This window comes from Triticum urartu, chromosome 5 (genome assembly GCF_003073215.2).
Source record: "Triticum urartu cultivar G1812 chromosome 5, Tu2.1, whole genome shotgun sequence".
Classification (NCBI taxonomy): domain Eukaryota; kingdom Viridiplantae; phylum Streptophyta; class Magnoliopsida; order Poales; family Poaceae; genus Triticum; species Triticum urartu.
The window spans coordinates 651,473,206-651,544,118 of NC_053026.1; the positions used below are offsets into that span (position 1 = coordinate 651,473,206).

Here is a 70,913-nt window from a genome sequence, read left to right on the forward strand (position 1 = left end):
AAATTATGGACAAAATTTGAAAAGAAAAACATTTTTAAAATTTTCACAAACAATTTTTGAAGTTTCCGATTTTTTTTCAAAAACTTGAAAAAATCGTAATTTTCAGAAAACAAAATGATAGAGGAAAAAGGAAAAAGGAAAAAAATATGCTTCCACGAGAAGCATAAATTTGCTTCTGCGAGACACTGCTCGGAAAGGGAGAAAACATCGTGAGTTCTCCTTTTGCATGATATTTGCTTATCATGGAGGCACATATTTGCTTATCATGGAGGCACCTATTTGCTTCTCGTAGATGCACAGATGCTTCTCGGAAGGAAAAAAAATATCATGATTTGTCTTTTGCATAATTGTTTTTGTGTTCTTTCACGAGAGCACAGATTTGCTTCCGCAAGAAGCACAACTCTTCTTTCTAGTAAGAAAAAAATGTAACTTTTTTGTTTGCACGAGAAGCAGAGATTTGAATTTTGTGGAGGTACGGATCTATGCTTCTCTAAGATGAAAAAATAAAGTGGAAAAAACCTTGCTTTCGGCGTCTGTGTTTTTGCGGAAAAAAGTTCGTCGAAACCTATTAACATCTTATCTAGTTTTGAATATCTCAACATAAGAAATTCAACAAGGAAAACAGTTCAGGATTTGAATGCACGGGTTAAGAGATAAAATGTTTAAAAAGATGAATCTATATAAAAAAGGAAAAAACTAACAGTCACTTATCATTTTCTGAGAAGATGAGAAATGTTTTCAAGAAACAGAATCTATAAGAAATGGAAAACCCCACAAGTCAATTGTCAGTCTTTTGAGAAGCTGAAAGTGACGTTTACAAAGGGTACCTCGTAAGAGCATCTCCAATAAATGGTCCATATGTAAAAATACCTAATTTTTAGACCGTCTGAGGCAAAAAACGTTGCTCTAACAGACGGTCCATATGTAAAAAAAAATTGGCCCGCGGCCTTCTCGTGATATAAAATACAACACCTCGCGGTGCAAATATACATCACGAGGTGCATCTGGTCCAAAACCAGCCGCCGCCCGCGAACGCCCAACCGCCACTTCATTTCCTTTCCCGTCCGTGCCCGTCCGCCCGCCCCAAGAACAGCCGGCTGAAATTCGCCGCAGCGACCGCCCAAAACCTCGCCGTCGGCGCCGCCACCACCCCACATCCTCCCCGCCGCCGCCCTCCGCCGTCGCCGCCCCCGTCGCCTCCCCGCCGCCGCCCGGACGCCGCCGAATCGGGTGGCGGCCTGTTGGGGGAACGTAGTAATTTCAAAAAAATTCCTACGCACACGCAAGATCATGGTGATGCATAGCAACGAGAGAGGAGAGTGTTGTCCACGTACCCTCGTAGACCGAAAGCGGAAGCATTAGCACAACGCGGTTGATGTAGTCGTACGCCTTCACGGCCCGGCCGATCAAGCACCGAAAGTACGGCACCTCCGAGTTCTAGCACACGTTCAGCTCGATGACGATCCCCAGACTCTGATCCAGCAGAATGTCGGGGAAGAGTTCCGTCAGCACGACGGCGTGGTGACGATCTTGATGTTCTACTGTCGCAGGGCTTCGCCTAAGCACCATTACAATATTATCGAGGACTATGGTGGAGGGGGGCACCGCGCACGGCTAAGAGATAAATGATCAACTGTTGTGTCTGGGGTGCCCCCCTGCCCCTGTATATAAAGGAGCAAGGGGGAGGAGGTGCGGCCAGGCAAGGGGCGCCAGGATACTCCTCCTGGGAGTAGGACTCCCCCCTTTCCATGTTGGACTAGGACTTGGGGGGAGGAGAGAGAGGGAAAAGGAAAGGGGGCGCCGACCCCCCTCCTTGTCTAATTTGGACTGGGGGGAGGGGCGCGCGGCTGCCCCTTGGCCTCATCTCCACTTCCTCCACTAGGCCCATTAGGTTACCGGGGGTTTCCGGTAACCTCCCAGTACTCCGGTAAAATGCCGATTTCATCCGAAACACTTCCGGCGTCCAAACATAGGCTTCCAATATATCAATCTTCATGTCTCGACCATTTCGAGACTCCTCGTCATGTCCGTGATCATATCCGGGACTCCGAACAACCTTCGGTACATCAAAATATATAAACTCATAATGAAACTGTCATTGTAACGTTAAGCGTGCGGACCCTACGGGTTCGAGAACAATGTAGACATGACCGAGACATGTCTCTGGTCAATAACCAATAGCGGAACCTGGATGCTCATATTGGCTCCTACATTTTCTATGAAGATCTTAATCGGTCAGACCGCATAACAACATACGTTGTTCCCTTTGTCATCAGTATGTTACTTGCCCGAGATTCGATCGTCGGTATCTCAATACCTAGTTCAATCTCGTTAACGGCAAGTCTCTTTACTCGTTCCGTAATACATCATCCCGCAACTAACTTATTAGTTGCAATGCTTGCAAGGCTTTAAGTGATGTGCATTACCGAGAGGGCCCAGAGATACCTCTCCGACAATCAGAGTGACAAATCCTAATTTCGAAATACGCCAACCCAACAAGTACCTTTGGACACACCTGTAGAGCACCTTTATAATCACCCAGTTACGTTGTGACGTTTGGTAGCACACAAAGTGTTCCTTCGGTAAACGGGAGTTGCATAATCTCATAGTCATAGGAACATGTATAAGTTATGAAGAAAGCAATAACGACAAACTAAACGATCAAGTGCTAAGCTTATGGAATGGGTCAAGTCAATCACATCATTCTCCTAATGATGTGATCCCGTTAATCAAATGACAACTCATGTCTATGGCTAGGAAACATAACCATCTTCGATCAACGAGCTAGTCAAGTAGAGGCATACTAGTGACACTCTGTTTGTCTATGTATTCACACATGTATTATGTTTCCGGTTAATACAATTTTAGCATGAATAATAAACATTTATCATGATATAAGGAAATAAATAATAACTTTATTATTGCCTCTAGGGCATATTTCCTTCAGTCCCCCACTTGCACTAGAGTCAATAATCTAGATTACACAGTAATGATTCTAACACCCATGGAGCCTTGGTGCTGATCATGTTTTGCTCATGGAAGAGGCTTAGTCAGCGGGTCTGCAACATTCAGATCCGTATGTATCTTGCAAATTTCTATGTCTCCCACTTGGACTAAATCCTGAATGGAATTGAAGCGTCTCTTGATGTGCTTGGTTCTCTTGTGAAATCTGGATTCCTTCGCCAAGGCAATTGCACCAGTATTGTCACAAAAGATTTTCGTTGGACCCGATGCACTAGGTATGACACCTAGATCGGATATGAACTCCTTCATCCAGACTCCTTCATTTGCTGCTTCCGAAGCAGCTATGTACTCCGCTTCACATGTAGATCCCGCCACGACGCTTTGTTTAGAACCGCACCAACTGACAGCTCCACCGTTCAATATAAACACGTATCCGGTTTGCGATTTAAAATCGTCTGGATCGGTGTCAAAGCTTGCATCAACGTAACCATTTACGATGAGCTCTTTGTCACCTCCATATACGAGAAACATATCCTTAGTCCTTTTCAGGTACTTTAGGATGTTCTTGACCGCTGTCCAGTGATCCATTCCAGGATTACTTTGGTACCTCCCTGCTAGACTTATAGCAAGGCACACATCAGGTCTGGTACACAGCATTGCATACATGATAGAGCCTATGGCTGAAGCATAGGGAACATCTTTCATCTTCTCTCTATCTTCTGCGGTGGTCGGGCATTGAGTCTTACTCAACTTCACACCTTGTAACACAGGCAAGAACCCTTTCTTTGCTTGATCCATTTTGAACTTTTTCAAAACTTTGTCAAGGTATGTGCTTTGTGAAAGTCCAATTAAGCGTCTTGATCTATCTCTATAGATCTTGATGCCCAATATGTAAGCAGCTTCACCGAGGTCTTTCATAGAAAAACTTTTATTCAAGTATCCCTTTATGCTATCCAGAAATTCTATATCATTTCCAATCAGTAATATGTCATCCACATATAATATCAGAAACGCTACAGAGCTCCCACTCACTTTCTTGTAAATACAGGCTTCTTCAAAAGTCTGTATAAAACTAAATGCTTTGATCACACTATCAAAGCGTTTATTCCAACTCCGAGAGGCTTGCACCAGTCCATAAATGGATCGCTGGAGCTTGCACACTTTGTTAGATCCCTTTGGATCGACAAAACCTTCTGGTTGCATCATATACAACTCTTCTTCCAGAAATCCATTCAGAAATGTAGTTTCGACATCCATTTGCCAAATTTCATAATCATAAAATGCTGCAATTGCTAATATGATTCGGACAGACTTAAGCATCGCTACGGGTGAGAAGGTCTCATCGTAGTCAATCCCTTGAACTTGTCGAAAACCTTTTGCAACAAGTCGAGCTTTGTAGACAGTAACATTACCGTCAGTGTCAGTCTTCTTCTTGAAGATCCATTTATTCTCAATTGCTTGCCGATCAACAGGCAAGTCAACCAAAGTCCATACTTTGTTCTCATACATGGATACCATCTCAGATTTCATGGCTTCTAGCCATTTTGCGGAATCTGGGCTCATCATCGCTTCTTCATAGTTCGTAGGTTCATCATGATCTAGTAGCATGACTTCCAGAACAGGATTACCGTACCACTCTGGTGCGGATCATATTCTGGTTGATCTACGAGGTTCGGTAGTAACTTGATCTGAAGTTTCATGATCATTATCATTAGCTTCCTCACTAATTGGTGTAGGTGTCACAGAAACTGGTTTCTGTGATGTACTACTTTCCAACAAGGGAGCAGGTACAGTTACCTCATCGAGTTCTACTTTCCTCCCACTCACTTCTTTCGAGAGAAACTCCTTCTCTAGAAAGGATCCATTCTTAGCAACAAAAGTCTTGCCTTCGGATCTGTGATAGAAGGTGTACCCAACAGTTTCCTTTGGGTATCCTATGAAGACACATTTCTCCGATTTGGGTTCAAGCTTATTAGGTTGAAACTTTTTCACATAAGCATCGCAGCCCCAAACTTTCAGAAACGACAACTTTGGTTTCTTGCCAGACCACAGTTCGTAAGGTGTCGTCTCAACGGATTTCGATGGTGCCCTATTTAGCGTGAATGCAGCCGTCTCTAAAGCATAACCCCAAAATGATAGCGGTAAATCTGTAAGAGATATCATAGATCGCACCATATCTAGTAAAGTACGATTACGACATTCGAACACACCATTACGCTGTGGTGTTCCGGGTGGCGTGAGTTGCGAAACTATTCCGCATTGTTTCAAATGTAGACCAAACTCGTAACTCAAATATTCTCCTCCACGATCAGATCGTAGAAACTTTATTTTCTTGTTACGATGATTTTCAACTTCACTCTGAAATTCTTTGAACTTTTCAAACGTTTCAGACTTATGTTTCATTAAGTAGATATACCCATATCTGCTTAAATCATCTGTGAAGGTGAGAAAATAACGATATCCGCCACGAGCCTCAATATTCATCGGACCACATACATCTGTATGTATGATTTCCAACAAATCTGTTGCTCTCTCCATAGTACCGGAGAACGGCGTTTTGGTCATCTTGCTCATGAGGCACGGTTCGCAAGTACCAAGTAATTCATAATCAAGTGATTCCAAAAGTCCACCAGTATGGAGTTTCTTCATGCGCTTTATACCGATATGACCTAAACGGTAGTGCCACAAATAAATTGCACTATCATTATCAACTATGCATCTTTTGGCTTCAACATTATGAATATGTGTATCACTACTATAGAGATTCATCAAAAATAGACCACTCTTCAAGGGTGCATGACCATAAAAGATATTACTCATATAAATAGAACAACCATTATTCTCTGATTTAAATGAATAACCGTCTCGCATCAAACAAGATCTAGATATAATGTTCATGCTCAACGTTGGCACCAAATAACAATTATTTAGATCTAAAACTAATCCCGAAGGTAGATGTAGAGGTAGCGTGCCGACCGCGATCACATCGACTTTGGAACCATTTCCCACGCGCATCGTCACCTCGTCCTTTGCCAGTGTTCGCTTAATCCGTAGTCCCTGTTTCGAGTTGCAAATGTTAGCAACAGAACCAGTATCAAATACCCAGGTGCTACTGTGAGCTCTAGTAAGGTACACATCAATAACATGTATATCACATATACCTTTATTCACCTTGCCATCCTTCTTATCCGCCAAATACTTGGGGCAGTTCCGCTTCCAGTGTCCAGTCTGCTTGCAGTAGAAGCACTCAGTTTCAGGCTTAGGTCCAGATTTTGGTTTCTTCTCCTGAGCAGTAATTTGCTTACTGTTCTTCTTGAAGTTCCCCTTCTTCTTCCCTTTGTCCTTTTTCTTGAAACTGGCGGTCTTGTTGATCATCAACACTTGATGCTCCTTCTTGATTTCTACCTCCGCAGCCTTTAGCATTGCGAAGAGCTCGGGAATTGTCTTATCCATCCCTCCATCCCTTGCATGTTATAGTTCATCACGAAGCTCTTGTAGCTTGGTGGCAGTAATTGAAGAACTCTGTCAATGACACTATCAACAGGAAGATTAATTAACTCCCAGTTGAGTCAAGTGATTATGATACCTAGACATTTTGAGTATATGTTCACTGACAGAACTATTCTCCTCCATCTTGCTGCTATAGAATTTATTGGAGACTTCATATCTCTCAATCCGGGCATTTGCTTGAAATATTAACTTCAACTCCTGGAACATCTCATATGCTCCATGACGTTCAAAACGTCGTTGAAGTCCCGATTCTAAGCCGTAAAGCATGGCACACTGAACTATCGAGTAGTCATCAGCTTTGCTCTGCTAGACGTTCATAACATCTGGTGTTGCTCCAGCAGCAGGCCTGGCACCTAGCGGTGCTTCCAGGACGTAATTCTTCTGTGCAGCAATGAGGATAATCCTCAAGTTACGGACCCAGTCCGTGTAATTGCTACCATCATCTTTCAACTTTGTTTTCTCAAGGAACGCATTAAAATTCAACGGAACAACAGCACGGGCCATCTATCTACAATCAAACATAGACAAGCAAGATACTATCAGGTACTAAGTTCATGATAAATTTAAATTCAATTAATCATATTACTTAAGAACTCCCACTTAGAAAGACATCCCTCTAATCTTCTAAGTGATCACGTGATCCAAATCAACTAAACCATAACCAATCATCACGTGAAATGGAGTAGCTTTCAATGGTGAACATCAATATGTTGATCATATCTACTATATGATTCACGCTCGACCTTTCGGTCTCAGTGTTCCGAGGCCATATCTGCATATGCTAGGCTCGTCAAGTTTAACCTGAGTATTTTGCGTGTGCAAAACTGGCTTGCACCCATTGTAGATGGATGTATAGCTTATCACACGCGATCATCACGTGGTGTCTGGGCACGACGAACTTTGGCAACGGTGCATACTCAGGGAGAACACTTTTATCTTGAAATTTACTGAGAGATCATCTTATAATGCTACCGTTAATCAAAGCAAGATAAGATGCATAAAAGATAAACACCACATGCAATCAATATAAGTGATATGATATGGCCATCATCATCTTGTGTTTGTGATCTCCATCTCCGAAGCACCGTCATGATCACCATCGTCACCGGTGCGACACCTTGATCACCATCATAGAGTCGTTGTCGTCTCGCCAATCTTATGCTTCCACGAGTATCGCTACCGCTTAGTGATAAAGTAAAGCATTACAGCGCAATTGCATTGCATACAATAAAGCGACAACCATATGGCTCCTGCCAGTTGCCGATAACTCGGTTACAAAAATATGATCATCTCATACAATAAAATTTAGCATCATGTCTTGACCATATCACATCACAACATGCCCTACAAAAACAAGTTAGACGTCCTCTACTTTGTTATTGCAAGTTTTACGTGGCTGCTACGGGCTTAAGCAAGAACCGTTCTTACCTACGCATCAAAACCACAATGATAGTTTGTCAAGTTGGTGCTGTTTTAACCTTCGCAAGGACCGGGCGTAGCCACACTTGGTTCAACTAAAGTTGGAGAAACTGACACCCGCCAGCCACCTATATGCAAAGCACGTCGGTAGAACCAGTCTCGCGTAAGCGTACGCGTAATGTCGGTCCGGGCTGCTACATTCAACAATACCGCCGAACCAAAGTATGACATGCTGGTAAGCAGTATGACTTATATCGCCCACAACTCACTTGTGTTCTACTCGTGCACAACATCAATGCATAAAACCTAGGCTCGGATGCCACTGTTGGGGAACGTAGTAATTTCAAAAAATTTCCTATGCACACGCAAGATCATGGTGATGCATAACAACGAGAGAGGAGAGTGTTGTCCACGTACCCTCATAGACCGAAAGCGAAAGCGTTAGCACAACGCGGTTGATGTAGTCGTACGTCTTCACGGCCCGACCGATCAAGCACCGAAACTACGGCACCTCTGAGTTCTAGCACACGTTCAGCTCGATGACGATCCCCGGACTCCGATCCAGCAGAATGTCGGGGAAGAGTTCCGTCAGCACGACGGCATGGTGACGATCTTGATATTGTACTGTCGCAGGGCTTCGCCTAAGCACCACTACAATATTATCGAGGACTATGATGGAGGGGGCCACTGCACACGGCTAAGAGATCAATGATCAACTGTTGTGTCTGGGGTGCCCCCCCTGCCCCTGTATATAAAGCAGCAAGGGGGAGGAGGTGCGGCCAGGCAAGGGGCGCACCAGGAGGAGTCCTACTCCTCCTGGGAGTAGGACTCCCCTCTTTCCATGTTGGACTAGGACTTGGGGGGAAGGAGAGAGAGGGAAAAGGAAAGGGGGGGCGCCGACCCCCCTCCTTGTCCAATTTGGACTTGGGGGGGGGGAAGGGGTACGCGGCTGCCCCTTGGCCTCCTCTCCACTTCCTCCACTAGGCCCATTAAGGCCCATTAGGTTACCGGGGGTTTCCGGTAACCTCCCGGTACTCCGGTAAAATGCCGATTTCACCCGGAACACTTTCAATGTCCAAACATAGGCTTCTAATATATCAATCTTCATGTCTCGACTATTTCGAGACTCCTCGTCTTGTCCGTGATCATATCCGGGACTCCGAACAACCTTTGGTACATCAAAATATATAAACTCATAATGAAATTGTCACCGTAACGTTAAGCGTGCGGACCCTACGGGTTCGAGAACAATGTAGACATGACCGAGACATGTCTCTGGTCAATAACCAATAGCGGAATCTGGATGCTCATATTGGCTCCTACATTTTCTACGAAGATCTTTATCGGTCAGATCGCATAACGATATACGTTGTTCCCTTTGTCATCGGTATGTTACTTGCCCGAGATTCGATCGTCGGTATCTCAATACCTAGTTCAATCTCGTTAACGGCAAGTCTCTTTACTCGTTCCGTAATACATCATCCCGCAACTAACTCATTAGTTGCAATGCTTGCAAGGCTTTAAGTGATGTGCATTATCGTGAGGGCCCAGAGATACCTCTCCGACAATCAGAATGACAAATCCTAATTTCGAAATACGCCAACCCAACAAGTACCTTTGGAGACACCTGTAGAGCACCTTTATAATCACCCAATTACGTTGTGACGTTTGGTAGCACACAAAGTGTTCCTCCGGTAAACGGGAGTTGCATAATCTCATAGTCATAGGAACATGTATAAGTTATGAAGAAAGCAATAACGACAAACTAAACGATCAAGTGCTAAGCTTATGGAATGGGTCAAGTCAATCACATCATTCTCCTAATGATGTGATCCCGTTAATCAAATGACAACTCATGTCTATGGCTAGGAAACATAACCATATTCGATCAACGAGCTAGTCAAGTAGAGGCATACTAGTGACACTCTGTTTGTCTATGTATTCACACATGTATTATGTTTCCGGTTAATACAATTTTAGCATGAATAATAAACATTTATCATGATATAAGGAAATAAATAATAACTTTATTATTGCCTCTAGGGCATCCTTCACAGCCGGCGCGGGATTCGGCCCCTCCGGCGGTCCGGCTGCCGCGGTAGGCCTCCGCCGGGTCTTAGACTGCCGCCGACCTCCTCCCGTCGGTCGTGAGCCTGTCCACGGCAGTTGCGCCGGCCGCACGACCGCCGCACCAAGCCCTCTGCCCGTCTGCCGAACTAGTCTTCGCCGCCCGCCGAGCTCCTCTTGGCCGACCTCCAACCTCATTTCTTATCTCCGCCTCCGTCCGGTGCCGTCCGCAGCCGTCAGCAGCAGCCAATCCAACCGGCGGCCATCTTCTCCCACCGCGCGCACAAGGTGTTCGACGGAATTCCCCAAGGTAAAAAAATTACAAAACTTGATGATTTAACTTGGGATTGGATAGTATGTTTGACGGTGGTTGTGTGCATTGTAGATGAGCTCGGTTGACTCCTCTTTCGTGGTGGGATCTATCCGAGGTGGAGTACATTCATCAAGCCGGTTCCAAAATCTGAAGGTAAGAAAGAACTTGTCTTTCATAATGCACAAGCGGTGGCTAGAAAAGATGTTGAGAGGGCATTTGAGATTTTGCAATCCCAATTTACTATTGTGCGAGGACCATGTAGATTTTGGGATCAAAAGATCCTTTGATACATCATGACCGCTTGTGTGATCATGCATAACATGATCATTGAGAACGAGCGTGGAAAATTTTTAGATTACAACTTCTATTGATTGATAGACATTCGTGTTAACCCCATGCGCAAAGAGGAGCGCATCAGACGTTTCATGAAGGTGTACAGTGAGATTAGAGATAGTGATGCGCATGACCAACTCCAGAAAGATTTGATGAAAGAGCATTGGAAACGGCACGGGGAAAGATCCGCATATATTCATTATTTGTTTGTTCAAAACTATGTTGTATTTGTGTTGCATTGCATCTCCTGGATCTGAAGAACTATGTAATAATTTGATATTGTGGACATGATTTTTTTTTATGTTATTTTGAAATATGTGCGGCTGGATAGCGGCGAACAGCAGCCGGGCGGCTGCTGGCCGGTTTTGGACCATGAATTTGGACCATCTTTTGGAGTTGCTTTTTTGATCATGAATTTGGACCATCTGTTGGAGTTGGCCTTTTTTCGGAGGTTCAAAACGTATTTTTTAGCTGTCCAAAATTTACATCTTTAATTTTAAATCGTCAAAATTTGAATCATCTATTGGAGATGCTCTAACTAGTGATTTCGTGTTTTTCTATTGCTCTTGCCGGTCGCACAAGGGAGGGGACGCCTGAGAGAAGCGGGCTGACGCCGGGCCGGGCCGGGCCGGGCCGTATCCAACACGCGGGCAGCCTTCTCGTCTCTTCCACGTCGCTCCGGCTATTCCCCACCTCCATTTCCCTTCTTTTTTTTCACAAGTTCCCGCCCCTCTTCCCCATGGCGGCGACCGCCTACGAGCGCCGCCTGCTCGCCGCCGCCGACCTCGTCCTCTCCGCCGACGGCAAGTCCCAGCTCCCCCGCCTCTCCTCCACCGACCTCGGCGTCACGGCCGACCTCAAGCCGCACCAGCTGGACGGCGTCGACTGGCTCATCCGCCGCTACCACCTCGGCGTCAACGTCCTGCTCGGTCCGCACCCGCTCCTCCTCCTCCTTCCCCGCTGCCCGACTTCTCCTCTCCCCCCTCCCCTACCTCTTAGCTTCTCCTTGAGCACTACGCCGTCGCGATTAACCAATCGAGTCCCGTTCGTTTTGCAGGCGATGAGGTGAGCCCATTGATTCCGGCCGCACTTCTGTAGCCGATTACCTGGGGACGGGATGGCGCAGCTTCGATTCGGCCACCAACGGCGGCTGCGGCGTGTTGAAATCCGGCGCTGCTAACACTTTCAGAGCCACATTTTGCTGATGTTTGTGCCTGACCATAATGTGCAGATGGGGCTGGGGAAGACCCTGCAGGCGATTTCTCTGCTGAGCTACCTGAAGATCAAATCCATCGCCCCCGGACCGTTCCGTGTGTACTCCCATCCATTTGTCAAGCTTTAATAGCTAACCGCGCTATTGTTTCCATTTAATCTCATAAGGGTATGGTTTTTCTTTCAGTGGTGTTATGCCCTCTAAGTGTGACGGATGGCTGGTTGTCGGAGTTCGGTAAATTCTGCCCCACCTTGAAGGTCATCCAGTATGTTGGCGATAAGCCGCATCGTCGTCAGATACGGAGAACGATCCATGAAGATGTCCAAAAATCTTCACATTCAGATGTATGCTGCTCTCTTACTAGTTTGTGTACTTTGTGTCTAAATCTCCCTAAATGTGGGCAACAACACCCATTGGATGTTATATTTATTGTTCCCATACATCCCAAAATAGCTTTGTTTGCTTGTCCTAGAGCATTGTTTCTCACTCTACTTCTGTAGGAATTTTGGTACATGGCCTATGACTTCTTTATTTTTTCACCACTGCAAATAGGAATTACCATTTGATGTGATGCTGACGAGCTATGACATAGCCTTAATGGATCAAGATTTTCTTTCCCAAGTTCCTTGGCTCTATGTGGTGATTGATGAGGCCCAGCGTCTTAAAAATCCATCAAGTGTATGTAAAACCGCTGCTTCACTATGATAATGGGAGTTGCGGGCTCTGATTAGGAGTTGTATGACACTAGTTCTGCATTTTTTTCAGGTACTGTATAATGTTCTTGAAGAACGCTTTATGATGCCAAGGCGTCTACTACTAACAGGCACTCCTGTCCAGAATAACCTTTCTGAACTATGGGCGTTGATGCACTTCTGCATGCCTTCAGTTTTTGGGCCCCTAGATGAATTTCTTTCTACTTTCAAGGAAGCAGGGAATTTGTTATCAGGTATTTACCTAAATGTTATAGAGTGATTCTTAGGTGAGAGTTTTTGTTCTGTCTGAAACAACATCTATGCAACTTGGCTGTGAGCACCATATACCTCATGTACAGTACCACTGAGATTAATGTTTTTCATTAACCGGACACCTTGTGTGCAAACATATGTGTAGTCTCTTATTGCTTCATGTTATATTATATTTAGGTGCGGACATGTCGATGTGTTTGGTAAAAACTGTTACTCTTTCATCAATGGCCTGGTTATTTTTTCGAGAACACAGAAAATCAGAATGTACCTTCTAAAGATTTTTTTTGTTTGAAGACAGTGGTTTGATTGGCATTCCTCTCTTTATGGCGACGAAATGTATTTGTGCTTTTACAAAGAGAAAATTATCACAGTACCGTTGAAAAGTGGTGCACATCGGAAAACATATCCAATGTAGGCCCTGGGCCACATCCCACATGTCATTGATACATTAGATGATATTGGATATGGTGACGCAGTTGTCTGGTATAGTGGTATAGTCATGTTAAGGGTCACAACAAACAAGTAACAAGTTCAAATCACTTCAAATCTTAGTGGAGTTTCCACAAGAATAACCCAAACAATTATGGTTGGTGGGGAACCAGAAATCAAACTTTGGTCATCAGGTAGTGATATAAGGTGCCACAAGCCCACAATGTTTGGCTGTGCCAACCAGTTCTTTCTAATCATTCGAACCAGTTCTTCCCACATCATTAAATTATCTGTGACATCATGTCTTTTCATTTTATTTGTTTGAGATCTTCACATAAGCACAGCGGCACCTGCCCTGCTTGCCTGCTTTTTTTTTTCCAAAAATGTGAACATGCACCATTCTTTAACATTATCTTATTTTCAGTTTTAAGTCAGCTTCTTTTGGTTTTAAAAACGGCAATATGTTTCTCAACAGGTAGTGAAGCTAATAAAGCAAACAGACAATTCAAGATCCTTAAACATATACTCAGAGCATTTATGCTCCGACGAACAAAGGCTTTACTAATTGAGAGTGGAATTCTGGAATTGCCTCCATTAACTGAGCTGACAGTGTCAGTATGACATTATCTAAGCTTCAGCATAACCTTCTTGGATTTTTACCCCCCTAACCTTTCTAAAGTTATATGATCTTTACAGGATGGTACCTCTGGCACCCTTACAGAAGAAGATATACTTATCAGTGTTGAGAAAAGAGCTGCAAACACTTCTTTCATTTACTGGTGGATCTTCTCGTCATCAATCTCTGCAGAACATTGTAATGATTTTTTTCTGCTTATCAGCATCTTGTATCTATTTACAGCTCCACAATATGAAATTATATAGATTTCAGTACGTGTATCCTCAGTGTAATTTTTCATGCTTGCCACCCGTGCTCCTGTAAATGAAATCAGGTTGTTTGTTTTTAGCTGGCACAGTTTTACAGTTCATTCGCTTTGCCTCGTGTCTGGCTTTGTGAACTTATTATTTATTAACTACCTATTTGAACCATGAATTATTTATCTATTAAATATTAGTTTTCTTGTAGCAAAACTAAATATTTTTATCGATCATGGCATAATAAACAAGATTACATCTCAGTAAAATTGTATTTTGATGTGTCTTTACATACCATTTACAGTTTATTTATTTGTTCAGAGTAGTTAGTTCATTCCAGAGTGCTGGGATGTGTGATCTTCCATTTATATCAAGTCTTGCTTTTTTGACTCTTTTGCCTTTTGACAGTTAAGCACATTAGAGGCTCTGTATAAATTTAAGTTCCATGTCTTGTTTTTGCAACTCCTATCAGGTAGTACAACTGCGGAAAGCTTGCAGTCATCCATATCTATTCAGTGGTATTGAGCCTGAGCCTTATGAGGAAGGGGAGCATTTGGTTCAGGTCAGTTCTGATTTATTTTTGAACAGGACAACTAAGAGCATATTTAGATTGTGCCTTTTAAACATGGGACTTTAAGAGGGACTATACAGACCGGATGTCCAATGATATTTTATGTGATATTTATTCAGGCTAGTGGAAAGCTCATTGTGCTAGACCTTGTTCTTGAGAAGCTCCACAGGTTAGGTCATCGTGTTGTGCTATTTGCTCAGATGACTCAGACGCTGGACATTCTGCAGGTTTTCTTTTTCTTGAACCATGCTGGCATATAATGACCTATTTCTCTTATGGCTGCGCATATGTAAATAATTTCTCTTGCACCATCCTTTAAACAGGATTTCTTAGAACTGCGTAATTACACGTATGAGCGCCTGGATGGTTCAGTACGTGCCGAGGAACGGTTTGCAGCAATCAGAAATTTCAGCTCTCAACCTACCAAAGGTGTTGTAAGAGATGACAGTAATCCAAGTGGAGCTTTTGTTTTCATGATATCAACTAGAGCAGGGGGTGTTGGGCTTAATCTCATTGGTGCTGATACTGTGAGTATAATTCATTTTGAAACTATAGCTAATCAGATCCAGTTTTCTTATCTGTGGATTCCAGTTATGGTTTCTTTATCCTAAATGTGTATTTAGTGCCCAGCAGACAGTTCCAGACTGATGATCATTTGTCCTTTTTGAAAACTTTATGCTATTGATCAATTTTGTTGCTCTTGACATGATTGGTTGCAGGTTATTTTTTATGAGCAAGACTGGAATCCTCAGGCTGACAAACAGGCTTTGCAGCGTACTCACCGCATTGGACAGTTGAATCATGTATTATCAATAAATTTGGTATCGCAACGCACGATTGAAGAGGTCAAAACTCTGACTTGCGATGTACCAGTAGTTTCTTGATTAAATTGCTCCTGACCTTTTCTCTTTAATTTGAAATGGTTGCAGGTCATCATGCGAAGAGCAGAGAGAAAACTTAAGCTTAGCCACAATATTTTTGGAGATAAGGATGCAACTGATGGGAAAGGAAATGACTTGGGAAATGAAGCTAATGACATGCGTTCGATTATATTTGGCTTACACCAGTTTGACCCCGCAGATACAGCTGCGGAAACAATCAATGAGGAGACACTGGAAAAATTGAAATCAATGTCAGAAAATGTTATCAAAATGCGTACTCATGAACCTTCAGAAAAGGATGACCGAGCATTTGAAATCAATCCAGATTTGACTGAGGGCAGCGGGCTTGTAATTACAAGAGCTTGTGATTCTATTAGCATTGATCCAGGGGTTGACGAAGCTGCATACCTATCCTGGGTAGAGAAGTTTAAGGAGGCTTCACATTCTATTGAAGATGTCCCAGTTGAATTAGAAAGGCAAAGACCTGCACCTGAAGATAAGCTCTTGAAACGTGAAGCTAATAAGAAAAAGGCTGAAGAAAAGAGATTGGCCAAGTGGAAAGATTTGGGGTACCAGACATTAGGGGTCAAAGTTCCTGATAACATACCAAATCAGAATATTTCTAACTCAGGATCCGTCCAACTTGTATATGGAGATTGCACTGATCCATCAAAAGTTTGCGCTGCAAAGCCTGCCATTATATTCAGGTATGTTTTTTCAGGGAAGAAGTGTGATTAGATTATTTGGCGAAGTCCACTACCCCTTGCTAGAATTCTTGATGGAACTGTAGTATGTTATACGCTATTCCTTTATAGAAGGCTCTGAGATTTGAGATCAGGTTTTAAACTGCTTAAGTTGAAATGTGCAATTTAAATTTCTTTGAATTCCTTCCAACACTCCTTAGTTTCTTCTGAACCACACTTTGTACTAACGAATCAAATGCTGGTGCAGTTGTGTAGATAATTCTGGAACATGGGGTCATGGAGGAATGTTTGATGCTTTGACTAGTCTCTCAACATACATTCCAGATGCTTATCATCGTGCTTCTGAAGTCGACGATCTTCACATGGGGGATCTTCACTTGATTCAGCCAGATGGTTGGTTCTTATGCTAGCTCCGCTTATTTTCGCTTCTTTATGACAAGCATATCATACTTAACTGCTACTTGAATGCCTGAAAATATCATTGGCACTGATGTTTATATGCTCGCTGTACTGCTCACATTGATGATGAACAGTTATCTTTCTCTAACCTTGGCAGGATTACTAATGCAAATCAAATCCAAGTTGTGCCATTTCTTATATGCCAAACATAATCACATTAACTAGTTACTAATTGACCATCAGAGATTTGGCATTATGATATATGATATTTTCGACAGGTGACAGCCCGTGGACTCGTTGTTAGTGGTGTATATCTCTTCTCTGTTAGAATGCTTGCTAAAATAAATCAAGCATACTGCAGTATTGCTGTCCATAATAGATCGCACATCTAGTTACCAATTTCACGTAGCACCACAAAATTATATGATTTAAGGACAGAATCATGTTCAGCACCTTTTCATGTGTAGCAGTTCTGGCTCATTTGGTTACTTTGCAAGTCCACTGTAGGGGGTTTACATTGAAATAACAATGATACATTCCTGCAAAAGCTATATTATGGTAACCTGAGTTAGGTAGACTTTGGATGTATTTGCAGTCCACATAGGTTTTGTGGGGAGTGTGCCATAGGCCACGAGCATCTTATGTTATATAAAGTAAATCTGAGTTCGTTCATTTGCATTCGAATGTGAGTTTAGACTATATTTGTCTGCTTGGTATCTAAAGTGCATTGAAACTCCATTGCTATATTAAAAATATGCCTTTTACGATGTTTGTACATGTATGGAAGCTTTAACATCAAGTGTATTTACCTTTTAAAATGTAGTCCACAGTTACTTGAGCTAGTTTTTCTTTCACTGCCTCTGTATCCTCTAGAATTTACATTAGTTTTATAAATCATCATAGTCTACAGTGAGTCCAAACCGTTGTATTTCACTGCATTTGTATCCTCTCTGCAGAAGCCAACTGTAGCCGGAATTTGGACGCACCTCTATGGGTGGCACTAGCTGTTGTGCAGTATTATAATCCGAAACGTAAGATTCCAAGAAGTGAAATCTCAATGTCTGACTTGGAGCTGTGTTTGTCAAAGGCGGCCTTCTCAGCTGCTCAGCGTTCTGGTATCAGTTCCTTCTTGAGTTTTAACATTAGAAACTTGAGGTGTATCTTTGAATCATGACATTAGAATGCTACCTTGTGTTTTCACCTGTTCAAGTTTGCTGTTAGCATCTTAAATAGTTTGAACGATTACTCCGTAGCAAGACATATTGGGTTGAATTGTTTGTGGAGTAAATTTAGTTTAGTTCTGAAACCAGCTCAATTCAGTTGGACCAAGTTTATTCAGTAGCTCATGAGGTGGCGTGACTGGTGATAATAGACCAATAATTACAGCATATTTGTGTCGGTTAACTACTTTGATCCTCTCAAGCAGTAACAAGCTCTACATTATCTTAAAAAAAAGCTCCACATCTGTATTTTCCAATGTGATTGAGTCTAGTTAGTTTATCAGGCTCACCTTAATTTGTTTCCGTTTATTTACCTGAAGCGAGTATCCACATGCCTCGGATTGGTCAGCGAAGTGGCTCCCAGCGATCAGAGTGGTATACCATAGAACGCCTGCTCAGGAAATACGCATCGCTTCATGGCATCGACATTTTCGTGTATGCGACAGTCTCACTTCAATTTTATTATTAGGTTTTCATTGGTAAATGCTTGCTACTGAATGAATAATCATCACTGTTTTCTGGTAACAGGTACTACTTCCGGCGACCAACCAGGCAACAGCCAGACTCAGATTAATCCTTGTCTGTTTTAACACTCAGCCTAGCTACATGTAGCCATGTATGTAGGGATGTTCCTGGTGTAACCTGGCCACAAAAACAATCAGGGACCATGGATGTAGCATATATGTAACCTTTGCTTGTCCTGTAGCTGGATTGACTATGGATAGCTGGACCGAATGGACTTACTACACAGTTTTATCCGGCTGTAGATCAAAGGGTATCTTGTATGTGTCATGTGAGAAATATTGGAACCTTTAACTTCAGTTTGCAGCTGTTGTTGTTTCTCTATAACGCAGCATTCATTTTTCATTTCCTCTGAAGTCTATATTAAATGAATATTCAACATTCAGGTAATTATAATTGTTTTACAGCAAAAGCTCTTGTTGTTATTTCTTGTATCGTTGAGGCATTTTGCGAGCTGACCCTGTTTGCATCCTTTTCAGTAGTTGGGTCCAGACCAGACCATTGTGTTTGTGACGCCATGGTGATGAGGCAACTAAGCAAAAAGACGCCTGTTGCTGCATATCTTATGATCTGGCATGAATGTTGTTTCAGGTTGACGAGTGACGACTGATTCGTGTTTGGTCGATGCAAATCAGATGATGTGATGTTTCTCGCGGCAACAGGTACCTCACTGTGTATCCATTAGTTAGTGGTGTGTCAGTTAAGAGTTTCTAGCTAGTTTTTTGTAGTGCAAACCCTGCTCATATTGATCGACTTGTTCATACTAGCTAGATGCTTAATTTGAGTCAAAAACACATGCAAGATTCACACAAGAATCTAGATTGTTTATACCGATAAATTACAAATATATATCTAGCTAATAACATAACAATAATGTACGCACTGCAGAAAATAAATAATCAAAACTAAAACCGCATACCCAGGTTTGTTCCAGATGACTGCCGTTATAAATTACATTTGTTGTTGCTATGGAACTCGCCTACCCAACATGGCGTGTACGGAAAATATTCATAATTTTGTTCGGTAGATCTGAAGCCTTCAAAAAGATTATAACAGGCTGGGCGCATGTTGCCTAAGCATTCAACCCTCGAGCTATTCAAATGGTAGGCGTGTACCGTAGCATCCCATGTTTCTTTGGTGAAGCTGCTCAAGAACATAATCTCTTTGAATGGGTGAAATCCAAGTACATCACATCCATGACGACGCTCTTCAGCCATGTCTACGATGTTGTCTGCACCGTCATTGTCAGAGTCCCAGTCAGTTTTTTCTTGGACTATTGCTTTCTTCTTGACTTCTGGAAGTTGAGAACGGAAGAATTCATAGTTAATGTCTTGTAAGACCCATGGACCATGAACACGCTGATCTGACGCTCGCACGCACTTAAGGTCATATTCACCCTTCATCATCCACTTCATCTGACCATATGATTCATCCAGGATCCAAACTCGAAAGAGATCCTTAACGAACGATGCATAGTACACGCCTTTTTTTGATCTTCCTAGATAAGCCATGGTTTCCTTGTCGGTTGGTAGTTTAATCACGCGGTACTTGTCATCGGAAAGAGATATCCTGCAAGGTCAAATCATTGACAGAAACTGTATACAAGTCCATAGAATCAAGTGATCCTTTGATCATGGTAAAACAAGTGACGGTATGAAATTGGTAATGTTGTAATCAAGTATATATATGTACACCTCATGACAGCATTAGGCTGGCAGTGCACATAAAGTGCTTGTTGCCAGTAGGCGGCGCCACGTTTGGCCGATGACCATTCGTAGGGGTGATCTTGTCGTGCCTCGGCGACAATCCCTGCAACATCACCTTCTCTAACAAAAGGCCTCTCCTCCCAGCGATCCGACTTTGAGGAGAAGACATCCAGGATGTATGTAGACGGTGGCCATTCGGATTTCTCCACTAAGCGGTCTAATTGGACGGTACTGCAGACCCCCATGTCCCTATAGGTACTCTGCTCGCGCAAACTGGGAATGCTGAACACTTGGTAGTGGGGTGACACGGTGGGATCGAAGACTAGATGCTTATTGAACCAAAAGGTCATCCATTCTGGATCGGCCGGGCGCCGGCGCGGAGGCAAAAGATCCCAGCGTCGCGTGGCAGGGCTGACAACGTACAGGCTGGTCAGGAGGAGGCCATTGCAGTGGTCTCGAACAAAGTAGTCTTCGTCAAACCCGTCGCCTACCCCATCAAAGGGATACATGGGGGGAGGCAAGAAGTCGAGCTTGGTATTGGCTGATGAGGGAGAGGGGCGGGCGAAGAACTCCGGGAACGCGTGTGAGTCGAACTGGATGAAGATGCCGGCGAATGAGAGTGGGAGCAGGTCAGGGCGCAGGAGGCGGCGCTCGTCGATGGTGCGGCGCCAGGCCTTGCAGACGCACCGCGACGCGGCGAGCCAGCGTGGTGGAAGACGGCGGAGAACATCGCCTAGAGCGTCGTCCGGTAGGTCGTCCATGGATCTCTCGGGCTGGAGCTGGATGTGCTGGCCGGTAGTATCTAATACGGAACAGATTCTGATGGAAAAATGATGTACGTGTATATGCAGGAAGCCGGGTGTCGTACACAAACAAATTACCTCACGGCGTAATTTTATAGTATGTTCCAAGATTCGTGCTCTAGCTATAAAATATTTAGGTACCAGCGATAATATTTTGACACTACTTATACTAGTAAGTTATACGTGCATAGCACGTGAGAGCTCATATAGTCAAACTACAACCAAAGATAGACATATTGTTACTGTAAAATATATTGTGCCTGTTTTATCTAGGTATCCTTTTTGGCTAGTTATGCCGGCAAATGAAATTATGAGGCATATGCATGAAGTATAACATACAAAAATCACGTAAAATATACTGAGCGTGTTTTATCTAGGTATCTTTTTTGGCTATCTCAAAGCTAATGTTCTACAGTATCTGTAAAGATAAATATGATTTATGAAGGTACATAGACTTGAATACGAAGTAAAATGAATGATAGTTTCGATAGAAAAAGAAGTTAGGAGAGTCTGAGTATGGAAGAGTCTAGAATAAAGTAGAAGTGTGCTTTAAATTTTATGCAAAATGTCCATATGGCTTTAGCCCAACCATAGAATCTTCTAGATAGTACACGTGGAAGAATCCAGTGAAGTAATGAGAAGATCCAACGGTCAATAACACTCGGATTTGCCACGTCTCCACCGTTAGATCGGCTTCATCCAAGGGTTGTTATTCAAAGTTATTCGCACACTATATAGTGGTATAGAAAAGATAGACATGTTGTTACTGTAAAATATATTGTGCCTGTTTTATCTAGGTATCCTTTTTGGCTAGTTATGCCGGCAAATGAAATTGTGAGGCATATGCATGAAGTATAACATACAAAAATCACGTAAAATATACTGAGCGTGTTTTATCTAGGTATCTTTTTTGGCTATCTCAAAGCTAATGTTCTACAGTATCTGTAAAGATAAATATGATTTATGAAGGTACATAGACTTGAATACGAAGTAAAATGAATGATAGTTTCGATAGAAAAAGAAGTTAGGAGAGTCTGAGTATGGAAGAGTCTAGAATAAAGTAGAAGTGTGCTTTAAATTTTGTGCAAAATGTCCATATGGCTTTAGCCCAACCATAGAATCTTCTAGATAGTACACGTGAAAAAATCCAGTGAAGTAATGAGAAGATCCAACGGTCAATAACACTTGGATTTGCCACGTCTCCACCGTTAGATCGGCTTCATCCAATGGTTGTTATTCAAAGTTATTCGCACATTATATAGCGGTATAGACAGGTAAAAGTTACCAGAAATTTGTAGCACTCCATCCCAACATCATTTTTTTTTCATTCCAATTATTTTGTTTACTTGTGTTGTGTTTTTGCATCCGAAATTATTATGTCCATTGGATTTTTTTAGCCGCACCTGAAATTGTTTTCCTCATCTTTTGTCGTTCAACAACATTTTAGTTCAAGAGATCGATCTCTAGGCATTGATTTTAGGTGAAATGTCATATACTCCCTCTGTACACAAATATAAGACGTTTCTTTAGTTCAATTTAGAGACCTTTTACGGTATGTTCCAGTAAATATTAGCCATTCATTCAGCCGATTCAAAGGCGTAGATTCATCAATACTACCATAGAATCATAGTAGTACTTTCTAGTGAAGGGGCAAAATGGACAAAGGTGCGATACAAATCCCGCACAGGCGAGGGCAATGTTGAGGATATCACTTATCGTTATCGTCTCGGTCAGTTGGGAATTAGAGATTAATTGGAAATTGGCCGATTAATTGATTTTATCGGTCGACTATTAATCGGCCATTTTTTCAAATCTCAGGTTCCTAACACTAAAATATGCTATATTCAACACCAAAACAATATTGGAGATAAGTGTTACCTTGATTCCTAGCCTTTGAATCCCCGTATAATAATAAACAAAATAGGACAACAATTAACAAGGTCCACAAAACACAAATAAGTATAGTTTTTGCAAACATAGTGCTATGAATAGGCCCGATTTATTGATAGATTCTTGATAAATCGCTTGTCATAGTGATAAATTGGCCCAAACAATAAACGATGAAGATAAGGCATAATCTTATCGGTCACCCCAAGAGTAGCCATAAATCGGACGATAAATTGCTGAATCGGAAGATTTTTTGAACTAAAAATTCCTTTTTCTCTCTCTGGCACGCAGCGCCGCACCGTCGCTATTTGCTAACCGGTCGCCGCAGATCGTCGCGTCAGCCACCCCCCCCCCCCCCCCCCCCCCCTACTAGCTGCCGCCCTGTGGCCTCCCATGCGAGCTACCTGGTTGCCTGCCGCCGGGTCCCGAGGAAGAGAGCAAGAGTTGCACGCTGGTTCTTGGGGAAGAGAGTTACGGCCGCCGCCTCCGCCGTCGGCCATGTGGTCATGAATTTGTGACTGCGTAGTTGCCTTCGACCACATCGTCTCGGCGACCTCTAACCTCCCTGAGCTAGTAGGTGACCTCAGCGGAGTGTCTGACTCTGAAGCTTCCTAAAAATTAGAAATTGTGAAATTAAGAACAAAAATTTAAAAACAAGAACATTTTTTGAAATTTTGACTAACATTTTTTAAATTTTCTGATTCTTTTCAACAACATGAAACATTTTTGAAAGAATGACAGTTTTCGGAAAACGAAATGATAGAGGAAAATGAAAAAAATATGGTTCCACAAAGAAGCATAAATTTGCTCATGTGAGACGCTTTTCGAAAAGGGAAGAATATCGTGAAGCGGTAAGCGTTGACTGTTAAAATGGACAGAGGCCCACATGTCATCTGTTGAGAAAACCAATCTAGCCCATTAATTAGAAAGAAGAAAAGGAGTCAGCGGAGCCACCCACCCTCTCCTCTCGATTCCACATCACCGCCGCCGGAAGCACCTGCCGGAGTCTCGCTGAAGGCCGGCGATTCAGGCACTCCTCCGGGCGTGGCTGCCCGAGATGCGCCCGAGTACGTCGCCGCGTGTTGGTGCCACGCCCTGGCCGTTGCCGCGAGGTGCCTTGGCCGTTGTGGCGCCCTGGCTGCTGGCTGCGAGGAGTTTCTCTGGCACCTCCGTCGGTCTCTGGTCCCGTGCCTGGAACCACACCGCCCGTCAGTCTCCAACTCCGGCGTGCTGCCCGTGACTCCCCCTCCTTTCTTTTCTCCCCACGCCGTCATGGAAGTCGGGCTCCTCCAGCCTCCCTTGCTCATGCCGCACCAAACGCCGTCGGCATCGTCTCCACCCGGTTCCGCTCGGCTGTCGCCTAAAAGTCGTCGAGCCGCCGCGTCTCGCCGGAGTCCAGCTCCGCGCGCAGGATGCGGACTGCAGCTTCGGCTGCCGCGCAAGAAGGAGCGTGTGGAGCTACAGGAAGGAGGGAGGATGGGTGGTGGAGCTGCTCGCCGGCGGAAGGGAGGTGGCCCCCGTTGCGCCACCACGACGTATGCACCCACCGCTTCGCCGTGGCCTGTCGCCCGCTGCTGCCGCTCCGCCATGGTCAGCCAGATCTGGACGAGGTTTGAGCCGGCGGGCTCATCCTCCCCTTCCTACGGCCTCAAGTGCACCTCCTCCCCCACACTGCCTTCCCCGACGGCCTCAAGCCTGGTTCAACTGCCCCAGACCTTTTGTCGTTGTTGTTGTTGCAACGACGTTCCTCATAGGCCAAGTAATCGCCACTTTGTTAGAATGGCTAGTGCCATGAGGCTGGTTGTAATAGGGAGAATCATATACTAGTATCATGCATATGATACCTCTCAAATGCATAGTATCATATATTAGTATCATACAGTATTTTATTTGTTATCATACATGACACATAGTAGCATAATATTTATTATGATACAGTATCATGATATGATACTCAACCCTTTCTTTCTTCATTTAAGTTTATAACACCTTATTAAAATTGCCTAGTTGACATACATGATACCAGCTATGATATTACCATTACGATCAGCCTGATAGGCAATAGCAGTGATTATGAGACGATCGAGTCTGGTTAGCTATCTCAAAACGAACAATAAACAAGTGGACCAAAGAATTGCCACTCTTGGAATGGCTAGTGTCATGGTAGCCCAACAAGAAGTAGAAGACAACTTCATCGGATCGAAGTGGCTACGATTGTGAGATGGATTTGTCATCCATCGTAACAGAGTTGCTCAAAAGATTTGTCCCCGGTGGCTTGGCTGAACTTACGTGGGGACAAGTACCTTGTAAGGAATGATATATTGCAGTGCCAACATAACTATTATCAATAGCACTTGCAAGAATCTAGGATCTGCCCGACCCCGACTCCGACCTGCCCTAGCGTCGTCTCCCCGTGAGGCGGCCGGGGAGGCACGCGCCCCCCTTCCTCCACCCCCTCATCCTCTCACTTCCCCCTGCCGCTGCCGGGGGGTGCACATGGATCTGGCCCGGATGGTGTCAGCGGCGACGAGATCTTCTGTACCCGCGCGCTTGGCCCTCCTTCCCGGGGCAAGGGGTTGGCGGTGGTGAGGCTAGGCTGGTGGCGGTGGCCGGCGGCAGGCGCGATCGTGGCGCTGCTCCTTGGCGGCGAGGCGGCCTGGTGGCGCGGGGTCTCTTTGGGCCCCATCTGGGTCCTAGTAGGCCAGCTCTGGTGCGGCCTCACTGCCTTCTGCTTGGTGAAGAGGAGGAGCGGCTCGGACGGGAGGCGGCGTCGCCGACGGCGTGCCTTCTGCAGCACGACAGTGGGAGCTTTACATGCATCTCAGGGCCCGGTCGGGCCTAGTATGCTCCTGATGTTGCGTTCGATCGGTTACCGTCGTTGACGGTGGAGGTCGGTCCCTCTCGCATGCTGATGGTGCCGCTGCCCCTAGTCTCAGCTCTTCTTCTTTGTTGTGCAGGCCCCACTTCGCGCTGTTGTAGTGAGACAGCGTGGGTGGCTTGATGACCGGGTTGGCGTAAGGTGGTGGACGGTATGTTGGCGGGCTCTGGAGCGCCCAGGATGATGGTTGGGATCGGGAGAAATCCATGTCAGCCTATCCGACACCGACACGGTGGCACCTGAGGTGCCGCCGGACCTTCCTAAAGGGCGTCGGGTGCTACCCTCCCTTTATCCTCATCATGTACCGAGGGAAACCCTTGGTAGTAGCATCGTCATTGATGCGTTTCTTCTTGGAGGTGTTGATGGGTACCAGCGCTTCGAAGCCTAGGAGCTTGGTGGGAGATCTCCGGTGGGCGCAACAGTCACGAGGCTTCTTTGTTTTTGTTCATCCGTCATTGTCAGCATTTGTTCCTTTTGTCTTTTCTCTCTTTTCTTTTGGGCGTAATTGTACTGCTTCCACCAGGGCACCTATCGTTGACTGTATCGGTTGGTTGCTTTATATAATACTCCCTTCATCCGAAAATACTTGTCATCAAAATGGATAAAAGGGGATGTGATGACAAGTATTTCCGGACGGAGGGTATAGAACAGAGGAAACCCTTTATCGTTAATAGCACTTGCAATAGCAATATAAAATAAACGTAACTAAAATGATACACGAATGCTTTTAGCCTTCCACGGACGATATTCTTCTATATTATATGTTGCTAGGAAATTCGCCCATTCAGCACGGTGTGTACGGAAAATATTGGTATTTTCGCAGGGGGTGTTGTAACGCCCCGTGACCGATGTGCCAGGTGTCTTCCAGTTATTCGCTGTCGTTGCCATGTCATTTGCTTGCGTGTTGCATCTTGCTATGTCATCATGTGCATTGCATCATCATGTTTTTCAAAACTTGCATCCGTCCCGGTCTCCTCGTTCCTTCCGTTGTCCGTTCTGAGCCCAGACACACTTGCACGCGCCTGCGGCATGTCCGAAATATTATTTTATAATTGGCCGGAAAATGTTCTCGGAATGGGATGAGAGTTGGCATGCGGTGTTGTTTTGTTGTCAGTAGACCGCCTGCCAAGTTTCATCGCATTCGGAGTCCGTTTGATGCCCCAACGGATAAATATAGCGGCGATAGTAGCCGGTCTAACGTCGGACGTTTTCGATCTCCGAAAACAGTCGCCGGGCCTCCCTCTCTTCTCTTCTCTCAGCTCGAGACCGTCTACACAGCTCACAACCTACCTCCAGGCCCTACCTAACCTCTCTCGTCAGCCCGCGATCCTCCTCGCGCGCGTCCGAAAGCTGTCCCGGACCCGACTCGGGCTGTCGCTACCGTTGTGTCCGGAACATCCCCAAACATCAACAAAACATCACCGTTTTCTTATTTGGACTCCCTAGCCTATTTTTCTCGACCGCCCGATTTAAATCGGAGGGTCCGATCTAGCCTCTTTTGGACCTTCTTACTATATATAAGCCCACCACCTACCAAATCAACCCAACCCTAATTTCTAGGAGGTTTGTCCCATCGCAGCGCCGCCTCTCCACCAAATCCTCATCGGGATCTCCCCTGCCCGATCCACCCAACCAGCTCGCGGCCATCCACAAATCCATCCATCCATCCAACAGACATGAGGGCCGCCTCTGCCTCCTCGCTCGATCCCAAGCGGGTGAGGACCCCGACGCCTTCTCATCCCCGCCAGAGATCGGACCTCGCCGGAGATGAGTTCCCCGCCGTGCCCTGCTCCCTTCATTCCCCACCTGCTCTCTCTTTTCTCTCTCTCTCACGCTACTCTCTCTCTCTGTGTTGTCTCGCAGCGCCGCCGTGGAGATCCTAGCTCCAACCCGTAGCAGCTGCACTGCCGGAGTCACCATCACCTCGCCTCCCCTGCAGGAACCGAACAACGCCGCATCGCCCGTACGCCGCATCGAGCTCCTCCCGCTCGATCTGGTGCGTCCCCGCGCCGGCCGAACCTCCTCCTCCTCCTTACCTCGTCGCCGGCGAGCGCCGCTGTCGGACAAACCGACCAGGCCAGTACCCCGCCGCACTGCTCTTTTCCCTGGCCGTCTCCCTCTCCTCCTTCCTCTAACCTCTCTCTCTCCTGCCATGTTCAGGCCTCCCATGGCCGCCGGAGTTCCTGCTGACCCCGCGCTCGGTCCGCCGCCTCGCTTCGATCGGGAATTGGCCCAGCTCCGCGCCGCGTTGACCTCCAGATCCACTGGGTGGACCACACCGCTGCAGGCCTCGATCGCCTCCAGCGCCATCGCAGCCTCGCGCCGCTGCAGGCTCGCTGCCGCGCCTCTGCTTCTGCAGTCGAGCAGGAGGGAGACGCCCCTGCCTCGAGCCTTCGTTGACCGTGGCCTCACCCTGGCCCAACTCCAGCCACAACATAGACCTCCTCCAGCGCCAAGGCCCAGTTCACCCCGGTCCAGATCCGCAGCGCCAGTCGGGCCGATGTGAGCCGCCCTCCAGATCCCCTCTTCCTGTTGGGCCAACAGGATTTGGCCCAGTATCTATTTTTTTAGGCTCTGCGAATTTAGCTATTTATCTCAGGTTTTGCAGTTTTACAGAAAACCCCTTTGGGATCATGCATTTAATAACTTCACAACCGTGCATCGGATTAAAACAAACTTAATATGAAACTTGCTTAGTTTTTCATCTAGTTTAATAATATGCCACTTTCATCCATGTTTAAAATGTCTAAATTGATGTTTAGTTAAATTTGCTTAAATGCCATGTTAAAATGCTTTAATTCATATCTAAATAACCGTAACTCGGATTTTAATAAACTTTATATGTAAATGGGGTAGAAAAATGCCTAATTTAACATGATGGCTTTACTTTGCATGTTTAACAACTATAAAATTGTGTTTAGGGCAGAACAGTACCAAACCTAATATATATGCATATGAGGAGTTTCCGGACTTGTTGTTTTGTTGTTTCCGGCCTCATTTAAACTTGACTAGATAGGTAGTTTTCTTTTGCTTCACCCTCTTGCCATGTTTAACAACATTTAATATTGTTGGGTACATAAACGAGATCGAACTAAATAACTTGAACGTGGTGTTTCGTCAATATGCAACGGAGTTGCATATTGAGCTCCACTTAATTTGTAGAATTGCTTGTGCACCTCGCCATGCCATGCTTCATTAAACCGGACATGCATCATACTTGATTGTGCATCATGCCATGATTATGTGGTGGTTGTTTACCATGATTGTTTGCTTCTTTCCGGTGTTGCTTCTTCGGGTTGGTTCCGATAACGTCGTGTTGTGAGGATTCGTTCGACTACGTCCGTTTGTCTTCTTCGTGGACTCGTTCTTCTTACTTGCGGGATTTCAGGCAAGATGATCATACCCTCGAAATCACTTCTATCTTTGCTTGCTAGTTGCTCGCTCTTTTGCTATGCCTATGCTGCGATACCTACCACTTGCTTATCATGCCTCCTATATTGTTGAACCAAGCCTCTAACCCACCTTGTCCTAGCAAACCGTTGTTTGGCTATGTTACCGCTTTCCTCAGCCCCTCTTATAGCATTGTTAGTTGCAGGTGAAGATTGAAGTTTGTTCCTTGTTGGAACATGGAGATTGTTCCTTGTTGGAACATTGTTTACTTGTTGAGATATCACAATATATCTTATTTAATTAATGCATCTATATACTTGGTAAAGGGTGGAAGGCTCGGCCTTATGCCTGGTGTTTTGTTCCACTCTTGCCGCCCTAGTTTCCGTCATATCGGTGTTATGTTCCCGGATTTTGCGTTCCTTACGCGGTTGGGGAATAATGGGAACCCCTTGACAGTTCGCCTTAAGTAAAGCTCTTCCAGCAATGCCCAACATTGGTTTTACCATTTGCCACCTAGCCTTTTCTTTTCCCTTGGGAGTCGCGCTCCTGAGGGTCATCATTATTTTACCCCCCCCCCCCTCCCCGGGCCAGTGCTCCTCTGAGTGTTGGTCCAACTTGTCAGCCGTCGATGGCCACCAGGGGCAACTCTGGGCTGGCCTACCGGAAGTTTGGACAATCCGGTGTGCCCTGAGAAAGAGATATGTGCAGCTCCTATCGGGATTTGTCGGCACATTTGGGCGGTGTTGCTGGTTTAGTTTTTACCCTGTCGAAATGTCTTGTAGAACCGGGATACCGAGTCTGATCGGAATGTCTCGAGAGGAGGTCTATTCCTTCGTTGACCGTGAGAGCTTGTGATGGGCTAAGTTGGGACACCCCTGCAGGGATTTGAACTTTCAAAAGCCGTGCCCGCGGTTATGGGCAGATGGGAATTTGTTAACGTCCGGTTGTAGAAAACCTGAAGTTGACCGTAATTAAAATGTATCAACCGCGTGTGTAACCGTGATGGTCTCTTTCCGGCGGAGTCCGGGAAGTGAACACGGTGTTGGAGTTATGCTTGACGTAGGTTGTTCTAGGATCACTTCTTGATCATAGTTGTTCGACTGTGCTTTTGCTTTCTCTTCTCGCTCTCTTTTGCGAATAGGTTAGCCACCATATATGCTAGTCGCTTGCTGCAGCTCCACCTCATACTTTTACCTTACCCATAAGCTTAAATAGTCTTGATCGCGAGGGTGTGAAATTGCTGAGTCCCCGTGGCTCACGGATACTTCCAAAACCAGCTTGCAGGTGCCGATGAGACCGTGCAGATGACGCAACCAAGCTCAGGAGGAGCTCGTTGAAGATCTTGTCCTTTGTCTTGCTTCGTTCTAGTTGATCAGTAGTGGAGCCCAGTTGGGGTCGATCAGGGACCTTTGTCGCATTTGGGGTTCTTCTTTTATTTTGGTTCCGTAGTCGGACCTTGAGTGTATTTGGATGATGTAATGCTTTATTCATGTAATTGTGTGAAGTGGCGATTGTAAGCCAACTATGTATCTTTCCCTTATGTATTACATGGGTTGTGTGAAGATTACCTCACTTGCGGCATTGCTTTCAATGCGGTTATGCCTCTAAGTCGTGCTTCGACACGTGGGAGATATAGCCGCATCGAGGACGTGACAGGTGTGCAATAGCTCAAAACAATCATAATGGGTTGGGCTCATGTTGCCTAAGCATTCAAGTCTCGAGCTATTCAAGTGATAAGCGTGTACTGTAGCCCTCCATTCTTTTCCTCGGAAGCTGCTCAAGAAGAGAATCTCCTTGGATGGGTGAAATCCAATTATGTTGCATAAATCGCGACCCTCTTGAACCACGTCTAGGTTGTCAACAACGTCATCATTGTCGGAGTCCCATCCGAATTCCTCTTCACCTAGTGCTTTCTTGTTGACTTCCTGAAGTTGACAACGAAAGAACTCGTAGTTAATGTCTTGCAAGACCCAGGGACCATGAACTCGCCGATTGAACGCTCGCACAGGCTTAAGGTCGTATTGTCCCTTTAACACCCACTACATTTCATCACATGATTCATTTATAGAAGGCTTTGAGATTTGAGATCAGATTTTAAACTGCTTAACTTGAAATGCGTGATTTAAATTTCTTTGAATTCCTTCCAGCACTCCTTAGTTTCTTCTGAACCACACTTTGTACTAATGAATCAAATGCCGGTGCAGTTGTGTACTAATGAACCACATTTTCGTGTATGCGACAGTCTCACTTCAAATTTGTTATTAGTTTTTCATTGGTAAATGCTTGCTATTGAATGAATAATCATCTTTGTTTTCTGGTAACAGGTACTACTTCCGGCGACCATCCAGGCAACAGCCAGACTCAGATTAATCCATGTCCATCTTAAGCATTCAACCTCGCTATGTGTAGCCGTGTATGTAGCGATGTTCCTGCTGTAACCTGGGCACAAGAAGAATCAGGGACCATGGATGTAGCATATATGTAACTTTTGCATGTCATGTTTCATGTGAGAAATATTGGAACATTTAACTTCAGTTTGCAGTCGTTGTCCTTTCTCCGTGATGCAGCATTCGTTTTTCATTTCCTCTGAAGTCAATATTACATGAAGATTCAGGGCTCAGGTCATAGTTGTTTTACAGCAAAAGCTCTTGTTGTTATAAGTTTTGTTTTGTTATCCTTTTCAGGTAATGTCTTGACACGCCCTGGACACTGATAGTGCTGTCTGATGCTAGGATGATGAGGCAAGTAAACAAAAAGCTGCCTGTTGTTGCATATCTGATTATCTGGCATTAAAGCTGTTTCAGGTTGACGTGTGATGACGCAAATTGGACGATGTGATGTTTCGTACGACATCAGGCATTCCCTCCGTTCTGAATTACTCGTCGCATAAATGGATGTATCTAGATATATTTTAGTTATAGATACATCCATTTCTGCGACGAGTAATTTGGAACGGAGGGAGTACCTCACTGTCTATCCATTAATTAGTAGCGTTTCAGTTGAGAGTTAATAGCCAGTCTTTGCAGTGCAAGCGCTGCTCATACTGATCGACTTGTTCATACTAGCTACCACTCTTTCCGTTCCTAAATATAAGTCTTTTTTAGAGATTCAAATACGGAGTAAAATGAGTGAATCTATATTCAAATAAGTCTATATACATCTGTATGTAGTCTATGTTGAAATCTCTAAAAAGACTTATACTTAGAAACGGAGATAGTTGCTTAATTTCAGTCAAAAGCATTTGCAAGAATCTAGCTAGTTGATAACAACAATTACAAATATATCGCTACTTAATAACATAACAATAATGTAAAACTAAATAATCAAAATTAAACCGCATACCCAGGTTCCAGATAATCGACGTTATAAATTGCACTTGTTGCTATGGAACTCTCCGATCCAACATGGCGTGTATGGAAAATATTTGTATTCTCGCTCTTGGCAAGGTGCTGTGCCTTCATAAAGATGATATTGCGCTGGCCGCATGTTACCTAGGCATTCAACCCTGGAGCTATTCAAATGATAAGCGTGTACCGCAGCGGCTGGATTTTTTATTAATAGTAAATGATAATTCTGTAATTTCGAAACTGGTAAAGAGCTGGTGAAAATTATAAAAATAGGAAGGACGCCAGGAATAACAGCGTCCAGGATGGACTCTATTGCTAACTGCGTCCAGGTCTGGACGCTAGTACGGATGGCGTCCAGTCATTGCCTTTCATTGGTGCTCTGATTAGGCTCAACCGAGTCGTTTTACTTTGATAGATAGATATTTCATGACCAATATACTCTAATACACCTGCAGCCATCGCTTCTTACCTTGCTAGGTGGTAAGCAAGCTATAGCACGGACATCATCAATCATCACAGGAGCAACATCGTCTCACTAGCTGCTTGTCATTAGGATCATTCGCTCATCATTAGGATCATCCACCAGACCTATGGTTGGAGCATGTGAGTTGTTCCATGGCCTCGGTTGAATCTTCTTTGTCTGGTCTTGTGTATAATTTATTCAATGGTTACAAATGTATATTATATATTTGGCTAGGTTGTTATTTTGGGCAATACAATTGGTAACTGGCTAGTTTATGATAATAGATAAGTTGATCTTGAGTCGGCTGTCGTGCTTTTGCCTCTACATGTCAGTGCACCACTGCCAGCAATTCTGGAAGCATGGTGTGCCGGTGTCGTAGCCCAACGTGAACCTGCCGCATGGGTGGCACCTCAACCTCGATAGGGTTCTGGTGCCGACCGTGCCGGACTCAGGCCGCACGCAGCTGATGGAGATCCACCATTGTCGTGTCTACTCTCGGACGACCTTTGCCGCAACCCAGCGTCCACAATGGATTCGTCGAACTAGGACGCGTAGTTCGCCACTGAGCACGACCAGCATTGTCGGTCATGCTACAAGGATGCGTCTTGTGCACCACGCACGCTCACTGGTCCACCATCACCGTCGGTCATGGTGAAGGGGGGGGGGATTAGGAGGCCTACATTGTGGCCCTCGAGGAGGCCACAAGGAGGTCCATTGAGGAGGCCGAGCGCAAGGAGCTCACCAAGTGGCCTAGCCTTGCACACTCACTGGTTGAATCGGCGGCCAGAGTGGAGGCTAACATGCCCCCACCGCCCCTAGCACCGCTTGCGCCCGAGCCTATGGAGGAGGAGCCATGGCCACGGCTTGGGCAATCATGGTCGTGGACGAGCATGTTGCCATCGTATATCATGCATGCCCGTGTGGATGGGCACGATAGACGAGGAGGCCGAGTGGTAGGCTGCAGAGCGGGCGATGAAGGCCGAGCGGCAGGAGAAGCATCAGCTGGTGGTGCAGCAAGTGGCTACGTTGCCAGCCATCCAGCAGGCGTTCCCGTGGATGGAGACACCAGTCTACGTCGACCAGGCCAAGGAGGAGGAAGAAAATGACGATGATCTACTGCCCGCCGCTAACTGTTTCTTTTATCTTTTCATTTAATATTTTTTTAGTTTTAATTAATGTAAATTGGATTCTGCTTGCTGTTTTATTAAAAAAATCAAAATCCAGTGCAAATGTGAAATATGCTTGTCCGAGCATCTTCGGACCGGCGGACAAAAACAGAAATTGACGTCCGATTGACCGATCCAAATGAACAAAGAACGGACAAAATTTGTATCAGTTTAGGTTGCCGCGTCGGAGTTGCCCTTAGATCGGACGAAGGCGAGGACTTTTCTAGGCTAGGTTGAACTAAACACTGGACGCTGCTAAGAATAACGTCCAGGTGTGGACGTTGTTTGCAACAGCGACCAGGTCTGGACGCTACTATTGATGGCGTCCTTCCTATTTCTTGAAATTCCAACTTATCATTACTAGTTTCGGAATTACAGCATTATTATTTATTATTAATAAAAAATTGGGCGTACTGTGGTTGTTATTTTTATTATTACTAGCAAAAGAGCACATGCGTTGCAACGGTAGAAGAAAATATTACACGGGCCTAATCCAATAATCATGAGTAAGACCCCAATAAGTCTTGATGAGGGTCTCTCTTTCTCAACATAAGATGAAAAATCTGTTGTTTTTTTCATGCAAGATTCTGCCGAGGCGTACATGCACTGTTATTGACGGTTTCTTTTGTCTCCAATTTGGTTTTGATGAGATGTTCATTGCAATCTCGGTCGGTGTTGGTATGAAAGAAAGATGGATCGTGGGTTCATTATACAAACGGTATGGGGTTTAAAATCCGGCTCGGCCGCGGTGCACATGGGCTCCGCTCTGTCCCCGGCGCGGCACGGTAGCCCCGACGCCCACGAGCTCCATCCCCAGCGGGCGCGAGCACTAGCCGCCGCCTCTGCCAACACCGTCGCCATCGTGAGGCACCATCTCCTCTGTCTGTGCCGTTGCCGGGGTAGAGAGAGAAGGAGTAGGTGGCCATAGGTGGGACAGTCTATAATGGCTATGACGTGGAGCAAGGTGCCCTTGCGATTCTGGCCACTTTTATATTGCCCGCAAATTTGGTCCCAGTTTGAGACACGCTAGTCAGTCCGGATGATTAAGAAGAAAATAAGGGGTTTGGCTGAGTCACTTTTTTGACAGAACACTAACCGGATCAGGCAGGCGTTTTAGGCGTTTAGAGATGAAATAGGGGTCCGGGTGGGAGTAGTTCTTTTATCTACTGCAGCTTCTGGGTCCTTCGGATCCAACCACCTGTTAAAAAAAACCTGTGTGTCACTTTTTTGAGAGCAAAACCTTGCGTGTCACTTGGTGTGGGTATAGGCTTATGGAGGAGAGAGGTCGCATGTGGATGGGGATAAGTGGAAATAAACAACTGGACCAGGAGAGATGATGTGGCGGTGCGTGGGACCTCCTAGTGGACGCGTGTGTATCTCACACAAGGCGGCTAGGCATTTACGATGTGCTGGATTAGATCAATTCTCCATCGTCCATCCAAATACGTGCAAACAGCGGCACAACACTGTCGCCTTCTCCCCCCAAAAAACAACAACATAGCACAGTCCTCTTCTCCCCCAGATCCAGCCTCCTCGCGCCCTTGTCGAGGAAGCAGGCAGCCTCCGAGGCGCCCCTCTCCCACAGCTCGAACCCGAGTAGCTCGAGCCAGTCATCCTCGCCGGCGATCTGCAACAACAGTAGCAGGACCCCGCCGGTGAGCTCTTTCCCGCACTTCTCCCATCCAATTCTACCATCAATCTCATCTCTCTCCTCGCCCTCTCTCTTCTCTTTTGAACAGAAGAACTCAAACAACAACAATGGCGCCGCCACCATGGAGCCCATAACTCCGCCGTCACACTCGCGTCAAGTCGCCCGAATCTGCACACCGACACCCGCCGTTGCGACCCAGCATGCCCGCGTCAGCAGGAGGATCTCCGGTACTGGCCTCGACCGCCTCCCTCTATTCGATAACCCCGATTCAGACCGCCCAGAAGCCTCCAATCCATCACCTGACCCGCTTCATCTTCGAGCTCGTCCTCTGTTGTCGTCCGATTTGGCCCACTGCTTCATCCTCGTTGCTTCCTCTGCTCGCGGCTCGCGTTGACCGCGAGGAAGCCAGTGCCTCGTCCAGGCACGGCCCAGCAGTCGCCTCGCCCCAGTCTGCTCTGCCATAGCCGTGTCCTCTGCCGGAGCCTCTCTCTAGTTCGTCGTTGCGGTAGCGCACGCACTCCAGTTCAGCCACTACGGCCTGACGCCGCCCCGCCACAGCGCGCTCCACAGTATCCAACACAGCCCTCGCTTGCCGCCGGGGCGCCGCGACGCCTCGCCCCAAGAGAGCACGCCGGCCTCCTTATCGTCCTCCGCCGCGACGCCTCAGTCCACCACGCTCTACAACACCCGCCGCGACGCCTTGCCCCATTCCCCTTCCTTGGCTTCTGCGGCGTAGACGCCGGCGGCAAGAGGCGGGGCGTGCTCGACGGTACAGGCAAGCAATGGATAAGTGGTGGAGGTGGGAGGGTTTTTTTTTGCAAAAAAACGAAACGTTATCAACCAGTACCACACTTTAAGTAGGATTGAGGGTTAATTTCTCCGAAATGCGGGGACATTTTTGCAAAACTGCCATGAAGGACGATTACTGGTAAAATAATGCCCGTGCGTTGCCACAGGAAACAACAATGAAACATTGGTTTCTAAAATTCTTGCTCATCCATTATTGCGAAAAAAAGAGTCTTTTCTTGTAAAGCCAATATTTGAGGTTAACAAGACTTCATTAGGATTTTCACTTCCGAACTGGCCCTAATTTTTACCGGTAGAAGCTTTGGTGTTAACTTCATCCAAAAATATAATATATGATCCGATATGAGCTTATTTTCACCGGCAATTGTTATGAAGCTACGCTGCTCGCTGAAGTTGGTCTTTCGCAATCGATGGACGGTCTTCGTCGCTCTGATGAATCTTCAAGCTCAAGTGCAACCTTTTAAGGCGATGGGTCTGTCTGCACGCCTCTTTCTTCCTTCTAGGGCTATGCCAACAAGGAGGCATTGTTTCTTCTATGTGGGGGCTATGTATGGCCTCGAGCCATACTGCCATAGCAACCTCGTTGCCCCAAGTGGCTCATCCCCGACGGCGGCGAGATGCAACCTACACTGACGCAAGGACCTGATCATGTTTTTGTCTCTCAGTTTGAGGTCCTTTTTGTAAAAGTCCATTGACTTGTTATGTATTTTTCTTATTTCTTTAGGGCCTGGATGTCATATGTGTTGTATCATGTTATTACGATGATAATAAAGCTTCGGGATCCCTCCCTGTTAAAAAAACTCTGGTAATAACGCCTGTAAATAAATAATGTTTTTCACTTGTATACTCTACGTGTATTCTTACGTCAAGCTCCCACATAGATATAAAATTACAGCCATGTGATATTCAATCACCAATTCTATTATTTGTCTAATGAAATTTTTTATTCTATTTTTCTTCTGGCTCTAAGGACAATAGGAAGATCACAGCAACCAGATTGTTATACTCCGTACAAATATCATCCTTACTAAAAGAAAAATGTGGTACATTACCACTACATCTACAATCCATATGACAAACAATAGTGGCCCGTAGCTCGTACAAGTGCAGTGTCCATGTTAGAAGGTTTAGCACACTTTCCTGCTCCATCCATGCTACAGTTGAGTACTGCAATATGAGTGGCAAAGTACAACCCTACAACTGTATTTCAAATAGGCATAAGAGGGAGAATATATTGCATTACTTCTGACCCTCCAGGAGTGTCTCTTCCTTGATGGTTCCAATAAATTGATATCCTTGTTTGACTACTTCTATAAGAAATATAATGTTCCAATAAATTGGTATCCAGGTTTGACTACTTCTATAAGAAACTTAATTACTTCATGTAGTGTGTAGACACTTGAAGAAACATGTGTTATCTCATTCCAAGAAATACTGGAGGACTAATAGACATAGCCCTAGGCTAGTTGAAGTGGTTTCTGAAAAAGAAAATCATGATATTACAAATTGAAGTTGTCCACAAGAGAAATATCAGTTTGATTTGACACAGAGTTACAATACTGGAGAAACTGGGATTTACAAAGTAACTTCGAACTAAATAATATAGCAAAATCAGGTTAAAAGGATTCACTTATTTCTATTCTGAAAAATCTACGCATCATGTAAAATGCTAAATAAGTGCAGAATTTGTACAGTTAGAAATAGCAGACTTGCGACACACTAATCAGATTATCGTGATGGAGCTCAGACTTGTAAGGCATTATAGATGGCAACACTGTCCATGTGAGTGACACAACTTAATGTACCTTTGTTCAAACTTATAGTTTTGCGGGACATTATAAATGGCTTTAAAATCCAATTATGCTCTAGCCTGCAAGCAGCCCACACTTGTGTTTGAACACAAATATCTCCAGGATGAACCAAGTCGCAGGATACACAAGCATCCAGATTATGGACGGATAATATAAAACATCTAGCTTGACAATGCACTTGTTCTTGGAGTAACCTGCAACAAAAACAACCATTCCTTTCCATCTACTATTAAATTTGAGACAGCGGTTTGCTCTGCTTCAGGTACTGCTACAGTGTAAGGATCGAGATTCTCTATGATTCTTCCTTGTCTACAAATAGAAAGGAATGAGAAAAAAGATATCCTGATCAATGCTATTGACAAAATTATGTGAAGCCCTTCTATCTCAGGCAAACTAACGGCGATGTTTCCCTACCACCATGATAGAGGAAGATAAATTAAGAACGTAAATAATCATCTTGCGTAAGCTGTGACTATAATCAAATATATTACCAAATTAAAGTGATCAAGAAATAAGCTATAAACTAATTAGGACCATCAACTTTTTATACTGGAAGAGTCCATCTCTTATTACCTCTTTGTCATCGAGCCCACCTGATTTGGTTTCATATATAGATTGGAGTAGCATCTTGATCTCAACTGCTAAAGTAGACCCTTTCTTACATTCTGTCTTTTATGGCAGATTACTGCAAGGGTAAGTTGACCAAGTCAGAAAAAACGCTGATAATTCCTTGACCATGGTAATGAATAAACTATAATGGAAATACGAAAATCAGTTAGTAGAAAATTAGTTTTATGAGGAGCAAAACATTTGTGAGCAAAACTGAGTTGCAGTTTATAAAGTTGCAGAATTAGAGAAAGAAAATGCTTTGAAACCGACAGTTGTAATGAAGAAGTACTGAATATAAGCTGCAACTGTGAGATTGTTCACTTTGCATAGGTTTTACTTGTGCGTGCGGAGAATAATTTCAATTCCAGTTTATGGTTCATGTATATGGAACACCTTTAGCCCAGCACCCCACAGGACTTGAGCGACCCACACATCAATCACCTAGTGTACTATCTTTAGAATCACAAGCATATCTGCATGTAAGTGCTGCTAGTATCCTAATACAATAGCCAGGAATGACAACACCAAGTTCCCGACTGTCTTAACTGACAGACAACAATAGTTCCACTTCCACATGGTAGTTGAAGTTGATTGACCTAGTAATAGAATCAAACGATGTGCTCATAAGAATGATTTCTGTCAAGTCATGAACAATTCTCTAAACTGGATTTCAAAGTTCACCAGAGCTTTACTGAAAGACTGCAGTGCAGCGATGAGGATAGAGGAAGCTTCTTCTGTGTCCATGGGATCATCATCTTCAGTTTCTGATTCATCCTGTGACAAAGAGGGATTTCAGTGCGAGAAAGAAATTGAAGTGTATGTACAGACAAAAAAAACTGTGCAAGGCTACAGATTCTGATGATACAACATCAATTTACTTAAGCTCTTACACAAGAGCAGTGAAGGTCAAGGTGAACCTAAGGAAATATCATACTCAGCAAAAAAAAGTTGAAAGAAGACGATCAAATTAAAATCATGTAACTAAATACATAGAAGAATCTTCTTATAAATAAATCAGGCAACCAATATTTTTTCCGATATTCAAAGAGCTGTGTTTGAATGAATCTTCTATATTATACGATGCTCTATGCCAACAGATAAATGAGAGCAAAACGAGTGTTATTAAAATTGTATGCATGCCTTATATATACCAAGGGTCGTTGTTGAGAAAAATTGTGGCTCATGCCTCATGACATTTATAAAAAATTGGATAATATGTAGGTGCTAGCACTTTCCAGAAGGTACAAACCTTCCAGAAGGTACAAACCTTACGGGTTCACTCAAGCAAATACCACAAATCATATAATTGCACAACAATGGTTCACAGAATTACAGAAAAATTGAGAGAGAGAGAGAGAGAAGCAGCAGCAGGTTGGAGTTCAGAGAAGAACTGCATCAACGGATTTGAGAATAGCTTCAGAAGAAGTGCAGCAGCAGCAGCGCTAGGAGAGACGGGACAGCCACAGGCAGCAAGGAGCAGAGAGGAGAGGTAGCAGCGGACAGAGAATCGACAGCAGAGAGATGGAGTTAGAGGAGCAGCAGTAGGGACGTGGGGGAAGAAAGATGCAGCGGCAGAGCGGCACCACCGCCGGCGACTGCCTCCCTCACCCTGCGCTCCTTCTCCTTCTCATTTCTTCCTCTCTTTCCTCTCCCCCTCACGCCATGTCTCTCTCTTTCTCTGGATGAGCAGGACACCGCCGCCATCGGAGCAAGCTGCCGCACCAGCCGCCTGAACCCTCGACGCCGCGCCCGGATCCGCCATCTTCCTCGCGCCGCCCGCCGCCCGCCTACCCGTTCCGGTGAACTCCAGCGCCGCCTGCCCATTTCGACGGAGTCTGCCGGATGATGAAGAGCGGTGACGGCGAAGGAGGAGGAGAGAGAGGAGTTGGGGGAAGGTGCGGCGCCGGCGTCGAGTGTCGCCGGTGGTGGAAAGCCGCTGGGGCGGTGGCGACGTGCGGCGTGCGGCGGAGGGGCGAGGGCCGACTGCGGCGGCGCGCTGGAGGTGGAGACGGGGGAGGTAAGCTTTTTTTTTCTTTTCCATCGCCCGTACTGGTTCGGTTTGACATGTTAGGAGGACTGCGGGTTAATTTCTAGAAAACGAAGGGACTTTTATGCAAAAGCGCCGACGACGTACCACGAATCATTGCGTGGTTTATTATTATTAGGAAAATGTTTAAAAACAACCGAATGATCCCACTGGATTGTAAGCCCCCTCGAGCGAACGACACGCGTCCCCTACTGGCCCACCCATCGCTTTCTCCTCGTAGCGTTATCTTCACGGGAAAGCTCCCGTCCACAAGTTTTTCTTCTCACAGGCCTTCTTCTTCCTCAGGTGGTGCTACCTCTCCCGACCACCGCCGCCGTTACACACGACTCCTATTACCCTGCTACCTCTCCCAAAAGACACGCTGCAAACTCCTCGTCGCTGACCACCGTCACCCGTTGCCGTATAGCCCGCCCCAACACTGCTACTGCCCTGCTACCTCTCCATAAAAGCAACATCCATGGAGATCAGCTAGGCGAGCACGGTGTGCTGCAATTGATCAGCGCCTCCGACCGTGGCTGCCGACGCTACGACGGAGCATCGCGCGCGCCCGTCGCTGCTGCATTGGAGCATCGTCGGCACTGTGATGATGACTGCGACGGCCATGGCGGTTGCAACTCCAGCGCTGCACTGGAGCTTTGCCGGTGCCGAGACGACGACCGCGACGGGCCGGCCATGGCGTTGCAACTACGACGCTGCAATGGAGCTTCGCCGAGCTGCTGCCCTCACCCTGTAGATTTTGCCGCACCGGCGCTACGATGGAGCTTCGCCAGTGCTGCGACGACAGCAAGCGATGCTGCAATGAAGCTTCGCCAGAGCTCCAATGAAGCTTCGCGGGTGCGTCAATGAAGCTTCGCCAGAGCTCATCGGCGATGCATCCAAGTTTCTTCGCCACGCTCGGTGTTGCTATGGAGAAGCACCCGATGGCTTCGATGGTGTGATGCAGCGGTTGCCGACGACTCTTGGAGCTGCGATGCAGCAGTTGCCGGCGGCTCCAGTGACGCGAGGTCACCGACGCAAGATCGCCGATGCAAGGTGCCAGGGGGGTGCTCTCCTGCTTTGCATCAGGCGGCGTTGCTCTGTATCAGAATCAGATGGATGGGGATTAGAGAAGGAAGGCCAAGCCTGTGGTGACTCAATCAAACGGCCATCGGTGCAGGATCGAACGGCTGGCTGGGCGGATGATTTCTCTAGGAAATCATCCGCCTGATTTGTAGCAGGCGCTTTATTATTAGGGAGAAGAGATGTACGAAAAATATATATATATGGGACAAATGTTCGCTTCATGGTGTTTGATCGGCTCGGCTGAGGCCGTGATTGTAACAAGTTTTCGAACACGTTGTACAACGCAGATGCATACATATACACACATGCACTCACCTTTACGAACGCACGAGCGAATGCAGAAATACTCAGCAAGTACATCGTGAAATCAGAATAACATTAGTCAGTCAATGAAAAACATGGGAACATCACTTGGAACAGACGACTTCTATGGAGCCGACGGTGGTGGGACTCATCTCTCTTCCGCTAGCGATGTGGGGAGCCCGCGGCGGTGGTTGGGCAGCCGCGCAGCGCTTCTCCGGTGGCGCGTGGGGTGCGGAAGGTGGCCGGCAGTGCGGCTGATCCGGCGAGCTGCATGGTCTTTGGCGGGTCGGGCGGTGAGGGAGATGGGGGACAAGATCGAACCTCTGTCGCTCCGACACTTCTGGCGGCTGGCTGCAGCGCCCTTCGTCTGCGGTGGTCGCAGTTCGCAGCCCACCAAGCGGTGATGCCATGGCGGTGGTCGCAGTTCGCAGTCAATACGAAAGGACAACCACAATGGCGTTGCCATGGTTGGACGTCGCGGTGGTGTGGCCGATCTGGGTCAAGTGAGCTGCATCTTTGCAGCAGTTGAGGTGGAGCAGCGGCATGCGGGCGCCGTCGTCATGGCTTGGGCATGCCATGTTGCGTGGTCTCCTGGCTTGCATTGACTGCGTACGGAGCTTGTGGTGGTGGATTTGTTGGCCTTGCAGAGGAGGTGTCGGCATGGTTCCAAACTTTCCTCCATGGTCGTCTACTCCGTTTGGCTTGGTTCGTTGCTGATGAATGCCAGCAAAGTCTCGGCTCTGTCTCGCATGTTCGTAGCGGTTAGGCTCCTTCCAAGGGGTCTATTAACGTGGTGAGGCATTAGACTCTGGGCGGAAGCTTTGGATTTGACAAGGGGTCATTGCCGGCAATAAGGGCGTGGGTGTCCTTTCACTCCTTGGAGGCATTGTCGAGGAGCACTTCCCTTATCACCGGGACATGTTCGAGCGGTGGTAGTTTGTTGCCAAGATTCGGCGGGGCTGTCTTGTGTAGTTTTGGGCGAAAGCTTTGTGGTTGACTGGGGTTGGGGTTGGGGTTGGTGCCGGTGACCTTCTTGAAGGTGTTACTGAAGACCTCGCTCATAATCGCCCTTGATGGAGGTCGTGCTTGGTGGTGCTAGTCTGTTTGGTTTCTAGTCAGGTTTTTTCTTCTTCTTTTATTATGGTTTTCATCCTAGTTTTATTGCACCACTCTGTATATTGGAATACCCTATATGACGCTTACTGCATCAAGTCGTGGGCAAACGCATAGACCAAACCAGGCAAGCGATTAACTGGGCCGGCCCGTTTCATCCCAATTTTGTGAACCTTATAGAAGGTTCCTAAGGAAAATCCTATTCAACGCGCTCTGCGTCAAACTGTCGGCGAATCGCATAGGTGTCGCGACATAGCGAACGATTTGGGCCGGCCCATCTGTAACATACCTACAGTTTTCAGGTTCCGGTTTTAGGAACCTTAGAGGATTCCCAGCCGTTTTTACCGGTTTTGGGAATCTTCGGGAAGGTTCCTGAACCTGTTTTTTATTTCTTTTTTCTCTCCTGTTTTTTATTTTTCTTTTTTCTTTTCTTTTCTTTTTTCCTTTTCAAGTTAATTTCTTTTTTCAACAAATTTTCAGCAATTTCAAATGTCCTATTTCTTAAAACTTGTTTATGTTCCAGATTTTGTACCTATTTTCGAATTTTGTTCAGAAATTTCAAAAAAGTTTTAGTATTTCAAAATGTGTTCACTTCATTTCCAAATATGCCAATATATTCAAAAAAATTTAAAATTTCTCAAAATCTTTCCTATATTGTTCACAAATTGAAAAAATATCGGATTTCAGAACATGTTCCTGCTTTCAAAAATTGTTTACAAATTCAAAAAAGTTCATGTTTTCCAAAAATTGTTTGTAAATTCAATACTGTTAGGGAAATTTCATCAATTGTTCCTGTTTTGATTAAATTGTTCATTTTTAGACGAAACAAAATTCGCATTTTTACAAAAAAATGTTCATTTTTCCAAAAAACAATTCAAAATTCAAAAATGTTAGGCCAATTTCATGAATTGTTCTTGTTTTCCTAATTTCAAAAAATGTTCGATTTTTTATAAAAGTGTTGCGAATGCTTTTGTTCATTGTTTTCACACCTATTCATAAAATGTTTGGGCATTAAAAAAATTGTTCCCATTTTCAATAATTGTTCGCCAACTGCAAAAAATGTTCACGTTTTCATTTTTTCCGGATTTTCAAAAAATGTGCCAGTTTGATAAATTGTTTGCAAGTTTCAAAAAATGTTTGTGGTTTCAATGTTTAGGAATTTCAAAACATGTCCGCGTCTCCAAATTTTGTTTTGGAATTTGGAAAAATGTTCCCATTCCAAGAAATCTTCATGATTTTCAAAAAAATCCTGTTTTTTGAAAAACAGTTTTTAGAAAAAATATTCAGAAATTTGGAAAGAGTTTGTGTTTTGTAGAACATTCTATTTTTGAATTAAAATGTTTGGAACGTCAATTTTTGTTAATTCTTTTGAAATATGTTCGGGGTTTCAAAATTAATTCCTTTATTTTTTAAACGTGTTCTAATATTTTGAAATTTTGTTCCAAAGTAAATATAACTCGTTCACAATTTTTTTCTTATTTTTTAAGACTATTTCGTATTTTGTCAAATAGGTTTGAAATTCCAAATTTTGCTCTTGTTTTTCAAAGACTATTTTAGAATTTCACATTTTGTTCACATTTCTTTAAAAATTCTTTCCTGTGTTTTCGAAATGTGTTCAAATTTTCAAAAATATATATATGCTAACTAGGAATATCCTGCAACGGTAAGTACGTAAATAAATTTGCCATGCGTTTTTCGTCATATGTGTCCATTTACACTAGCATCTCTTTTGATTTTTCGATTTTTACTACTGGCCGTGTGTCTTAGTGGACCGGCCCAGTCACACGGCTCCTGTATTCCCCGTGTTGGTATGATTTTTCGATTTTTACTACTGTTAGCTGCTGGCGGTGTGTCTTAGTGGGCGGGCCCAGCCACACGGCTCCTATATTTGCCTTGTCGGTATGATATTTCGATTTTTACTTTTTTTTGAGACAATATTTCGATTTTTACTACTGTTAACTATTTGTCGCGCTCCATATTCGCCGCAGAATGCTGCGCATAGGAGGTCCCAGTTCCCTACTGGTTCACATATGGTTTTTTAGTTTTTCGTTGGTACTTTTTTGGTTTCTTCTCTTTTTTCTTTTATTTTTTTCATTTTATTTGTATATTTCATTTTTATTTTCGTTCCTTTTTTCTTTATAAAGTCAATTTTTTCAAAAATGTTCAGATTTTCAAATTTTATTCCCTTCTTTTTCAAAAAATGTTTGCAAATATTGAGTTTTTCTTCATGTTTAAAAAAATGTTCAGAATTTCGAATATTGTTCAGTGTTTCCAAGAAAACATTTTCAAAATTTTGTTTGAAATGTTGGAAGAAATGGTTGGAATTCCAAATATTTGTTCATGCTACTTCAGGATTTTAAAGTTTATTTAATATTTTCAAGAAATGTTCATATTTTCAGAATTTTTTTAAAAATTCGAAAGAAAATTTTCGGAATTTCAATAATTTTTGTTCATGCTTTTTAAACTGGTCAAGAATTTTATAGTTTTTTCTATGTGTTTCAAAAAATGTTCGGATTTTCTAAATTTGTTTGAAAAATCTCAAAAATTGTTCGAACATACTCCCTCTGTACCGAAATAGTTGTCACTGGAGTAGCGACAACTATTTCGGTACAGAGGGAGTAAAAATCATTATTAGAATTTTTTTTCTTTTTTTTATAAAATGTTTGCAAATGTTTTTGTTTTTAAAATATGTTCGTGCAACTAGAAAACTATTTTAAAATTTCAGAATTTCCTTTGCATTTTCCAAAAATTGTTCATGTTTTCTAAAATGTTCAAACAATTGAATAATCTGCATGCTACAGTAAATATCCCGCTCTAGTGAGTTTTTAAAAATAATTCACAGGCAGCCATAATGCGTAGTGTCTAGCAGCATGCGGTGGTGATTGTCACACTGCGAGTTCAATTCCGCCCAGGTTGGCGGCTTTTTTGCTATTTTTCTGCCATTGGCCGGTCCAGTCGGACGCTCCTTCCCAGCGCTTGTTCATCCAGGGCTGCCTTTGCCCTTCCCGGCGTCCTTGCCGTCCTTCTTGCAGAAGTACAGGCCAAAGATGCGGTAGGATCAAGCCGGATTTGCTTGTCGTCGGAGCTGTTCTCCTCCTCCTTCGGTGGCAATCCGGTCATGGCACGGACCGCCCGATTCTGCTCTCGAGTGAGGGTGCGCTTGTTCTTCTGTTGCCGTTTCTTCATAATGCGGGCGTGGATGGCTTCCTCCTCACCGGCCTCCGGCGCCGCCGCATCAGCCGCCTCCATTTCCGCCGTGATACGGGCCTCGGCGACCCTTATCCTCTCCTTCCCACGGCGAACCGCCCGTTCCCGATGGGACTCATAGTCTGCCCGACCGGTGATGGGGAAGGATAGGTGTTCTGGCTGCCAGGACCACGAGGATCCAACACTAGAGGACCCGAGCGCCCAGTGTGCCGACGCTATGGCGTCGCGGCGAACGGATCCGTCCGTCGGCCGGGCGTTGTTCTCGCGGGAGCGGCGGAGTGCAATGCAGACTGCCATTGCCTCCTCCAACCCACACGGGATGACACCCCAGTCGACGGATCCGGACTGGTCGGAGTTCGATCCGCTGCATGACACGCCGGAGAAGGCCAGAAACCGCTGAAGGTGAGCTCGGGTGATGAAGGGGACTGAGATGAAGTGGCTAGGGTTTGCTCCGGCAAGCGGATGAGGACGAATATATGTGGGGTCGGGTGGGCCAACATGTGCCGGGTCTGACGTGACGGGCGTGCCCGAACGCCCATATCCGCCCCGTATTTGGGCTGGATATGAGGATGTTGATCAGCCCGAACGTTTGAAGTCTCTTTGAGGCGTCCGTCTAAATCGAAACAACGTGACCAATCACTGACCGGGCAGTCCGCCCGAGTATTTGAGATTTGGGATGCCCGTAGATGCTTTTATAAGCGAAGCCTGGTGTCGCACACAAATGAAAGTACGGGCCTCTAGAGTCCAGTTTCCCCACGGCCTATTAAATGTTCAAGATTTGTGCGTGTGTAGCTTTCATTTACTTTCTGGCAATAAAAAATGATGAAAAAGAAAACATAATTTTTTTAGGTACAAACCATAATATTTGACACTACTTATAGAGGCAAAAAGATTTAGATTCCCATTGTTTTTAGATTCCCATTGTTTTGTTGACTTCTGTTCTTTATTTGCTTCCGAGATTATTCAGTCCACTAATTTGCTTAGTCGCACCCGAGATTTGTTTTCTCATTTTTTTTTTCAAGTATATTTTAGCTCAAGAGATCTCAAGACCTTGACTTTAGGTGAAATGTCTAGATATGCTATATATGGTTCTATTCGGATGGTGAAAAAAAACATATTCTTGAGGTGAAAATACAAATGGTTCATGCTACTAATACACCAAATTTAATTATTTTCTTTATTCTTTTTCAAGTTTGATTCATTTTTACGTTCATTCAGTTGATTTTGAAACTTATAGTTTTTAATAGGTGAGATTTATGTCGTCTGATCTTTGATGCAAGTTTTAGTTGGGTGGAGTCATCAACGATGTTGCTCATAGGCAAAGTAATCGCCACTTTGTTAGAATGGCTAGTGCCATGATAGGCGATAGCAGTGATTATTGGACGATCGAGTCTGATTAGCTATCTCAAAACAAACAATAAACAAGTGGATCAAAGAATTGCCACATTGTTGGAATGGCTAATGTCATGGTAGCCCAACAAGGAGCAGAAGACAACTTCATCTGATCGGAGTGGCTAGGATTATGAGATGAAGTTGTCATCCACTGTGACAAAGTTGCTAAAAGATTTGTCCCCGTCACTTGGCTGAACTTACGTGGGGTCATGTACCTTGTAAGGTACGATATATTGCAGTGACAACATAACGATTATCAATAGCACTTGCAATAGCAATATAAAATAAACATAACTAAAATGATACACGAATGCTTCTAGCCTTCTGCGGACGATATTCTTCTATATTATATGTTGCTAGGGAGTTCACCCATCCAGCATGGTGTGTACGGAAAATATTGGTATTCTCGCAGGGGTGTGTGCAATGGCTCAAAACTATCATAATGGGTTGGGCTCATGTTTCCTAAGCATTCAACTCTCGAGCTATTCAAGTGATAAGCGTGTACTGTAGCCCTGCATTCTTTTCCTCGAAAGCTGCTCAAGAAGAGAATCTCCTTGAATGGGTGAAATCCAAGTATGTTGCATAAATTGCGACCGTCTTGAACCACGTCTATATTGTCAACAACGTCATCATTGTCGGAGTCCCATTCGAATTCCTCTTCACCTAGTGCTTTCTTGTTGACTTTCGGAAGTTGACAACGAAAGAACTCATAGTTAATGTCTTGCAAGACCCAGGGACCATGAACTCGCCGATTGAACGCTTGCACAGGCTTAAGGTCGCACTGTCCCTTTAACACCCACTTCATTTCATCACATGATTCATCGAGGATCCAAACCTTAAGGCCATCACTGCGAGTTGATGCAAAGTACACACCCATTTTTGATCTTCCCAGATAACCGAGTGCGTCCAACGGCACTTTAATCACACGGTTTGTATCATCGGTTAGAGATATCCTGCAAAAATCGATCATTGGCAAATACATTGAAAACATATCCATATAATTAATGCAGCAATCCTTTAATTATGGCACAAATAATTAAGTTTTTGGCATATAAAACTAGTAACTGATCCTGTAGACCGAGTAGATACCTCATGACAAAGATAGTTTGGCAGTACACATAAAGTGCTGGTCGACCATAGACGCCACCACAATTGGGCCAGCCGTGACGCATCTCAGCAATAGACCCCACCACAGCACCTTCTCTAGCGAAAGACATCCGTTCCCAATGACCCGACCTTGACGAGAAGACATTCATGATGCATGTGGATGGCGGCCATTCGGATTTCTCCACAAAGGGGTCTACTTGGGCAGTACCGCGGTTGGCCATACCGTTGTAGACACTCGTCTCATGCAAATAAGGGATGCTGAACACCTGGTAGTGAGGCGATATGGTAGGATCAAAGGCTAGATACCTATCGAAACCATGGGCGATCCCCATGGGGTCAAGGTCTGGACTAGGAGGCAGAGGATCCCAGCGCTGCGTGGCAGGGTTAACCACGTAGTTGCTGAGCAAGAGGAGGCCATTACAGTGGTCTCGCACGAAGTAGTCTTCATCGAAACCATCACCTATCTCAGTGGAGGGGGAGACGACCGGAGACATGAAGTCGAGCTTGGTGTTAACCGGGGAAGAGGAGGGGCGGGCGAAGAACTCCGGGAACGCGTGCTCCTCAAACTGGATAAAGATACCGGCGAGCGAGAGCGGGAGCAGGCCGGCGTGGAGGAGGTGGCGGTCCTCCATGACGCGGCGCCAGGCCTTGCAGACGCACCGTGACGCGGCGAGCCAGCGAGGCGGGAGACTCGGAGGACGTCGGCCAGCACGTCGTCGGGTAGGTCGTGGTCTTCGCGAGCTTTCAGCCGCTGGCGTTCCATCGACCGAGTTTGGATGTGCCGGCCGGTAGTACGTACGTATGCGGAAGGCGGAACAGCTGGATGCATAGACGGAAGAACAATGCATCGTATATACGCAGGAAACCCTGTACCGTGCGTAAACACAACAAAGAGAAGTAAAGAACCTAGAGTCCAGTTTCTTAAATGTTTCAGAATTGCCCTCCCATTGTTTTGTTGATCAGTTTTGCTATTCATGTAACTAGTTAATTTGCATCTGAAATTATTTTGTTCAGTCGCATCCGGAACTTGTTTTTCTCATCTTTCTCTTAAAGGCTTTTTTATCAAAAGAAAAGGTATATTAGGTTAAAAAAGAAAAGTATATATTTGGTTACCTCAAATTTAGCAAGAGTCCCTCGCATTTTTTTACCAAGAGTTGACATGCAGCCCCTCATCATTTTTGGGCGACATTTAGTCCCCCATGTCTCAAAACCGGACACAATTCATCCAAAACCAGAAACAAAGCGGTATTCGGCTGACGTGTCCCTTATTTTGAGTTGACCATCCCAAGTGACTGAAACCTGTTGAACCCTCTCAGCCTCGGCTCCAAGGCCCTCATCCCAAGCGACGACGCAAGGCTCCTGGCCCTCACACTTTCCAAGAAGCTCGACACGCTCAACCATATCGGTACCGTTGTGGCACGCCTCAGCTGGCGCTGCATGGCCCTAGTACTCCTCGGCTTCGACCATTTCTATGGCGACCTCCTCACTGACCACACCTTTGCCTCTGACTCCTCGGATGCATCGCTCACCTGCCAGCTCGACACGCTCAATGACCTCGAGCAGTCCACAGGGAAGCTCCCGACCGATGAGGCCCGCCACATGCTCAAGCCTGAGAGTGTCGTTGCTTCTTTGACTATGGTGTAGGACAAGGCATGGCGCGGAGGAGCTCACTCGCGCGTCGTTGCGGATCTCGCCAGATCTGGTGCCCCTGAGGCCCCCATGGCTGGTGAAGGAGGTGGAGGCGCCGGGGGTTGGGTGAGGTAGGGTAGGTGGTAGGTGGTGGCAGTGTTGGATCTAGGGCCCAGGCCCGGGGCATGGTGCCCAAATCCTTTGTATACTGTAGCAATTGCTACAGCATACGAAAGCAGCCTGGGGCGGCCTGCTTGGTAGTGGTGTGTGTGTGGGGGGGGGATGTGTGGCGAAGTGGCTGGCTGGGGAAGGAGGGGAGACATGCGGCAACGCGGTCAAGGTAGGAGGGTCGTCACACGGTGGTGGTACATCGGGATGGGGTGAGGAGGAGAAGAGAGATAACGGCGAAAAATAGGACCTTTCGACGTTGCAAGTAAGAAGAGAGAAAACCAATGACACATGAGCGGTATTTCCCTCTAATATGGTTTTGAGACATGAGGCACAAAATGTCCCCCAAAAAATGTTGAGGGACCGGATATTGACTTTCGGTAAACCTGAGGTACCCAAAATATACTTTTCTCTTTTCACTTTGGGATATCTATGGCACTTGAAGGTGGGGCCTTTGTTGTCCTTCGTGTATCTTTTCTTTTTAATTGGGTCTTATTACGCTCTTACTTGTGTTGTGGCCTCAGCAGGACAGCAGGCTCTTTCGTTTCTTTCTTGCTACTTTTGTACGTTGTTGTTAGTATTTGATAGTAGTCTGTTTTATCTATAAAATGGGACAATGACACCATTGTTGTCCTGCATTTGTACACGCCGCTCATGGCCACGGGCAAGGGCAGGATGCAAAGCGCCACTAGGGACACTCTAGGAGCGCCAAGTGAGACACCAGCCAAGATTAAGCCTTTGACAAAGAAACAATGCATCCCAGCACGCGCAGGATTGACAAAATGTCATTCTGTGGCACCTAATTCACCTGGAGGAGGATCAAAGGATGCATCGACCCAACTCGATATCATGTTTCTTAAAAAGAAAGGACGGGGGGAGGGGGGGAGCTGTTATGCTACAAATAGCAAGCACCAAACCGAAGGATTGGAACAAGAAGGAACCAACAGAGATGCACAAGACAGGGAGAGAGAATAATGTCATCTCTGCTAACTCCATACCACCAACCGGTCCACGCAAGGGCCAATCTCCCACGAAAAAAAAAAACTCCGGGGAAAAACACACAAACCTAGCTCTGGTAATAAATTGGACGATGTGGTGTTTCTTGAGTCTTGCGGTAGTCTATCCAGATATTTATCCATTAATTAAGAGTGCGTTTCAGTTAAGAGTTTGAACTCCTTTGGTACGGCACGAGTGCACAAAACACTGCTCAGTATGTTCGTCTCTGGCCTTGTCATGCAAACCTGTCGCATACTGATCTACTTGTTTATGCTAGCTAGATGCTTATAGTTGATTCAAACTCACATGCATGATGCACAGGAGAATCTATCCATTTGTTTCCACGAAATAAACAAAACTGAAGCAACCTACTAAATGTCCAGATGGAGTTATAGATTATTTCCCATTGAAAGACCAGTAGAAAACAATGACAAACTCGCATGCATGATTCACACGAAAATCTAGCTATATTGTAAGAAGAGTTACGTACTGCTAGCTTATAACAAAACAATAACGATCAAATTCTTTCTAGGAAATAAACAAAACCAAAGCAACATACTAAAGCTCCAGGTGAAATTATAAATTATTTGTTTCTAGGATAGTCACCGGTCCAGCATGGCGTGTATGGAAAATATTCACGTACTCCCAGCTCCTGCTCTTCTTAGTCTTCGATTTGCTGGTATTGCGTTGGGCACATGTTTCCTAAGCATTCGACCCTTGAGCTATTCAAATGATATGCATGCACCGTAGCCTTCCATTCCCTTTCCTTGAAGCTGCTCAAGAAGAGAATCTCTTTGTAGGGATGAAATCCGAGCACGTCACATGCATGGTGACGCTCACCAACCATGTCTTCGTTGTCATCAACCGCCTCGGTATTGTGCATCCGCTCAAGTCTCCCTTGAACCATTGCTTTCTCGTTGACTTCCGGAAGTTGTGAACGAAATGTTTCATAGTTGTTTTCTCCGACAATCTCACTCTTGTCATCAGCATCATCATCATCATCATCATTCTCTGAGCTCCACTCAAACTCCTCAACTCTTGCTTTCTTGTTGTCTTCTGGAGGCTGAGAACCAAACGAATAATAGTTGATGTCATCTAAGACCCAGGGACCATGATCATCCTTATCAAATGCTTGCACACGCTTAAGATCATATTCACCCTTCAACACCCACTTCGTCTGACCACACAATTCATTCAGGATCCAAACTCGAAAGACATCCTTAATGAATGATGCAATGTACACCCCCTTTTTGGATTTTCCTAGATAAGAGTGCACCCTGATATCCATATCCGTTGGTGGTTTGATCACATGGTACGTATCGTCTGACAAGGATATCCTGTAAAATCAAATAACTCTTATGAATATGTAAAATAAACAGACTAATTGAGTAGCCATTTTATTATGGTTATAATAAGCATCGACGTGATCAAACTAGCTAGTAATGGAACGGGTCGAGTACATATATACCTCAAGAAAAAAATGTTTTGGCTGTGCACGTAAAGTGCTCGTCGCCAATAGATGGCACCATAGTTCCACCCATGCTGCATTCGCAGTCGCAGCTCAGCAACAATCTGTAACACCCCGGATATGATTTACCTAATATATAATCCAACTCTTGCCGTTTCCGGCATTAAGTTATTTTATTTCCTCGGGTTCGGGTTTTTGTCTGTGTGTTGTTGTTGTTGCCATGCATCTCATATCATGTCATCATGTGCATTGCATTTGCATACGTGTTCGTTTCAGGCATCCGAGCATTTTCTCCGTTGTCCGTTTTGCATTCCGGCGCTCCGTTCTCCTCCGGTGGTCATTTCTACCTTCTTTTCGTGTGTGGGGGTTAAACATTTCCGGATTGGACCGAGACTTGCCAAGCGGCCTTGGTTTACTACCGGTAGACCTCCTGTCAAGTTTCGTACCATTTGAACTTCGTTTGATGCTCCAACGGTTAACCGGGGGACCGAAAAGGCCTCGTGTGTGTTGCAGCCCAACACCTCTCCAATTTGGCCCAAAACTCACCAAAACCCTCTCCATCATCTAGAGCGTTGGATCATGATCGCGTGGCCAAAAACCGCACCTCATTTGGACACTCCTAGCTCCCTCTATGCCTATAAATAGCCTCCCTCCGAAATCCATGGGTCCTTCTTCCCCAAACCCTAAAAATCGCCTCGCGCCGCGCCGAACACGTCCGGTCCGGCCGGACAAAGCGCGCCGCCGCCGCCCGACGAATCCCCACGCGCCACGTGTCGCCACACCGCCTCCTGCGCCGCCGGCCCGCCGAGCCCGGGGCAGGCCCCCGCGGCCCGGGTCCTCCCCGCCGCCTCCTCGCTCCAGGCGCATCGCCCCGACACCGGTGCTGCTCACCACGTCGTCTCGCCGGCGAGCTTGGAGCTCCGCGCCGGCCACCGCCCAACGCCGGCCGGACCTCGCCGCCGCGCGCCCGCACCGCGGGAGCCGAGCCCCGCCGCCGTCCGCACTCTCCCCTCGCCGCGCCGCCCGCTCCAAGCTCCGGCCAGCCCTCCTCCGGCGATCCCCGACGATTCCGGCGAACAGGAGCTCGAAGTCCGGCGATCCTCGTTCTGCGCGCCCGGCCATATCTGGATCTGAACTTTTCTCTCGGTTGACTTTTTGCCTCAAACCCTAACTATTTTGCTTATTTCATCGTGTCGTAACTTTGCATCCGTAGATCCGTTTTGGGCGTGTAGCATATCAAAATGTTCGCCTCAGAGAGCACATCATTGCATATCATTGCATCATTCTCATTTGAGTTCATCTTGATGCCCGAAATGCTGTTGTAAGAGTGCTATTTGAGTTAATTGTCAGATTTGCTGCTCCGAATAGCTATTTGTCATTTTTGCCATGATTAATGTGTGCATGATATGCCCCTGAGCTCCACTTGAGTTTTGTTATATGCTTTGCCATATTTCCAGAGGTGCCATCCATGTATTTTTGTGATATGTGTGGTGACTAGCACCAGCTTGCAAAGTTGTGCATTCGTTAATGCTGATTTCAGGGACTAAGTCCTTGGACTGTTTGATCAATATGCCATATGTTCATGTTGTTTCCTAGTGATCTGTGCCTCTTTTGAGGATGATCAGTAAGGATGATTTGTTAATCTTGTAGTGCTATATCCATACATGTCTTTGTTTGCAATTATGTAGCACCCTAGCTTGAGTCAATCGAGCTCTACTTTTGCTATTTCGTGAATCTGGGCAGATTGTCTACTTGTTAGCGATTTTGCCGAGGATGTTGTAGTTGATCCGTGCATGCTATGTTATTGTTCTTGCCATGTCTAGCTTGTATAATATATATTCTTGAGGGGTGTATGCTTAGATTGTCATGCCTTGCTCTGTAGTGAGTGCATCGAGCTCGTAAACATGCCTACTTGATATCTGATTTGCATGTTCCAGTTTTTCTCTAAGTCTGAGATCTGATTATGTTTTTGCCATGTTCACATGCTTGCAATTGTATTTTCTGATCCCTTTTGGCTCAAGGTCACTAAGGGACTTTTGTTAATCTCTTTGAGTAGCTCAATTCCATGTCTTACTTTGCCATGTTAAGTTCCTGTAGCTTATAGTTTTCATGCTCCAAAGTGTGCTACCTGATCTGAAATTCCAGGCTTGTGTTAATTTCACAAAGTCTGAGATCTGTTTACCAATTGCACTTTTGCCATGCTTGTTTGAACCTGTTAATGGATGAATTGGCCGTAGCTCAGTGTTCATCTTTTGTTAAGCATTATGAATGGATCCCGGCCATGTATTTTGTTGCCATGTTTGGGTGTTGTAGCATGTTTAACTTATTGCATTTAGATGGCTACTTGCTGTATATCGCAGACCGGTGCCATATTTGAATTGCTTGCCATTTCCAAACCGTGTCCCCGATTCCGGTGTTATTTATATCGATTTCAACCGAAATCACCTCACCTTTCCAGTGGCACACTTGGATTTCCAAGTTGAGGCCAAGTTCTTTCATTTCTTTTCAAATCTTGCATATGCATCACATATCACATCCTGCATAGCATACCATGTTTGCATCATGTTGTTTGAGCTTTGCACGTGGTTGATTGCGTTCCTTTTGCTTGTTTGGGTAGAGCCGGGAGACGAGTTCTCTAATGAGGAGCCAGTTGAGTTTGCTTTCGAGGATCCAGTCAACTTTGACAACTTTGCAGGCAAGATGATCATACCCTCGAAATCACTTCTATCTTCGCTTTGCTAGATGCTCCCTCTTTTGCTATGCCTATGCTACGATGCCTACCACTTGTTTATCATGCATCCCAAATTGCCATGTCAAAACTCTAACCCACCATGTCCTAGCAAACCGTTGATTGGCTATGTTACCGCTTTGCTCAGCCCTCTTATAGCGTTACTAGTTGCAGGTGAAGATTGGAGACCGTTCCTTCTTGTAACATTTTTTTTCTTGTTGGGATATCATTATATTATCTTGTTATCTTAATGCATCTATATACTTGGTAAAGGGTGGAAGGCTCGGCCTCTCGCCTGGTGTTTTGTTCCACTCTTGCCGCCCTAGTTTCCGTCATATCGGTGTTATGTTCCCGGATTTTGCGTTCCTTACGCAGTTGGGTGATAATGGGAACCCCTTGACAGTCCGCCTTGAATAAAACTCCTCCAGCAATGCCCAACCTTGGTTTTACCATTTGCCACCTAGCCTTTTCCCTTGGGTTTCGCGGACTCAAGGGTCATATTTATTTTAAACCCCCGGGCCAGTGCTTCTCTAAGCGTTGGTCCAACCTAGAGCACTGTGCGGGGCCGTCCCTTGGCAACTTGGGTTACGTTGGATCCCGTACGCTTAGCTTATCCGGTGTGCCCTAAGAACGAGATATGTGCAGCTCCTATCGGGATTTGTCGGCACATTCAGGCGGTGTTGCTGGACTTGTTTTACCATTGTCGGAGTTGTCTTGTAGAACCGGGATGCCGAGTCTGATCGGAATGTCTCGGGAGAAGGTATATCCTTCGTTGACCGTGAGAGCTTGTCATGGGCTAAGTTGAGACTCCCCTACAGGGATTTGAACTTTCGAAAGCCGTGCCCGCGGTTATGGGCAGATGGGAATTTGTTAATGTCCGGTTGTAGATAACTTGAACCTTAACTTGATTAAAATGAATCAACGGTGTGTGTTACCGTGATGGTCTCTTCTCAGCGGAGTCCGGGAAGTGAACACGGTGTTGGAGTAATGCTTGCCACAGGATGTTCTCTAGTTCTTCGTTCGCGCTTTGCCTTCTCTTCTCGCTCTCTTTTGCGAACAGGTTAGCCACCATATATGCTAGTCGCTTACTGTAGCTCCACATATTACCTTACCTTACCTATAAGCTTAAATAGTCTTGATCGCGAGGGTGCGAGATTGCTGAGTCCCTGTGGCTCACAGATTACTTCCAAACCAGATGCAGGGCCTGATGACTCCGTTCCAGATGACACGCTTGAGCTCAAGTGGGAGTTCGATGAAGCTTCCCGTCGTTACTATGTGTCTTTCCCTGATGATCAGTAGTGGTGCCTAGTTGGGGCGATCGGGACCGTGTCGCATGTTGGGTTGATCTTTTATTTTGGCACCGTAGTCGGGCCATGAGTGATTGGATGATGTAATGCTATTTATGTACTTTGTTTGACGTGGCGAGTGTAAGACAACTATGTATCTTCCCCTTTTATTATCTATATTACATGGGATGTTGTGAAGATTACCTTACTTCCGACATTGCTTTCAATGCGGTTATGCCTCTAAGTCGTGCTTCGACACGTAGGAGATATAGCCGCATCGAGGGCGTTACAAGTTGGTATCAGAGCCTTCCCCGACCTTAGGAGCCCCCACTGCTTGATCGTTTTTAGCAGCCGTTGTTGAGTCTAGAAAAATGTTTTGAGTCATTTAGGAATTATATATCGGAGAGTTTAGGAATTCTTTTTACTCCCCAGTCCCTTCATCGCTCTGGTAAGGCATCCTGACGTAGAGTTTTGACTCTTCTCTTCTCAAATTTCACTAAAAAAAATTTTAGGATCACGCGGGTATCTTGGAATCGTTCCGATGGTTTTGTGACGAGAACATTGTTCTTGGTGCCTCCTGTCATTTAGGGGTTGTGGCAGTGTCCCGGGGAGTTGAGCTCCGAGGTGTTGTCGTCACAATTTTATCGTTGCAGTTCTGGAATACCTGAGTTTAGTACGCCGACATCGAAAATCTCTTTTATGCAGTTGTTGGTGAGATAACCTCGACGCCACCCAGTACTGGGGCGGGAGTTCGGGAGTATTGCCATAACTTGTATAACGGATGCTTTTCGAAGGTTGAGGTAGATGGTTTCCGAAGTTTTTCTCGGTTATGTGTTGAAGGATGGATACAGCTGGATGTAGGATTTGCTAGATTTGGGTGAGATATTATGCTTCCCCTGTATCCCCAACACTGATTGCATAACCGGAAAGGTTCGGGAGTTTCATAGGTGGGAATTCTTGTAGCTCTAGCTCTTCTTCCATGGATATTTGGTTTGAGATTGGGATTTCTTACCGAGTATTCGTTCTTGATCCGTACCTTGTTGATTTATTCCTCTACCTAAATTCTAAGTGGCTTCTCAATTTATGGATATGTGACCATTTCAAGTGGAATGCATTCGTTCTTATGTTCGGATGTGAAGACTATATGTTGCAATTTCAACCCGCTTAATTCAGCTTCAATTTTATCTGTCAATGTGCTAACGGATGTCACCCTCTTCAGGATGGCTCCCGCTAAGAGCAGCAATCAGAATCAGAATCAGGATCCGCCACCACCTCCCCCTCCTCCGGAGGCATGGCAAGCTGTGATGGCCGCTACCAATGCAAACACGCAGTTGATCATGCAAATTCTTCAAGAGCGCAACCAGGCGAACCAAGGCAACCAAGGCAACAATCAGAATCACTTTGCTACACTCAACCAGTTCCTTGCTAACCAGCCAAAGACCTTCAGCAATTGTGTTGAGGCAACTGATGCTGACGATTGACTTGTGTACTTGTGCAAGCATTTCGAGTGTAGTAACGTCAGGCCTGAGGACTTTGTCAAGTTCGCTTCCTTCCAACTCAAAGACCAAGCTACAGAATGGTTCCAATAGTACAAGGATTCCAGAGGTGGCCGTGTGATTACCTGGGATGAATTCCGTCAAGACTTCAAAGCTCATCATATTCCTCAGAGCGTGGTTGAAAGCAAGCGTGAGGAATTTCGCAACCTGAAGCAAGGCTCTTTGTCTGTCTATGACTACAACAAGTTGTTTCAGAAGCTCGCCCACTTTGCTAAGCAGGACGTCCCGGACGAGAAGAGCATGATATACCAGTTCAGGGGTGGTCTCAGAGAAGAAATCCAGCTAGCTCTTGTTCTCTTTGAGCCCTTGAGGTACGATGAGTTCTACAACATGGCATTGAAGCAAGAGGCTGCTCAACTGAGGTGTGATGCTTCCAAGAAGCGAGTCAGAGATGCTACTCATTCTTCCTCTACTCAAGTGGCCAAGCAGCAGAAGTATTGGCTTCCTCCTCCTCCGTTCTGTCAGCCGTATCAGAAGAGCAAAGGTGGCAGTGGATCTTCCCACCCACCCAACCCTGGCTTTCAGAACAAGACTTCGTCTCAAGCTCCAAGATCGAGTGCTCCGTATCACCGTCCGCTTTCAGAGGTCACGTGCAACAAGTGCCAATGGAAGGGTCACTATGCCAACAAATGCTTCAATCAGAGGCGTCTCCCTCCTCCTCCTCCTGTGAGATCGGCAAGTACAACTGTGGTCAAGCATAACCCCAAGCACGCCAAGGTAAACTTGATGAACGCAGCTCAGGCAGAGGACTCATTAGATGTCATCATGGGTAACCTTCCTATTAACGATGTTCCTGCAAAAGTACTTTTTGACACTGGTGCATCGCATTGTTCCATCTCGAGACCTTTTGCATCTAAGCATGAGTTGACTTCCCAAGTTATGCATAAACCGTTAGCGGTTGTCTCTCCGGGTAAATGTTTGCTCGCTAACCACGAGATTCCAGATATTTCTATCATGATGGGTGATTTCAAGTTTCTGGCTTCTCCAATGGTCCTTGGTAAATCGGATATTGATCTTATTCTCGCGATGGATTGGCTTTCTAAGCACAAGGCTCAACTTGATTGTGCAGCCAGGCAGATTCAATTGACTCATTCGTTTGAGGATGTTATTGTCTTTGCCGCTCGGGATATTACAATCCGTCTGTTTTCTCTCAATGAGAATGGTGAACTGGATGCCATCTCTCAAATTCCAGTCGTTTGCGAATATCAAGACGTCTTTCCAGAAGAGCTTCCAGGAATGCCTCCGCACCGGCAGTTGGAATCGTCATCGATTCTTGAGCCTGGCACGGAACCATGTGCAAACGTCCTTACAAGCTCGGACCTGAAAGAGTTGAAGGAGCTGAAGAAAGCAACTCGATATTCAAGAGCGAATGGGTCTCATCCGACCTAGTTCCTCTCCCGTGGGGTGGTGTTCTTTTTGTAAAGAAGAAGGATTGGAACGGACCGACTTTGTGTGTTGACTACCGTCCATTGAACAAGAAGACTATCAAAAACAAATTACCCACTTCCAACATCAACGAAGCTATTCGAACAACTCAAAGGTTGCCCAAGTATTCTCCAAGCTTGGATCTCCGCATGGGTATCAACCAGATTCCGAAATCCGTGAGCAAGATATTCCCCAAGACGGCTTTCAGGAACAAGCTATGGTTCATATGAAACACTGTCAATGTCTTTTGGCCTCGGCAACGCTCCTCCGAACTTTCTCTCGCATGATGAACTTCATCTTCAACGCCTACACCAATGACTTTTGTTTTGGTCCTATCTCGACGGACATTATGGTCTTTTCGAAGAACAAGGAAAGATCATGCCAAGCACTTGCGTTTGTACTCGATAAGCTCAAGGGAAACATCATGTATGCAAGTTCTCAAAGTTGCGAATTTTCGATGAGGTCTTTATCTTGGCATATCATCTCTGCCAAGGGCATTGCGGTGAATTCCTGAAAAGGTGTCTGCAAATTGTGAATTTGGAACACCTCAGAACGTTGAAGCAACTCCGTAGCTTCCTCGGTCTCGCAAGCTACTGTCGAAGGTTCGTTGAGAACTTTTCAAAGATTGCGAAGCCTCTTTCAAATCTTCTCCAGAAGCACGTCAAGTACGTTTGGTCTCCGGAATGTGACATCGCTTTCAACACTTTGAAAGAGAAATTGGTCACTGCTCCAGTTCTGACTCCTCCTGATGAATCCAAACCGTTCGAGGTCTTCTGCAATGCCTCTCTTCAAGGTCTTGGTGCAGTGTTGATGCAAGAGAAGAAAGTTGTGGCTTATACCTCTCGCCAGTTGAAGCCCAATGAGAAGTACTACCCCACTCATGACCTCGAGTTGGCGGCAGTTGTGCATGCTCTTTTGACTTGGAGACATCTCTTATTGGGAAGAAAATTGGACATCTTCACTGACCACAAGAGTCTCAAGTACATCTTCACTCAGCCTAATCTCAACCTCAGGCAGACTCGATGGGTCGAAATGATTCAAGAGTATAATCCAAGTATCGAGTATACTCCAGGCAAGGCCAATGTGATTGCTGACGCATTGAGCAGGAAGGCTTATTGCAACAGTCTGATTCTCAAGCCTTATCAACCCGAGCTTTGTGAAGCTTTCCGCAAACTTAATCTGCAAGTTGTTCCTCAAGGTTTCCTCGCCAACCTTCAAATCTCTCCTACCTTGGAAGACCAGATTCGCGAGGCTCAACTTCTTGATGCTATGGTGAAGAAGGTGAACATTGGGATTGCCAAGAGCCAACCCAAGTACAAGTGCTACCGCCTTGATGACAAGGATACTCTCTTCTTCGAGGATCGTATTGTTGTGCCCAAAGGTGATCTTCGTAAAGTGATCATGAACGAGGCTCACAATTCACTCCTATCCATCCACCCTGGGAGCACGAAGATGTATCAGGACCTCAAGCAGGCTTATTGGTGGACTCGAATGAAGCGCGAGATTGCTCAGTTCGTGAATGAATGTGATGTCTGCAGAAGAGTGAAGGCAGAACACCAAAGGCTAGCTGGTCTCCTCCAACTCTTGCCATTCCAGAATGGAAGTTTGACCACATTGAGATGGACTTCGTGACTGGGTTTCCAAAATCCAAGCATGGAAATGATGCTATATTCGTTGTCATCGACAAACTCACTAAAGTGGCTCACTTTCTGCCTATCAAAGAGTCTATCACTGCAGCTCAATTAGCGGAGCTGTATACCTCTCGGATTGTCTCGTTGCATGGTATCGCACAGGTGATCTCTTCAGACCATGGCAGCATTTTTACCACCAAGTTTTGGGATTCTTTTCAGAAGGCCATGGGCACCAACATCCGCTTCAGCACAACTTTCCATCCTCAAACTAGCGGTCAAGTCGAGCGTGTCAACCAGATTCTTGAAGATATGCTCAGGGCTTGTGTGATCTCCTTCAACAACAGTTTTCAGGCAACAGTTTTCGAGCACAACAACAGTTTTCAAGCAAGTTCGAGCAAGGCCCCATTCGAAATTTTGTATGGCAGGAAGTGCCGTACCCCTCTCAACTGGTCTGAAACCGGTGAACGTCAACTTCTGGGAAATGACTTAATCACAGAGGTAGAGGAAATGTGCAAAGTCATTCGAGATAACCTCAAAGCAGAGCAATCACGCCAGAAGAGCTACTATGATAGTAAGCACCGTGATTTGGCCTTCGAGATCGGAGATCATGTTTACCTCCACGTCTCTCCAATGAAAGGTACTCGTCGCTTCGGTATCAAAGGGAAGCTTGCCCCTAGATACGTGGGACCTTTCAAGATTGTCAGCAAGAGAGGCGATCTCGCCTATCAACTCGAGCTTCCTTCAAACTTTGCAAATGTGCATGACGTGTTCCATGTCTCTCAGCTCCGCAATGCTTCAAGACTCCTGAACGCACCGTCAACTTTGAAGACATTGAGCTCCAAGAAGATCTCTCTTATCATGAGCACCCCGTTGCTATTCTTGAAGAGACTGAACGCAAGACTCACAATAAGTCAATCAAATTCCTCAAAGTCAAGTGGTCACACCATTCCGACCGTGAAGCCACCTGGGAACGCGAGGATCACCTCCGTTCTGAGTACCCGGCGTTCTTTCAGTCCTAGATCTCGGGTCGAGATCCTTTCGTAGTGGTGAAGTGTTGTAACACCCCGGATATGATTTACCTAATATGTAATCCAACTCTTGCCGTTTCCGGTGTTAAGTTATTTTATTTCCTCTGGTTCGGGTTTTTTCCTCCGTGTGTTGTTGTTGTTGCCATGCATCTCATATCATGTCATCATGTGCATTGCATTTGCATACGTGTTCGTCTCAGGCATCCGAGCATTTGCTCCGTTGTCCGTTTTGCATTCCGGCGCTCCGTTCTCCTCCGGTGGTCATTTCTACCTTCTTTTCGTGTATCAGGGTTAAACATTTCCGGATTGGACCGAGACTTGCCAAGCAGCCTTGGTTTACTACCGGTAGACCGCCTGTCAAGTTTCGTACCATTTGGACTTCGTTTGATGCTCCAACAGTTAACCGGGGACCGAAAAGGCCTCGTGTGTGTTGCAGCCCAACACCCCTCCAATTTGGCCCAAAACCCACCAAAACCCTCTCCATCATCTAGAGCATTGGATCACGATCACGTGGCCGAAAACCGCACCTCATTTGGATACTCCTAGCTCCCTCTATGCCTATAAATAGCCCCCCTCCTAAAAATCGCCTCGCGCCGCGCCGGACACGTCCGGTCCGGCCGGACAAAGCGCGCCGCCGCCTGACGAATCCCCGCGCGCCACGTGTCGCCGCGCCACCGGCCCGCCGAGCCAGGGGCAGGCCCCCGCGGCCCGGGTCCTCCCCGCCGCCTCCTCGCTCCAGGCGCGTCGCCCCGACGCCGGAGCTGCTCGCCATGCCGTCTCGTCGGCGAGCTTGGAGCTCCGCGCCGGCCACCCCCCGACGCTGGCCAGACCTCGCCGCCGCGCGCCCGCACCGCGGGAGCCGAGCCCCGCCACCGTCCGCACTCTCCCCTCGCCGCGCCGCCCACTCCAAGCTCCGGCCAGCCCTCCTCCGGCGATCCCCGACGATTCCGGCGAACAGGAGCTCGAAGTCCGGCGATCCTCATTCCGCGCGCCCAGCCAGATCTAGATCTGAGCTTTTCTCTCGATTGACTTTTTGCCTCAAACCCTAACTATTTTGCTTATTTCATCGTGCCGTAACTTTGCATCCGTAGATCCGTTTTGGGCGTGTAGCATATCAAAATGTTTGACTCAGAGAGCACATCATTTCATCTCATTGCATCATTCTCATTTGAATTCATCTTGATGCCCTAAATACTGTTGGAAGAGTGCTATTTGAGTTAATTGTCAGATCTGCTGCTCCAAATAGCTATTTGTCATTTTTCCATGATTAATGTGTGCATTGTATGCCCCTGAGCTCTACATGAGTTTTGTTACATGCTTTGCCATCTTTCCAGAGGTGTCATCCATGTATTTTTGTGATATGTGTGGTGACTAGCACAAGCTTGCAAAGTGGTGCATTCGTTAATGCTGATTTCAGGGACTTAGCAATTCCACTAAGTCCTTGGACTGTTTGATCAATATGCCATATGTTCATGTTGTTTCCTAGTGATCCGTGCCCCTTTTGAGGATGATCGGTAAGGATGATTTGTTAATCTTGTAGTGCTATATCCATACATGTCTTTGTTTGCAATTATGTAGCACCCTAGCTTGAGTCAATCGAGCTCTACTTTTGCTATTTCGTGAATCTGAGCAGATTCTCTACTTGTTAGCGATTTTGCCAAGGATGTTGTAGTTGATCCGTGCATGCTATGTTATTGTTCTTGCCATGTATAGCTTGTATAATGTGTATTCTTGATGGGTGTATGCTTAGATTGTCATGCCTTGCTCTGTAGTGAGTGCATCGAGCTCGTAAACATGCCTACTTGATATCTGATTTGCATGTTCCAGTTTTTCTCCAAGTCTGAGATCTGATTATGTTTTTTCCATGTTCACATGCTTGCAATTGTATTTTCTGATCCCTTTTGGCTCAAGGTCACTAAGGGACTTTTGTTAATCTCTTTGAGTAGCTCCATGCCATGCCTTACTTTGCCATGTTAAGTTCTAATAGCTTATAGTTTTCATGCTCCAAAGTGTGCTACCCGATCTGAAATTCCAGGCTTGTGTTAATTTCACAAAGTCTGAAATCTGTTTACCAATTGCACTTTTGCCATGCTTGTTTGAACCTGTTAATGGATGAATTGGCCATAGCTCAGTGTTCATCTTTTGTTAAGCATTATGAATGGATCCCGGCCATGTATTTTGTTGCCATGTTTGGGTGTTGTAGCATGTTTAACTTATTGCATTTAGATGGCTACTTGCTGTATATCGCAGACCGGTGCCATATTTGAATTGCTTGCCATTTCCAAACCGTGTCCCCGATTCCGGTGTTATTTATATCGATTTCAACCGAAATCACCTCACCTTTCCAGTGGCACACTTGGATTTCCAAGTTGAGGCCAGGTTCTTTCATTCCTTGTTAAATCTTGCATATGCATCACATATCGCATCCCGCATAGCATACCATGTTTGCATCATGTTGTTTGAGCTTTGCACGTGGTTGATTGCGTTCCTTTTGCTTGTTTGTCTTGTTTGGGTAGATCCGGGAGACGAGTTCGCTAACGAGGAGCCCATTGAGTTAACTTTCGAGGATCCAGTCAACTTTGACAACTTTGCAGGCAAGATGATCATACCCTCGAAATCACTTCTATCCTCGCTTTGCTAGATGCTCCCTCTTTTGCTATGCCTATGCTACGATGCCTACCACTTGTTTATCATGCATCCCAAATTTCCATGTCAAACCTATAACCCACCATGTCCTAGCAAACCACTGATTGGCTATGTTACCGCTTTGCTCAGCCCTCTTATAGCGTTGGTAGTTGCAGGTGAAGATTGGAGACCGTTCCTTGTTGGAACATTATTTTTCTTGTTGGGATATCATTATATTATCTTGTTATCTTAATGCATCTATAACTTGGTAAAGGGTGGAAGGCTCGGCCTCTCTCCTAGTATTTTGTTCCACTCTTGCCGCCCTAGTTTCCGTCATATCGGTGTTATGTTCCCGGATTTTGCGTTCCTTACGCGGTTGGGTGATAATGGGAACCCCTTGACGGTCCGCCTTGAATAAAACTCCTCCAGCAATGCCCAACCTTGGTTTTACCATTTGCCACCTAGCCTTTTCCCTTGGGTTTCGCGGACTCAAGGGTCATCTTTATTTTAAACCCCCGGGCCAGTGCTTCTCTAAGCGTTGGTCCAACCTAGAGCACTGTGCGGGGCCGTCCCTTGGCAACTTGGGTTACGTTGGCTCCCGTACGCTTAGCTTATCCGGTGTGCCCTGAGAACGAGATATGTGCAGCTCCTATCGGGATTTGTCGGCACATTCGGGCGGTGTTGCTGGACTTGTTTTACCATTGTCGGAGTTGTCTTGTAGAACCAGGATGCCGAGTCTGATCGAAATGTCTCGGGAGAAGGTATATCCTTCGTTGACCGTGAGAGCTTGTCATGGGCTAAGTTGGGACTCCCCTGCAGGGATTTGAACTTACGAAAGCCGTGCCCGTGGTTATGGGCAGATGGTAATTTGTTAATGTCCGGTTGTAGATAACTTGAACCTTAACTTAATTAAAATTAATCAACGGTGTGTGTTACCGTGATGGTCTCTTCTCAACGGAGTCCGGGAAGTGAACACGGTGTTGGAGTAATGCTTGCCGCAGGATGTTCTCTAGTTCTTCGTTCGCGCTTTGCCTTCTCTTCTCGCTCTCTTTTGCGAACAGGTTAGCCACCATATATGCTAGTCGCTTGCTGTAGCTCCACATATTAAATAGTCTTGATCGCGAGGGTGCGAGATTGTTGAGTCCCTGTGGCTCACAGATTACTTCCAAACCAGATGCAGGGCCTGATGACTCCGTTCTAGATGACGCGCTTGAGCTCAAGTGGGAGTTCGATGAAGCTTCCCGTTGTTACTATGTGTCTTTCCCTTATGATCAGTAGTGGTGCCCAGTTGGGGCGATCGGGACCGTGTCACATGTTGGGTTGATCTTTTATTTTGGCACCGTAGTCGGGCCATGAGTGATTGGATGATGTAATGCTATTTATGTACTTTGTTTGACGTGGCGAGTGTAAGACAACTATGTATCTTCCCCTTTTATTATCTATATTACATGGGATGTTGTGAAGATTACCTTACTTGCGACATTGCTTTCAATGCGGTTATGCCTCTAAGTCATGCTTCGACACGTAGGAGATATAGCCGCATCGAGGGCGTTACAAGTTGGTATCAGAGCCTTCCCCGACCTTAGGAGCCCCCACTACTTGATCGTTTTTAGCAGCCATTGTTGAGTCTAGAAAAATGTTTTGAGTCATTTAGGAATTATATATCGGAGAGTTTAGGAATTCTTTTTACTCCCCAGTCCCTTCATCGCTCTGGTAAGGCATCCCGACGTAGAGTTTTGACTCTTCTCTTCTCAAATTTCACTAAAAAAATTAGGATCACGCGGGTATCTTGGAATTGTTCCGATGGTTTTGTGACGAGAACATTGTTCTTGGTGCCTCCTGTCATTTAGGGGTTGTGGCAGTGTCCCGGGGAGTTGAGCTCCGAGGTGTTGTCGTCACAATTTTATCGTTGCAGTTCTGGAATACCTGAGTTTAGTACGCCGACATCGAAATTCTCTTTTATGCAGTTATTGGTGAGATAACCTCGACGCCACCCAGTACTGGGGCGGGAGTTCGGGAGTATTGCCATAACTTGTATAACGGATCCTTTTCGAAGGTTGAGGTAGATGGTTTCCGAAGTTTTTCTCGATTATGTGTTGAAGGATGGATACAGCTGGATGTAGGAATTGCTAGATTTGGGTGAGATATTATGCTTCCCCTGTATCCCCAACAGCTGATTGCATAACCGGAAAGGTTCGGGAGTTTCATAGGTGGGAATTCTTGTAGCTCTAGTTCTTCTTCCACGGATATTTGGTTTGAGATTGGGATTTCTTACCGAGTATTCGTTCTTGATCCGTACCTTGTTGATCTATTCCTCTACCTAAATTCTAAGTGGCTTCTCAATTTATGGATATGTGACCATTTCTAGTGGAATGCATTTGTTCTTATGTTCGGATGTGGAGACTATATGTTGCAATTTCAACCCGTTTGATTCAGCTTCATTTTATCTGTCAATGTGCTAACGGATGTCACCCTCTTCAGGATGGCTCCCGCTAAGAGCAGCAATCAGAATCAGGATCCGCCACCACCTCCCCCTCCTCCGGAGGCATGGCAATCTGTGATGGGCGCTACCAATGCAAACACGCAGTTGATCATGCAAATTCTTCAAGAGCGCAATCAAGCGAACCAAGGCAACCAAGGCAACAATCAGAATCACTTTGCTACACTCAACCAGTTCCTTGCTAACCAGCCAAAGACCTTCAGCAATTGTGTTGAGGCAACTGATGCTGACGATTGGCTTGTGGACTTATGCAAGCATTTCGAGTGCAGTAACGTCAGGCCTGAGGACTTTGTCAAGTTCGCTTCCTTCCAACTCAAAGACCAAGCTGCAGAATGGTTCCAGCAGTACAAAGATTCCAGAGGAGGTTGTGTGATTACCTGGGGTGAATTCCATCAAGACTTCAAAGCTCATCATATTCCTCAGAGCGTGGTTGAAAGCAAGCGTGAGAAATTCCGCAACCTGAAGCAAGGATCTTTGTCTGTCTATGACTACAACAAGTTGTTTCAGAAGCTCGCCCGCTTTGCTAAGCAGGACGTCCCTGATGAGAAGAGCATGATATACCAGTTCAGGGGTGGTCTCAGAGAAGAAATCCAGCTAGCTCTTGTTCTCTTTGAGCCCTTGAGGTACGATGAGTTCTACAACATGGCATTGAAGCAAGAGGCTGCTCAAATGAAGTGTGATGCTTCCAAGAAGCGAGTCAGAGATGCTACTCCTTCTTCCTCTACTCAAGTGGCCAAGTAGCAAAAGTATTGGCTTCCTCCTCCTCCATTCTGTCAGCCGTATCAGAAGAGCAAAGGTGGCAGTGGATCTTCCCACCCACCCAAACCTGGCTTTCAGAACAAGACTTCGTCTCAAGCTCCAAGATCGAGTGCTCTGTATCACCGTCCGCTTTCAGAGGTCACGTGCAACAAGTGCCAACAGAAGGGTCACTATGGCAACAAATGCTTCAATCAGAGGCGTCTCCCTCCTCCTCCTCCTGTGAGATCGGCAAGTACAGCTGTGGTCATGCATAACCCCAAGAACGCCAAGGTCAACTTGCTGAATGCAGCTCGAGCAGAGGACTCGTCAGATGTCATCATGGGTAACTTTCCAGTTAACTCTTTTCCCGCAAAAGTTCTTTTTGACACTGGTGCATCACATTGTTTCATGTCAAGATCATTTGTTTTTCAAGCATGACTTCGTTTCGCAAATGTTGGGTAAACCTATGGGAGTGGTTTCTCTGGCTAAGTCTATGAGGGCTACTTCAATAGTCCCGGATGTTTCTATCATGATGGGTGATTTCAAGTTTCTGGCTTCTCCAATGGTCCTTGGTAACTCGGATATTGATCTTATTCTCGGAATGGATTGGCTTTCTAAGCACAAGGCTCAGCTTGATTGTGCTGCCAGGCAGATTCAACTGACTCATTCGTCTAAGGATGTAATTGTCTTTGCCGCTAATGACGATACAATCCGTCTGTTTTCTCTCAATGAGAAGGGTGAACTGGATGCCATCTCGCAAATTCCAGTCGTTTGCGAATATCAAGACGTCTTTCCAGAAGAGCTTCTAGGAATGCCTCCGCACCGGCCAGTTGAATTCGTCATCGATCTTGAGCCTGGCACGGAACCAGTGTGCAAACGTCCTTACAAGCTCGGACCTGAAGAGTTGAAGGAGCTGAAGAAGCAACTCGATATTCAAGAGCGAATGGGTCTCATCCGACCTAGTTCCTCTCCGTGGGGTTGTGGTGTTCTTTTTGTAAAGAAGAAGGATGGAACGGACCGACTTTGTGTTGACTACCGTCCATTGAACAAGAAGACTATCAAGAACAAATACCCACTTCCCAACATCAACGAGCTATTCGAACAACTCAAAGGTGCCCAAGTATTCTCCAAGCTTGATCTCCGCATGGGTTATCACCAGATTCGAATCCGTGAGCAAGATATTCCCAAGACGGCTTTCAGGACAAGCTATGGTTCATATGAATACACTGTCATGTCTTTTGGCCTCGTCAACGCTCCTCCGACTTTCTCTCGCATGATGAACTTCATCTTCAACGCCTACACCAATGACTTTGTTTTGTTCGACGCTATCTCGACGACAGGAAGATCATGCCAAGCACTTGCGTTTGGTACTCGATAAGCTCAGGGAACATCAGTTCTATGCCAAGTTCTCAAAGTGCGAATTTTGGCTCGAGGAGGTTCTTTATCTTGGGCATATCATCTCTGCCAAGGGCATTGCGGTGAATCCTGAGAAGGTGTCTGCAATTGTGAATTGGGAACCACCTCAGAACGTGAAGCAACTCCGTAGCTTCCTCGGTCTCGCAAGCTACTGTCGAAGGTTCGTTGAGAACTTTTCAAAGATTGCGAAGCCTCTTTCAAATCTTCTCCAGAAGCACGTCAAGTACGTTTGGTCTCCGGAATGTGACATCGCTTTCAACACTTTGAAAGAGAAATTGGTCACTGCTCCAGTTCTGACTCCTCCTGATGAATCCAAACCGTTCGAGGTCTTCTGCAATGCCTCTCTTCAAGGTCTTGGTGCAGTGTTGATGCAAGAGAAGAAAGTTGTGGCTTATACCTCTCGCCAGTTGAAGCCCAATGAGAAGAACTACCCCACTCATGACCTCGAGTTGGCGGCAGTTGTGCATGCTCTTTTGACTTGGAGACATCTCGTATTGGGAAGAAAAGTGGACATCTTCCACTGACCACAAGAGTCTCAGTACATCTTCACTCAGCCTAATCTCAACCTCAGGCAGACTCGATGGGTC

General features: G+C 45.6%; 4 protein-coding genes and 1 long non-coding RNA gene across 6 annotated transcripts; 3 read left to right on the forward strand and 2 right to left on the reverse strand.

The window, feature by feature from the left end:
* The first annotated feature begins 11,279 nt into the window (after positions 1-11,279).
* On the forward strand, positions 11,280-18,682 carry LOC125511588 (probable helicase CHR10). 2 transcript variants are annotated; one of them, XM_048676998.1, is made up of 17 exons: positions 11,280-11,535; positions 11,664-11,671; positions 11,838-11,916; positions 12,006-12,163; positions 12,372-12,497; positions 12,585-12,765; positions 13,689-13,824; positions 13,910-14,027; positions 14,559-14,648; positions 14,777-14,884; positions 14,981-15,184; positions 15,377-15,502; positions 15,587-16,245; positions 16,490-16,635; positions 17,598-17,756; positions 18,182-18,296; positions 18,390-18,682. In XM_048676998.1, exons 1-17 carry the CDS (start codon positions 11,346-11,348, stop codon positions 18,433-18,435), a joined length of 2,649 nt encoding a protein of 882 aa, XP_048532955.1. In that variant the 5' UTR covers positions 11,280-11,345; the 3' UTR covers positions 18,436-18,682. The 2 variants fall into 2 exon arrangements, with proteins under 2 accessions (XP_048532955.1, XP_048532956.1); XM_048676999.1 differs by lacking the exon at positions 14,777-14,884.
* Positions 18,683-18,828: 146 nt separating this feature from the next.
* LOC125511589 lies at positions 18,829-21,587 on the reverse strand. The gene has a single exon (XM_048677000.1). The coding sequence runs from the start codon at positions 20,848-20,850 to the stop codon at positions 19,999-20,001; it is 852 nt and encodes a 283-aa protein (XP_048532957.1). The 5' UTR covers positions 20,851-21,587; the 3' UTR covers positions 18,829-19,998.
* A 1,575-nt stretch (positions 21,588-23,162) lies between these two features.
* On the reverse strand, positions 23,163-24,690 carry LOC125506487. Its single transcript, XM_048671292.1, has 2 exons — positions 23,738-24,690; positions 23,163-23,390 (listed from the first exon to the last, which is right to left on the reverse strand). The coding sequence occupies exons 1-2, from the start codon at positions 24,366-24,368 to the stop codon at positions 23,350-23,352; spliced, it is 672 nt and encodes a 223-aa protein (XP_048527249.1). The 5' UTR covers positions 24,369-24,690; the 3' UTR covers positions 23,163-23,349.
* A 10,679-nt stretch (positions 24,691-35,369) lies between these two features.
* LOC125511591 lies at positions 35,370-37,325 on the forward strand. The gene is made up of 2 exons (XR_007285043.1): positions 35,370-35,678; positions 35,763-37,325. It is a non-coding gene; the product is annotated as an uncharacterized LOC125511591 (long non-coding RNA).
* A 2,288-nt stretch (positions 37,326-39,613) lies between these two features.
* Positions 39,614-44,687, forward strand: LOC125507625. Its single transcript, XM_048672153.1, has 3 exons — positions 39,614-39,717; positions 40,753-40,918; positions 41,234-44,687. Exons 1-3 carry the CDS (start codon positions 39,614-39,616, stop codon positions 41,792-41,794), a joined length of 831 nt encoding a protein of 276 aa, XP_048528110.1. The 3' UTR covers positions 41,795-44,687.
* The last annotated feature ends 26,226 nt before the right edge of the window (positions 44,688-70,913 follow it).

Coding starts and splice junctions, on each gene's coding strand:
- LOC125511588 (XM_048676998.1), top strand. CDS start 11,346: ATGGCGGCGACCGCCTACGAGCGCCGCCTGCTCGCCGCCGCCGACCTC. Junction 15,185..15,376: donor ATCTCATTGGTGCTGATACT/GTGAGTATAATT, acceptor GATTGGTTGCAG/GTTATTTTTTATGAGCAAGA. Junction 16,246..16,489: donor AAGCCTGCCATTATATTCAG/GTATGTTTTTTC, acceptor ATGCTGGTGCAG/TTGTGTAGATAATTCTGGAA.
- LOC125511589 (XM_048677000.1), bottom strand. CDS start 20,850: ATGGACGACCTACCGGACGACGCTCTAGGCGATGTTCTCCGCCGTCTT.
- LOC125506487 (XM_048671292.1), bottom strand. CDS start 24,368: ATGGCGGAGCGGCAGCAGCGGGCGACAGGCCACGGCGAAGCGGTGGGT. Junction 23,391..23,737: donor TGTGGAATCGAGAGGAGAGG/GTGGGTGGCTCC, acceptor TCTAATTTTTAG/GAAGCTTCAGAGTCAGACAC.
- LOC125507625 (XM_048672153.1), top strand. CDS start 39,614: ATGAGGATAGAGGAAGCTTCTTCTGTGTCCATGGGATCATCATCTTCA. Junction 39,718..40,752: donor TGCGAGAAAGAAATTGAAGT/GTATGTACAGAC, acceptor CGGATGATGAAG/AGCGGTGACGGCGAAGGAGG. Junction 40,919..41,233: donor TGGAGGTGGAGACGGGGGAG/GTAAGCTTTTTT, acceptor CTTCTTCCTCAG/GTGGTGCTACCTCTCCCGAC.